This window comes from Caloenas nicobarica, chromosome 10, assembly GCF_036013445.1.
Source record: "Caloenas nicobarica isolate bCalNic1 chromosome 10, bCalNic1.hap1, whole genome shotgun sequence".
NCBI lineage: Eukaryota > Metazoa > Chordata > Aves > Columbiformes > Columbidae > Caloenas > Caloenas nicobarica.
The window spans coordinates 18651719-18723078 of NC_088254.1; the positions used below are offsets into that span (position 1 = coordinate 18651719).

The following is a 71360-nucleotide window of genomic DNA, read 5'->3' on the forward strand; positions in this document are numbered from 1 at the left end:
AATCATGCAATTAGAATCATGCTCATAAGTGTTGGAGTCTTAAAACATTAATAGATCATTTTAATGGAAGGAGTTATTAAAATTGTATTTGATTTGCATTATTACAACACTGAATGCACTATGGAAAACTGAGTTCATGAGAGAAGCACAGAACAAAACAGATTCTTATCTGAGTTGGAACTTTAAATAGATTATATTTACAGTTCTGCTTAAATTTTCTTTAGTTTTATTTCTCTTCTAAATCACTAAGAGCTCCTGCTTTTATATTAGAATAGAAAATGAGGATGAGAATGAGGATAAGGAAGTGACTGGAGACTGAAATAAAGCCTCAGAAAAGTAGTTTGCAGAGCAAAAAATCCTTCTTAACATAAGTAATTTTTATCATATATGAGATGTGTTGTTCACATTATAACCACTATCAAAAGTCCTGTGAAATGCAGGGTTTCTGTAGATGATTTAGGAAAAATTTGCCCCAAATGTGGAAGCAATTATAAAGAAATTCATGACTCATTAGTAAGCGTTCCTTGTTTTATTTCTGTTACAAGTAGACTATAATTTCTGGATCTCTATCTGACATCTTTTCTATTGGGCACTTACCCTCTCTTATGTGTTTATAAGATCCTCCACTTCATTATTGGGACATCACCAGCAAATCTGATGTACAAATGTCGTCTTTAATCCAGTAGGAAGCAGAAACTGTTGGAGTCAATGGAATAATTTCCACCATTTCCAACAGACTTAGGAATAAACATGCAAGGGTTAAAAAATATATATATAACCATATTCACGAAGTGAAGGATGGAATACAGTGAATTTGCTCCACAACTGAGATATTTTTAGTTTTGTATTCTTTAGATTACCTGTAAAGATATGTCCCTCAAGTACGGTTGTTGAAAATCATATTTAAGTGTTTAGACTTCGATTGATTTAAGCCAGTATAGTAGTGTGCTCCGAATTTTGCAGGGCAGCGCAAATGTGCCAAAATTACTACTTCTTCATGTTGAAAAGCTCTGTATCATTTAGAAGAACTGTGTCAATAAATTAAACAAAGGAGAGTATTTCTATTAAAAATAGAAATAACATCCTGTAGAAAAAATATTCTCTATCTTATGACCTTCAAATATGTTTTAAAATTCGATGATCAGATCCTTACCAGGTGTGAATCACCACATAAATGATGCTGTAACACTTTACATTATATTACCAAATTGTCTTATTGGTAATTAGCAATATCTTCTATGGAATAAGGATCAACGACAAGACAAAATAGAAGTTGATATTATCTCGACACACATAAGTAGCAGACAGAAATATTCATATGCATAATCTTACACCTTACCTACATGATATCCGGTGGGCTGGAGTAATAGCATATAGAACAACAGAAACTCAACAGAAACTAAAAATCTTACTAATTGTCTGTAAGTTTCTCATAATTATACGTGGCAAAAATCAAAATAAAACTAACAGGCATGCACTCAGACAAAGTTTATTTTAAAATGTTTCTTTAAATTTTCTTTAAAAATCCAGAGCAAATTATATTCAAATGTCAAAAAATAATTAGACACAGATATGTACGATTAGTCTTTGATCTCATGTAAAATGGAGAAGGCAGAAAATATCATGTATTAGAGGTCCATGAGCAAGAGCCATTGCGTAGGCATCAAGTGCAAATACATTACCATTGCAAGACTTTTTCTGAGGTATGAAAAAAATCCACTAACAGGAGGAAGTAGAAATATTTGGATGTTTCTCTTGAAGCCCTCAAAACCAAATCTGGGTGCCTCTGTGTGAGGCAGGTTCCAGGAGCATCGTCCCTGCAGGAGCTCTGATCAGGCACTCTCCTGATTTCAACACCTCCACGGTCCAAGCTGGGATACATTGAATACTGTCAACTTTCAGAAGCTTTTTAATCAATTAGGCTCTTTTTTTAACATGTTGATATCCTGACTTTTCTTGTACAATGTAATATAGAGAGGTGTAGCTTTTTTCTTTTTTAATACAAAACACACATGTACCCACATATGAAGACTAGCGAAATGCTGCCTGTTGTAAAACAGCAAATGTTTTGTATAGAGAGCAAATTCTGTCACATGCCTACTAAGTGAGAAGGACAAACAGTTTCTTATGTATCACCCGCCGTGAACTCATCCCATTTTGTGCCTATTGGAGCTTTGCAAATCTCCAGAGTTTTGTGTTTAGCAAAGCAGATGTGCAAATGGAGATCCTGGTGACCTCACCTCTGAGAATCAGGACTTTGACATATATTACTCTCCTGCTGACAGCAAGAGAAGTGTGGATCAGTTGGCATTTCACACCTGCAACTAATGTAGAAGTTGTAATGAAATAAGTGAGCATTAGGAATAGAAGTGATGCTTTGGATATGAACCAGCTATATTTAACAGGAAAGGTGCAAATCCACATTATCACTCAGGATATGTATTAGCTCCAGCCCTTCTTTAACCCGGAAAGAAAGAATTATATCCAAGGGAACTTACCTCAGAGAGTTTCTCTTTCCTCTGGCAGAAGTGATGACTAGGCTAAAATTGTCCATTGGTTCTATCTGTAGTTGGGGAATCCACAATTTAGTTCATACAGCTTCAGCTGGTAGGCCAGTTCTGGTTCAAGATCCTGATCGACTATAAATACGTCTTCAGGATCAACAGAGAAATGAACTTGGAGTGTAGCTGAGGACCTTGTCCTGCCCCTTTGGCCTGGACTGAGCTGATGTGGTAAACCTGTCGGGGGATGAGATCTTGCTGAACATCCCACATTCTCCAAGTCCCCTCCGCCTTGGGAAGTCTGTGCCTCCAGACAGGTTCCTGGGGTCAGGAATCACAATAGCTTTTACCCACTATTTTTGTGTTGGTAACAGATGCTCTGCACTTGGGCCATTTGGACTTCTACTAATGCTGTAGCATGTATTATCCTATAATACTCCACTGGTCGGGGCTTTCTTCATTAAAGCGGATCTATCAACTACAGAGTATATGGGGTTGAATATTTTTGCTGCCTCATCTAGGAGTAACAAAACTTGTGAGTGGGTAGAAAGTTACCATCACCCTTTATACTGGTTTACTTTAACCCTGGAAAATCATCTCCACTTGATAGTTTTGGGAGGTTTCTTTGTCAATGCCTAACAGGTGGCTGCTCTGATGCCTTGTGGTTTTCTTCATGGCTTAGAAATGTCCCAGATGGAAATGAGCATTTTTATCTTCTCCTGCCAAGCGTACAGGACATGAATGGATTGCACAGGTACATCTCTTCTTGAAAAGTCAGGGGACGCTGCCACGACCAAAAGGGGCCCCTGGGCTGTTACGTGACAATTGGCTTGAGAAAGGAAACCGGTTTGTCACCTCATTGCTTAATGGTGTGATCTGAAGCCTGAGTTGAGGTGTACCTGTGGGCGCAAGAGAGAAGATTACATTATTAGCACTATACCCATCATGTTCTGAAGATATTAGAGTTTCTAACCTCAGAATGTGATATAACATTAAAAATTTGGTGGGATTCTTGGGTACATGAATACTAATGTATAGGTTCTCCTACCAAAGAAAACAAAACATATCTCCCTACTCATCCTCCTTATTTCTCTTAAAAGATACAACAGCTCTAAAGCAGATGAGAGCTGTCATAATCTGTGAATCCTTGGCCTGAGAACTGTATATATATGTGGGAAAGGTGTTCTCTACCCAGAATAATGTAAGCTATAGGTGAAGTATGCATGAATACTTTTGTGTAATGTGATTGTATGTATATACTTTGCAAAATGTGTTTTGGAGGTAGTTGAGAATGGTAGTGTATATGATTCAAAGGAATAGGGTACATTAAAACATGTAGGAAGGGCACAGAAGAGACATGGGAAGGTATAGATAAAGGTAGGAAAAAAGGAAAGAGAATAGATGTGGAGACAGCTAGAAGGATGACAGGCATGACAGGTAGGATCGGGCTGGACAAATCCAAATAGTTTATAAGAAGATGGAAAAATGCCTCTCTGGCATTGTATGTTTAGTGTTTCTCCACAACAATGATGTTATGGTGCTTTTTCTGCTCTTGATGCAAATGAAGCACTGAAGTTCTCCTGAATTTTATTTTTTTCTTCCCTGTGTGAGATGTCCTTTACACTCTGATGAGATCACTGGTGTATTAGTTCATTTTAATCTTTTCAGAAATTATCCAGGAACTGCAGTGGTGATGTCATGACTGCAGTAATGTCTAAAAGGATGGTTTTATGGAGGAAAGGAGAAATTTTCCTCTCATTTAGCAAAACTGTAACAGAATTCGTGGCTCTCAAGTGTGTTGGACAAGTTAAGGTTTGTTTATTTTTGTCTGTTCCACGTTTTTGCAGCAGACAGCCTGCTTCATACTTTTTTTTTTCTCAAGTATTGCATAAATCCAACAAAAGTTGCAGATGAAGCACCCTGCTAAAGCAGCGCTCCATTTGAATAAACATCTAGAAGCATCTTTACCCATGGTACCTCCCCAGTCACACAGTCAAGAGAGGGGTAGAAAAAAAATCTGGTTCCTGTGATGACCTGAATGTCCCCACATTAGACCTTCCGCACCCTTCTAGCAGGTGGATACCTCACTGAGAACATCCTGGTTCCCATCTCTTTCAAGGAGAAAAATCCTTGGGCCCTCCTCCAGGGCCATGGTATCACTATTTAACATGATGTATTTGTGCCTGTCTGATCAATGGAGTAATGTTAGACATGAATTTGGATGGTGACATTTCAGGCAATGACAGTAACTTAGAAGTGATGAACTTTCACTGTTATTCTGGTTTTTATGCCCAGTTTTTCCCACTCTGTTTGCTAAGTGAAGCGGCAAGACTTAATGATATAAATCTGAAAGGTCTCTGGATGGATTTAGTACTGAAAAGAAATATGTAGACAGATGGAATCATATGCCTTGCTTTACCATGGTGAATGTATTGTATTTTAATGTGTTCTAATGAACTTAAAAATGACTCCCCAGTGTGCTGGCTGCCTGGGTCAGAGGGGTTGTTTTGAGCTTGCCGTCTTCCTGGATTCTTGAGATAATTCCCTCTGGATTTGTTGGGTCAACAACGAAGTGGTGATAACAAATACACTGATGCTTTAATCCAGTGCTATGCTGTCTCCCTCTTTGCGATGTGGATTTTTGCATCCTAACAGTTACACTGCTCCTAGTTTAACAACTTTAGGGCATTAGTGACAGGCAGCACAAAGCCGGTTCCCCTTTCGTTCCTAGAGACCAAACGTCCTGGATGGTCTGTGTGACACAGCAGATGCCACAGGTTTAGTTTTGCTCAAAGAGTTTAAGAGCTTTAGTTACCCAGAGAGGAGCAGGAGATTGATGGTGTTCATTGATAGTGATAGGGAACTGTGTGCTCTAAATCCCATCGCAAGCGAAGAGGAGCCTACCTCTACATGCTACTAATATCTATAACTATAGAAAGCTTTCCTGTTTAAAAAGACTAATTAATAATGCTTAGTGGTCTGGATTTGTGAGTACACATTGTCAGGGATTTTGGCGGGATTCGGGAGGTGGGGAAATGAGTTAACGCTGCATTGTTTAAAATTACGAGGGTTTAAAATGATAAGCAGATAGGGTTTCCACACCAGATTGGAGACTTTTGTTCTCTTTTATTTGTACTAAAATCTCAGCTTGAGCTCACATTGTCGTTCTACCCGGACTGCTTCCCAGACAAGCTAATTTGTCTACCTGTGTTCCATTTTAGGCCGTGGTTTTAATTTGAGAATGATTCCTGCTAATGCCAAAGACTGGATAGAACATCCATTAAAAGTCTACACAGCAATTGAAATGGAAAATTCCAGAAGAACCCCTATTAGAGGTTTTTCTCCATCAAATCAACATTACAGACTTCTTATGCATTTCTTAATTAGACATTGATATTAACTGGACTGTTGCATGATTTAAATCTAGCTCTTAATCTCAGCTATTCTATGCTGCTGTAGTTTTTATGACATCCAACTAGCGACTGCTTTATGCATTAATCTATCTGGAAAACCACCTTCACTTTTTTTTTTGTCTTTTTTTAGAAGAATAAAGGCCCCAAGAAGGAAATGAAAGCTTTTGGATTCAGCCATTAGTAATTTTCTGCTTAGTATTTGAAAAATTGCTTATTTTAATTGCTTCATAGAAGAAAAAGATATCAAAGCTAACGTTCTTTCTCTCCAAACTTTGTAATTATTTCTCTCAGACTCTTATTTGAAATGCCTTGAAAGGATTTTCATTGAAATGTAGATTTCTTCTCTTTCAAAAGTACTTTCATTCCCCTGTGCTTCTTTCCTTTTTTTTTTTTTTTTTTAATTTTAGTGACTTCCTCTCTAGATTTAGAGCAAAATACACACAGTTCAATCTCTGGACACTGTAGTGTGTGTCACACAGATGTCCCTTAAGTGCCCTCTTCTTTAAAATAAACCTTTTGAGTGCCTAGAGACTGTGCTGACAATTGGCCCAAGGTCTCAGGCAGCTTGGCATCCTTGGGCTTCCTCCATGGACAGTGAAGAAGAGACATAGGTGTTATAGGGGTTCGCTCTATCAGAGTCCTACTCATTCTGAAAATTGCTTTTTAATGTCACTACCAAAGTCAGGGGAGCCGAATGGAAAAATTTCACACGTGTTAGCGAGCATGTCAGTGAACAGAATTTTGGGGCTTGCAATAAAATCTAGGGACAAGTTAGTTTTGTATAGTTTCAGGTTCCGTTTCCAGTAGTATAAACCCTGAATATTTTAATCCAGAGAAAAATTTGCTCACCAAATCCTGTAGTTAGTTCTGTATTGTATTTAAACCTCAGTATCACAAAGCTGCAGGATCATGTTGGCCTCATCAGTAATCCTTGGTACCACTACAGCAATAGTAACAAGAAGTTCTTTATTTCACCTATACATCTTCAGGAAACATTATTTACTCATAGATTATGATCTGGTCAAAATGATCTATACATTCATTACATCTAGAGTGGTCTTTCATAATTCACAGTACCTAAGAATAAGGCAAAACTCACATTTGTTTACAGTAAAGCAATTCTGCTCAGCAAAACAAGATGCAGAGAAAATATTGTCCTAAGCACCTTGTGACCTGCTCTGAGTCCCAGGTGATTTCTCATGCCAGCTCAAAAACCTCTTCAAGAGCCTCAGAAGAGTGGGGAGCTGGCTGCCCCAGAGACTCTTCAAAATATAGCTGTTCTCTCTGCAAATAAATGATCCCACAAGCCCAATGTGGTCACAGTTAAGGTTATCTTGTAGGGGGAATCTACCCAGTGGAACAAAACATTTTGAGAAGACTGAAATGAAGCTAAAGCATTCTCCATATCAGATTTTCACATGCATTTTTCGCAATAACACAAAAGGAAGAAAGAGAACAAGAAAATGAGTTAGAGGAAGATGGAGAGGGAGATGGACTATTAAGCTACTTTTTTACTTTCTGAATTTACAGTCCTGATAGACATCTTTATTCAAAATTACTCATTTTTTTAATATTCAGACACTACAGTTTTCAATATTAGGTCCCAGATTTGTCTGGACAGATTACCCTCTTATTCCCACAATGAAACTTAATTATCCTTTTTGTATCTTCAGATACTTTCAGTCATTTCCTGAACTGTTTTTAGGGACAGAGAGAAGCTGATGGGTCAGCTGGTAAAGCAAGTACCATGCATCCCCATTGACCACACATTTTTTGAAGGCAGAAGCCCTTTGGCCCCTGGTCTCCTTAGAAAGATTTTGAGCGTTACTACAAGTATTGTGCTCATATCTACTTTTGCTGAGTTTTATTTGGTTTTTTTTACTAGGTAGAGACTTGTCTTTTTCTCAGTACCTTTCTGTGTATGACTTGGAAGCATCTAAATGTGATTAACTCACCTGGAATCTGTAGAAGGATATTTGAATGATTCATATCTGAGACAAGAATAACTTTTCATGAAATCCAGGATGGAAATGACTGCATGGTTTAAAACACACCTTCCTGTATCACTGCTGTTGCAGCAGGAAGGAATGTGTCTGAGTAGTTTAAGTCCAAATGACTAAATAAATTGTTTCAAAGCAACAGTAGTAGCACAGAGGGCATAAGTTGCTGATATTAAGTAACTACTAGACTTCAGTAGGTCATCGATTTCATTTAAAAAAAAAAAAAAAACACAACACACCACTATAACACACATCTGTTATCACTACCTTCTGTGTCTGAGCAAAACTACCAAAGAGTAAAGCACTAGTCAAGGCAGAAAAGTTGCATAAGATAACCCAAGACTTGCAAGTACTGAAGAGAAAATGAGTGTCCATTTGATCTTTGAGAATTATTTTTTAGCTATTATTATTATTTTTGTAAAAATTACTTCTGTCTCGGTTATTCAAATAAGCAAAGAAATGTTAGAAGAAAATAAAATATGAATAGTCTTAAGAAAAAAACCCAGTTCATCAGAAAGTAGAGAGAGCGCACAACCAATATGTGTTATAGAATCCTTTGTGAATGAAACACTAAATCGCAAAAGGCTGACCTGGTAAAATAATTGTAATATATAAATAGAGCAGGTGTTGCCACGGTATGCAGGTATGCTTTATTGGATTGAGTAAGTGGTGGTTAAACACAGTTTCACAACTAGGCTGGGACTAACAACAAACTTTGCATGGACTTTATACATTGTATAAAATCCCAACCGAACAAAAATCCACTTACCCTGGAATAATGTTCATATTCCGGCCACATATCTGTGTGAAAGTTGCTTCTTCCAAAGTCTGAAAGCAGAGAACAGGATGGCACAGAGTCACCAAGACCACAGAGTCTGTCAGACCACAACCAGAAATTAAGATGGCACTGCAGAATAGAAGTTTCTCCATCACGCCCAACCTGCATTTTTTCCTGATGAGTTTATCACTCTTCATAATCTCCACTAGCATGAGAGAACAGATAATTTGTTTTCTATAGATACAATAAATAGTGCTTCAAAGGACATGACATTTATACAATTTGTCATTTCAGTGATTCAAAATAAATGTAAAAAGAAAATATGTCTAAAGCAACAAGCAGCAGGATCCCAGGACAGAGGGTCTCAGGCTGAGCCCTCAATTTTGCTGCTGATGGGTTCTGCGGTCTTAGACCTGTCACTTCAGCCTTCAGTCTGGGTGCATTTGTCTGCCTCCATAAAGCAGATAGTTAACACCTTTTATAGGGCTCTTACAGTACAGTGTACTGTACAATCTGTACGGTGCACGGCAATAAACTGGGTCCTGATCTCATCTGTGCCCTTGCTCTGTGCGACTGGAAAACGAGTGATAAAAAATAATAATAAGCTCTGAATAATTATGTATAATCCTCATAGTGAAGCAGGCTTTGAGCATTGTGAGTTCTCCACTGGGAGAAGTCCCATTTAAAAAAATCTCCCTGGCATAAAAATGAATCAGATCCCATCACATGAATGGCCTGCATTTACTATTCTTTTCACTTACCTTCTAGTCGTTCATTTTCTGAGCTGACTTGTGCCTGTTCCCTGGTTGTCAACAGGAACTGGTTAACCAGAACTTGCTGGAAATGGACTATTAAATAAACAAACACGGAAAGAACTGCTGACTCAGCAGATGCACTATTACGACGTCAATGTAAAGCGATCAAACAACAGCTGCAACTTCTGAATGTCTCGTGCTTCACACCACAAACAGCAAGGGGAAAAAGAGAAAGAGGATTTTGACCAGTGCTAATAAATTTGGAACAACACTGGATTTTGAGATCACAAGAAATTCAGGATGGGTCTGTGCTCAATTCTTGGTCTGTCTGAGCAGCACATGTTCTCCTTCCTGTAACCATTGCAGCATTAAGCACTGCATCCATCATCTGTAAAAAGGCAGCACTTGGACTACCCTGATAGCCAGGACAACTCCACTATAGCAAAAAATACCAGCATCTCAGCTCTAGAATATTGAAAATATTTTGGAAGTTCAGGAGAAAGCTTCTCTCACCCTGAGCTCCTGACAGCTCCAAGTGTGACACCAGGGCTGCTGGTTTCATCTGGGAGACAGGGAAGGCACATGCTGCCTAGACTTTGAACCTCTTAGAAATGGTTGTTACCTTTTCATACCAGTTCACACCTGCTGTATTGGGCTTGCGCCAGGTATGGGGTATCTCCCCCAGGGAGATAGAGCAAAACATAATAGGGCAGAGGCAGAAACTCCACGAGTAACCTAAAGGATTTTTTGGTGGGAAGAAGGGAAGATTTATTATGGGAATAATCTGCTGAACATTAAGTGTCCTGGAGCAACTATTGCAAGACTGAATCAGTGAGTTTCAGTGCAGCTTTAAGACGTCTACCCTAAGGAAGCATTTGCAATTGAAACTGCATCCTCTTTTTCTTAACTCTCCAATTCCCATGGGCCAGCAGTTTCCTTGCTAAATGAAATGCTTCTTCAGGGAGACCGCAGGGATTGGTAATGCAATATAGTGCCTTTCATCTCTCACCCATGAACACAAGTCAAACAGAGTTTGGTAAATGGCCAATAACCCTTCCCATCCCAGGGGCTGTTTGGTGACCTGTGCGAAATGAGAAGGGTCATCCCAGTGTCTGTTTACTAGAAGGCAAGTGTCAACTTCACCATAAAAAGTGACCCAGTTACTACTCATTATCACCCCACTTAACATTCTTAAGCCAAGAGAATGAGCCCAGAAAACTCAACCATATTCTTACCCAACAATGGTGGTCCCAATACATCAGGGCTTGAAGTACATTAATGAGGACAGTTGCATTGTAGCAAACCAGGCTGTGCCTCTCCTGAGGACAAGAAATCCAAGTCTGAACTTCTCACAGCTGCATGGGATTGCAGTTCTCCTCAGATCTACATGGAAATTCCTGGGAATAATGGTTCAGTTTGTGGGTGCGGCAGGCACTGAAACATGGCAATGAAGTTACGGAAAGCTGCAGACTTCTGCAAATCTGCATTTAGGGCCTTAAACAGACACAGGCAACTTGCATAGAGACACAGCATCCAGCACTGATAGTGTTAATATGCGGAGAAATCCTTCACTGGAAGGCTCTGTTCCCTCACCTGTCATGAATATACTGTTCTGGTTACCAAAAATAGCTGCATTCGGAAGGGTTGAAGGCCAGAAGCTCACTTGCCCTATGCACTGCTCATTTTAAGGTCAGAGCTTCAGCATCAGGAACCTGTTAGAAGAAAGAGGAATCACTTTAAAAGTTGTTGCCACTCTGGAGGTTACCGCAGATGGTCGAAGAGGGGAAAGGGAAGGGCAGGGGCAGATAAACACTTGGCCACATGAAAAATCAGCTGCCCCTAAATTTCAATAGATCTGCATAAACCTCTGAAATCCACCCAAAATTCCAGCCAGCTTGTTCTTACAAAGTTTCTAGTAACCACTATAATTTTCTAGCCCTTCTATGCCATAGTAATGATAACATTGTCGCTGTCAACTCTGAGTTACTGTTTAATCCCTATCTTGATTAATTGCATTCAATTGGTATATCTGTGTTAATTAAATAGAAGACAGCAGAGGCAGCTTTTACTTCTTATTCTTTTGTGTAGATCATTTCCCAGGGCTTCATAGGTTGTGGAAAAATAACAATACAGACACACCACACATCATATTTCAGCTCAGCTGATAAAGCTATTTTACTCATACAGTGGCCCATGATTTTTTTCACATATCACAGTATAGACTTAATTACTGTGCTGCTGCTGCATGGCAGCTCCCCTCCACTTTTTTTTTTTTTTTTGTAGTATTTGCAAGTCATACTCATGTTTTCCTGTCATCCCTGAGCAATGTGCATGCGTGCGTACAGGCAAATGCCAAGCCTGGAAAGGAAATTTGATGCGTGTCAATGAATTGGAGTTTTCAAACTTTGGCTGAAGATTAGTACATGTAAACATAGCTCTGGCCCCTTCATCTTGGTTAATTGGTCACAAATGCTACTTGACACTTCTCAAATCAGACACTTTACATACTTCTGAGCATAGCTGAACTTTTTTGGCAGGAATTAATTTGCTTTGCAACTCATCCACTCTTTCCTGGCCCAATCCCTACTCCAGTGATTTCAGTGCAATGTTCTGCCAGCGCGAGAAGCACAGAGGCAGGACCAGATCTGTTTCCTAGCCTTGACGAGCCTGACTTTGTTGACTCCCTCCAAAATCCAATTACTGCAGCTAATGTTCCGCCCTTTGCCAGCCTTGATTAACAGTGGGATTTTTACCTTCGGTCCCCTCTCTGTATTCCACTTACTGTACAAGTTACATTGCATCGGAGTACATTCAGGCTAGACACGAGAAAGAACTTTTTTTTTTTTTTTTTTTTTTTACAGTGAGGGTGGTAAAATACTGGCCCAGGTTGGCCAGAGAGGTGGTGGATGCCCCGTCCCTGGGGACAACCCAGGCCAGGCTGGATGGGCTCTGAGCAACCTGATCTGGGTGAAGATGTCCCTGCCCATGGCTGGGGATTGGACTGGATGAGCTTAGAAGGTCCCTTCCAATGCACACTATTCTATGATCTCTGAAAAATGAAGACCACAACGTAGCATCACCAGAAAATGTAACTTCTGACATTCCAGGATGCTTCCACAGCGGCATTATCTTTATGAGAGGTGGCTACAGACACCATCCACCCCCAAAGGGATTGTCTCACTTTTCTTCTGCAAACTGTGTGTGCTCCAGCAGAGAAGGGGAATCCATTTCTGAAGTGCTGATGAAGTTTGAAGTAGACACAGAATGTCATGCTATCAAACAGCCTCCTGTTTGCTCCGACATAGTTGCGCGTTTACGCACTGTGCACTGGCACTGCCAGACCTGAGCAGACCATATGCTCACTTGGAAGGGCTGCCAGGTCTCAGGGAGCATGACTGTGCCTATTCCAGGAGGGATTTGGGGCAGCAGCATGTTCCATAAAATACAATACTTCCAGCAAAAACCTTTATCTAGTGATATATTTCTGGCCAGCCTTTGGACTAAATGACAATTTAGCAACACATCCATGTACATCTATGAATAACCGATGGAAAATATTATTCACCAGGATGTTGATAAGCTGCAGCATCTAAAAAATGTTTGTCAGTTTGCTCTTTTCAACTATCAAGTGGGATGTGTGCCAGCATGCCTTCCTCATGCTAGCTGCTTCATCCAGAAAATGGAGAGAAAATAATTACACCATGTCAGTTCTAGAAGAGGGCAAAGATTCCTATGGGTTATTTTAGCATTCTTGTCTTGCTCATCACTAGCACTAAGTCTGTAAACTAGATTGAGCTCCTACCTGCAGAAGCAAAGGACAAAACTTTTTGCTGCTCATCAGGTATAGACTGTGAGAGAAACAAATACCTGATCATGCACTCACATTGGCTTGGTTCTCAGGGCTTCATACAGTTCAAAGCACTGATGAGGAGCATCCAGGACAAGAAGAGTTCACGCAATGTTCCTCCAGCCTCCAATACCTTGTGCCATGATTGGAAGCTAAACCACTGCACAGCAACAACCAGGGAACCAGCTGCATCAACCATCTCTCTGTGTGCTTGTCCCCACACTTTCCGAGCACAGTCTTGTGATGGTTCATTCCTAGAAAAGAAGGGTATCTGGTGTTACAAGAGATAAGGCAGATTCACTGTGGAGAATCGAATGTCCTTATTGTCCCTGAATTTGCCGTGGACTAATGCAAGAGAAGACATTGCATGCGAGTATGTCTTGGGGTTTCACAGATTCTTACTTTAAATTAAGCAGATGGAAACATATCTTGCTTCCTCCAGTTTAACTCTGGTATTGGAACCGTTATGGGAGTGGTGGGTATGATATTTGTAGGTGAACAAGGCACCAGTTGGCAGAGAGATGCAACATAGCTCTAACGCGTGAGCTAAGGAGGAGGCTTAATTTCCATTGTTATTATATATCACTATATAAATTTAGCTTTCAGGTCCTAGACATTTTTAAATGACGTGTCTAGTGTTAGAATAGAAGAGTATCAGGAAAAGCGAATTACAGGTTACAGGCTTCTAGTATTTGCAGTAGAAGAACTATTATCCTGATTAAACTTATAGAGTACTCATTTTTGTTGTTATTAGAGGGAAAGGATGGTAGAATTAGGATGTATGGAAAGAAAATACTGAAGAAGGGGAGCCAAATAATTTAACCAGGACAAAGAACTATGATGGCTGCTCAACACACTTCTGTTTCCAGTACATGAGCTCACCCTGTGCATGTGGATCCACAATGTTCAGCAATTTCGGAGAAACCACTATAGGTACTGATGTCTGGTACAAATGAGAACAAACCACAGCCCACAGAAAGGCCTGACCTCACACAAAAAAATCCAGATTGGGACATGGGTACCTTTTTGTACCATTGAACATCTCCATAGTCTTTGCTAGATGAGAATGGAAACTGGCCAAATGACTCCAGGAGCTCAATACTTCATGGACAAAAATCCTTTCCCACCACCAAAAAGGTCAAAGTCAGACTCTTGAACATTTGAAATGAGAGTATAATAAGAAAACAATTTTGTTCCCAGGAAAGGTGAACCTCCCTTTTGAATCATTATTTTGTGGATGGGGCTAACTGGCCATAACCAGTACACAGGTACTCCTTGTTGTAAGTCCACTGCGTTGCCTCCTGGATGTCACTACTGAAAGTAAGTGAGCTGTTGCTTCAGTGGCTAAAGATTTACTTGCTTAATGCCTGGTGTCATCAACAAATTCAGGCTGGCAATGACATCCTACTTGTCTAAGCTAATATACAGCTTTGCACCCTCCTTGGTTTTCTTTCCATTCGAACTTATGTCTTAGTGTAAATGTCTGCCACCAACCAACATTACAGCTGAGGTGAATGAAGTGATGAATTAACACGCAGTTTGCATGTAGATAATTAGAAGTCTGGCAGAGTAGATCACATTAAATAATGTATCATCATTATGTTTGTATTTTAAAAGCATCTAAACAATATTTTTTTTTCTTCTATAACTCCATCACTTCAGTGCTGTGACACTAGGGATGAATTGCACTATGCATTTTGGTAGAGATTTTTTCCTAAAAAATGATAGAACCACTTGGAGCTTGAATTATTGCTGTAATAAGTTAGTAAGTTGTCCCTACTTAAGAAAACTCTGGTGTAAGGAGTAAACCTGCTTGTTTGGCTGTGCTGCCAGAAACAGGGTGATATTTAATTATGACAATTCAAACTCATCTGGTTTCTCTAAGTGTAGACTATATTGATTTACAGTACTAATATAGAAAAGGTGGAATTAAAAAGCTGGTTTATTTAGAAACTGACTTATTCCTAAAAATGTCTGTTCAGCTCATTTTTAAATATGATTTCTTATCCCAGGTGAGTTACACTGCATTTCTGAATCTCAAGAACTGCTTGTGCCTGATAACAACTGATTGAAGGACCGGCATAGTTTGATCATTTTGATTGTAAGATTATTGTTTTTTGCTTTATCGGACAGTGGTTCTTGCAAAAGAGAGATTAAGAGCACCAGAGACTGAATTATGGACCACAGTTAGTGCGTGAGACTTAATATTGGTACAAGACCACAGTCTGTAAGATCAGCGGCAAATGAAACCAGCTTGCAGGCAGAATCAATGTCTTGTTCTGAAAAAAAAATGCATGGAAAATCCGTACCAGTGTTTCAGCATGACAAATGAACTCGGGCAAGTTGAAGATAATCATGATTATTTAATATTCCACAGCTTTATAACTCGATACTCTGTGGACAAAAGATCAGAAGGCTGCTGAGTCCAAAGTTTTGAATCTTTGGGTCAATATGCTTCTCATGTCTTCAGCATTTAGTTTAATTTAGAAGGAAACAGTTCTGAGCTAAGATAAGATCTCAAACAAAATTGACATGGACTCACAACATGGCCTAACATAACAATTTAATCTATCCTGTGCTTTCACTGAAAGAAGGCTTAATAACTATGGTATGATTTCACCTGCTGCTTCTAACATTTGCTCATTCTTTTTTCCTGAGAAAATTTGGATTATCAGATAGCGAGCAGCTTTGTTCATAGTAGACAAACTTGAATTCATTTAGGATTAATAACAATGGCTTCAATCCTCGATTCAATGGCAGTCTTAATGAATGGGATTTTTGGGAGACAATTTTTTCTGTGTGTGTTACAGAGAAATCATTAATTCTTAATTTTCCTGGGTGTCAGGTGATTACAGCACATAGCACAAAATGTTTTCCCCTATGAATCCAGCCTTGGGCAGACAAACTGCAGGAACATTCCCCAAGCCCCAGCATTGCAGCTACAGGCCACTTTAACCTTGTTATTTCAAAATCTGAAGTTTCACAATGAATTATTTGGTGTGAGGAAAAGCACGTCTCTTACTTACAGTATTATCTCAGGCCTTCTTGGTGATCTGATGCTGGGGAGTAAGGAGAGAGGGATCCACATCATTGTGATCCATCAGCAGTCATAGGTCAAGACAGGACTACTCAGATGGAGGAATCCAGGCTGGATCTGGATTTTGGCCCAATCCTTCCCGTTGTCTTAGATGTGGGCATCTTCCAAATTCCTGTGGGAAATCCCGAATTCTTTATTATTTTCCCTGTCTCTTGGGAAGCAACAGGATCACACACCACAACTGTTCCCAGCTGAGCCACTTGGCTGGGCTGCGCTGCCCAAAATGAAGCACCCGCTCACCTCGGTAAAAATTAGCACACTTCAGTAAATTTACCCTGCAGGCAATTTTACCCTGGAAAAACATGGCCCACATTGCTAGAGTTTATGACACCAGATTAGAGCTTTTCACATGCACTAGAAGGATTTTTTTCTTTTCTCTCTTCCCACCTCCTTTACCCCAGTAACATCCAGTTGCTTAATTCCATTTGAAATCACTCGGGGTAGGCACCTAAATACCTAAATAATCTTGTCCTTCATGCCTGTCAACATCTTGAGGCACCTAACCACCTTTAGAGATGTGGTGTGAAAGCTTGTGAACGATGCAATCGAGGAGGGAAACAAAAGACGAGTATCCCTATTTACTGCCCAAGAATCCACAAAGAATGCTGCTTCAGCTCTGCTCTGATTTCTAATTAGATTATGAGTGATGTAGGACTCGGAAGCCAAGCTGGAGTTTGTGCTAGCACTTTGCATGTATGAATGACAAAGGGACACCACTTTCATATTGATTCAAGCAAGGCAGTGAAAGAATGTTTAAATATCAAGTGCTTGATGCCCCAGTTTGCCAGAGCACCTGGAAATATCAAATTAATTCCAGGTGTTCTGCCATTAAGACAGGCTTGTTTCTTTTACAGCCGCACACACAAAATGTGGCTTCCAGTTCCACAAATAAAAGCTGAGTGGTTTCTGCTCCTAATGCCTCGATAACTCTGACATATTGCAAGTTCTGGAAAGAATTTTAATCTACATATTTTTTTTTAAATAGGGAGGGGAGCAAGGGGGGAGGGATTTTAAATATGCTGCATACAATTTGTGATGGTCATCTCTAAAATGCAGCTCCATTATCCTTTTCCATTTGGAATGAATGAGGCTAATTAATTTCAGGCCATACTTGATGAGGTCAGCACCATACGAAGGGTGCGTGCTAGACATTGCTAATCTCTTTCAGCTGAGAGTGATGAATTAAAGATGAAGCATTCCTTTGCAGGCCTAATTTAGAATGTATATCAAAAACCTACAGCAAATAATACTATACCCTACAACAAAGGAAAACTTGTTCTCTCAGGCTCCCATGTAGGGTTGATTTTAAAAGCATTTTCATTTCACTTCAGAATTCCAGCTGTGGATGGGTGAAATAGTTCAGAAAATTCAAGCTTTCTCTCTTTCTGTTGCTTTTATGGACAAAAGTAGGGGGGGTAGTAGGGGAAGAGAGAAACTACTCAGTGTTTGATCCTCTATATACTGTGATTCTGACTATACACCCAACATTTAGGAAAGCTGTCAGGGTCTTGTGCTCCCCAAGTACCTGTGACGCGACACCCGCCCCATCTCTTCCCCCCGTTTTACTGGGGTTTTTTAAGTCTGAGGGGAAAATCTGTCCCATTTCATTCAGCATCATCTCAAGGATGTTTTCCTGGACGTTACAGGCTTTTCCCTGGGAAGCAGGACGGGTCTGGCAGTCTTGTCCAACAAGGACACAAGAGCTTCCAAGCCAACACAGAGCTGTATTTCTCCACAGGGAAAAAAACCACCTCCCTATCCAAAGAGTTCCATCGCATCTAGGAGCACAGGTAGCAAAATTTAACAGGAAAAAGTCACCGTGAAAGCAACCACACCAGGTCTAAAAGCAGTACAAATTGCTACAGGGCTCTCAAATTCACTGGACTTGGGGCTCAGCCAAGCTTTGCCAAACCCCCCATAAAGTCCACAGGGGTTTCCCCCGAGTGAAGGACAGCAGGATTTGTCCCTGTGGGTGGCAAAAAAATAACCTTAATTGTCATTTTGGTAAAACAGAGGCTATGAAATCCTAATCCAGCCTTGGAAGGAGGCTGAAAACAATAGACCACCGGCTTCCCCACCACTTTGCTCTTTAATACCTGGAAGTTTCTTGAAATTCATGACAGGTTGCTGCAGAGTCGAAGTTCCCAACTGGTGGCCGTAAGTGGCTGCCGTCTTTGTATCCCAGTAGTCCTCATTAGAACAAAGCTGCTTCGAATTAAATCCAATCTACATGCCGAATCAATCTTTCAACCCTTTGATTGCTTCTGAAAATATTTATATTTCTTAATAATGCACATTTTGTCCCACAGCCTGTGATTAAACCCAGACAAGGTCCGGAGAAGCCTGAAGTATATGTAGAAGGGGTTATTTTGGACAGGAAAAGAAAGATAAAGAACACAGGTTTTTCCTATTTTGAAACCATTAGGGTGTATAAATCTAGCAATTGCAGTTGTATAAGCATCAGAGTGGGGTTGTAATAAATACAGATTGGAGTATTATAGTAACCAAATGGAGTTTATAGATTATGTTCGCTAGTTCATATTTCTCAGCTACTACAATCTAACTAGCATCATGCTGCACTCAGCTCTATTAATATTCCCTATTAATATTCTCTTTACATGTTCGCGGGGGGGAAAAAAGTTAGGAATCAACTACTGTTCTGTGTAAAACAAACATGTTTAAAGAATCATGCCCTCCAAAGAAAAAAATAAACAAGGGGAAGCTGTAAAGCAACTGCATTAGAAGGACACGGGCTGTGACTGGCTGAAATCGGCTCCGTTCTGCTTAAAGTTAATAACTTCCATCTGAGTGAGAATCTGACCCTAATGCAGGGCATTTGCTGTGTGCAAATTGGGATGTAAAAATGAAGACAATAACTTGCTACTATCCCTTGGCCGGGTAAATTTTTAAGGTGGTAAATAAGAAGCTTTGGCTGGAGATGAGAAACACACAAAGGCTTTGAAGCTGCGCTTTGTGGTAAATAGCATACTATTGCCTCCTCAAAAAGTAGCATATATCACAGGTAAGATACATGGAGACGAAGGGAAGGATACATTCCTTGGCTGAGAAGTAGCCCAGATAGGGCCTGATCCTCCAGAGTGGGAATTTGCCGTCGATTAAGAAAGTGGCTGTGGCTGGGGACACCAATCAGATAAAGGCACTGTACCTGTCTCCCTCCCTAAACATAAATGACTGCCCTTGTCTATAATAAAAGGGGAAAATTGACTTCACAAAACATGTCACAATAAATCTCCTTGGATAAAGTAGTACAACGACTGGGTGAGAGGGAAAGAAATTCTAGAAACAAAAAGTATATATATGTGTGTGTATAAATATATAATGCTTGTTTAATATCATTGGCAGCAGCAGTAACACAAGGTAAATACAGCTAACATACTTTATCAGCGGGCTGGTAAATGCCTGTGATAGTTTTACTTGTGACAATTTCTCATTTTATAGAAGAAAGAAGGAAATATTATCAGTTAAAATATTATTCGTTTATTCTTTTGTCACACGTTTCATTACATTAAGCTGTAATTTCTTAAATATGTTGGGGGTAGTATTATTATTATATGTATATCCTGAGTTTTTTATAGCTATTTTGCATTTTGGATGCTCAGTCTCTAAGGTAGAGAGCTTTTTATCATCACTAAAAATAAAGGGAGAGGAGTAATGAAAAAACTTCTCACAAATAAAGACAGATCCAAAATCTAATGGCATGCATGAATATTCATTTTTGATCAGGCCCCCAGCAGAACATTGGATTGTATAACCAGCATTTCCTGAATATCTTCTATTGTTTGATAACCCTGATTTTGCACTAAACTTGGAGTTTGTTTCCGAACAGAAGCTTTTTGTATTGAAACTTTAAATCACATCCCTTCATGAACACACACATACCATAGAGGATATTGTCTTATTAAAGAGTTTAAGCCTAAAGGTGTATGCCTATTTTTAAAAAGAAATGTTCTGATTGTAGATAACTGCTCAATTTGATTTAGTGTCCAACGATAGTGATGGGGTTGATAACTGAGCATTCATCGGTAATTCATCTTGTGCTAGTAGAAATTTACAGCAAAGCAGTGCTTTCCCAACACTGACAAGTCCTATTAATCTTCTTCAGACACATTTCAATAGGTGTCTCCATCTGTGCCCAACATCTAAACACTCTGGCATCACCAGGGACTTGGAGACACCTTCATTTCAGGTTACACTAGTGAAAATGTGATACTAGATTGTACTCTATTTTTAACCTAATTCTCTCTTTTCATTCAATTAGCCTTTCTTGCCTGCATTTTTCTACTCATGTGTAACATCCTTTTCCCAGGAAGACCTTAAAAATGAGATTTAGTTACTTAAAGAGAAAGAACCTGCCAGGACAAGAGCAACTAAGAGTTTAATACATAAAAGCAGGATAATGAAGCTCACGTGTACAGTGTGGAAACCAAATCACCAGCCACAAAACTCTCCCCGTGTAGCATGGCCACGATATTCTCCTTCTGATGCACCTCTGGCAGGGGTTGTTCAGCCAGGACAGGTCTGAAACTAAACACCCCACCTTGAGCTTCCCAAATCTTAACATAGTTGCAGAGTATTTGGGGGGCGAAACGTAGCGTGTACCAAAACATCTCTGTTTGTTCAGGCTGTACGGGGATCACTGCCATACATCCCCACTTCACTTTACATATACGGCTAATGCATGAACAAACACAGCGCAGTCAAATTACAGCAATAACATTTATGGGCGGATTATGTTCCAACTTCCTCACTTATTATTAAAAGCAAGTAAATTGCAAAGCACGTGGAAGAGGTAGGGTACAAATGAGGGCAAATTTCCACTCGGAACCAAATGTTGCTTTTTTCCCTTTCAAAGCCGGCGCGAGTTTGCTAGCAGATAAAACACAGCTTTAAAACTTACTCAAAAATGCTGTTTGGGTTCTTTTTTTTCCTCCTTGCTCCATTTATGTTTGCCTTTCAAAGAAGTGCAGATGCACATCGGCTGGTTTGGGTGGCTCCTCCTGCTCTGAACTTTCTTCTGAAAAAAAGCAAACCATGAGCTTTGCATCTGCTCCACAAGTTGGAAGCAGTTTCAAACTTTGTTTCTGGCTTCATGAAGTTCTCTTGCGAGTCATATTATAGATCTAAATGACCTTATTGTAGGTGGCAAGTTTAAATGTGCCATATTAATAACTTGTTATCCAAGACAAATTAAGTCCTTATGTGTCAAAAACACTCTGCTCTGAATTACCTACAAGACAAGTATTTATTGAATAAACGTTGGATCCAATTTCATTTTAATGTGACTGGCTGTATGCTTCAGCCCCTTAGAATGAGATAAAAACACTCAAACCTATAACTGTGTTGCAACATTACACCTAACTTGTCTATTTCTATTATTGTTTCTTTGATGTGGGATATCAAAAGCGTTTGGGATTTTTAAGGAAGAAAGTATTATTATTATTATTATTATTATTATTATTATTATTATTATTATTATTATTATGAGCAAGGAGAGAGAGAGAAAAAAGACTGGCATTCAGCCTAAAGAGAAATCATTGAAACAAATTAATCCTATGCCGTTTAAATTGACATGGTAATCCATCATCAGCAAAGGGAAACTCTGAAAGCAATCTAGAATCTGCAGTGTTCTTTCACTGGCCCTCAGGCACAAAGACAGATAGTAAAAGAGGAAGAGAGAGAAAAAAAAAAAAAAAAAAGAAAAAATCATAAAAGTTAGCAGCTCCTTAGCAAAGGGAAGGGGCAGAGAGAGCAGCTTTCACTTGTTCCTGTTTTCAACCGTCCAGTTCAGAAAGCAACACTGATTAACCTTCAGCCGCTGCCTGCTAACGTTTAACTCTGTACGTCAAATTGTCTTCGGCTGCAGAGATATAAGTAATTTCAAATATTGCAGAACCCCCATCCTATATAAACTGGAGCATTGAAAACTCTGCCAAACATCAACTCGGGCATTTCTGCTTACAGAGGGCCTTTTATTAGCCTAAACTTGATCGTTCCAAATGGACAATAAATTCTATCTTCACAGCCCTGGAGAAAAGAGCTGTACTATCCTTGGGAGTTTAATAGCCAGGATTTTCATAGAACTAGCATGAAAAAAATGGAGTTTTTTATTTGGGTTTGGGGTTTTTCGTGGGGTTTTTTTAGTCTATCCCCTCCTTTCTCAGCAGGGCTGTCTGCTATAATGTATGTTTCCCAAGAGTTTTTTCAATCTAGTTTTAAATATATAAAGTGACGAGACCTTGTGCACCTTTAAAATTTTATTGTACTTATGGTCAGAAGAAAACATAAACCTCATGGGCTTTGAAAGCCCATTGCAATACAGACATTATCCCTATAATGTCAACAGAGCTACAAAATTCTCTAGAAATAAACCTTTTAAGAACAGCTTTCTCTGCCTCATGTTTTCTTTTAAGGTCAGTGGTGCATCACTTTTTGGAAAACCCTCTCTGGCCAGGTTTAGCCATTTGAAATAGAATGTATATTGCTAAATGAATAGGTTTAATTTCAGACACTGAAAAAATAAATAGAAGAAGAGAGCTAGGGCAGGAATAATACCTTTCAGTTAGAAACAGACATAGTAGAAAGAAAAAGTCAGAACTTTAGTGCCAGGGGCAAAGGGGTGAAAGGCTGGCTAATATGAACCATATCCAACATCTGCCCTATTTTAATTTAGCAGGGATAAAGTTTCCTCTTTTTTATTATTAAGAAAACTTTATGTGGCAGAGAAACCTATGAGCTATGTTATCAAAACTGTTTTATTGTCACACTGAAACTTAGAACTATTAAGAACTGGCAGGGCAAAGAGATAAAAACCCCTTCTCTCTCCTTTTATACTCTGTGACAAGACCGTGCTCGGGTCCTGCTGTCTGGGATGCCCTTTTCATGTCTTTATGAAGAACTGCACTTGGGGCTCTAATATAAAGGGGAGGTTAATTGTTCAGGATGGGTCCAAATGATTGATTTTCCAGGAATAATAATAATAATAATAATAATAATAATAATAATAATAATAATAATAATAATAATAATAATAATAATAATAATAATAATATAAACAAAATACTGCTATGAAGACATTTACAGTAGTCGACCTCAGTGATGGTGCTCCTGTACAACAAATGTAAAGAAGGGCTGGACTGGGCATGTGTACGAGAAACTGCCCAAATTGCCAGGCTGGAACAAGACCTCGCTCCATCAGTCAGTGTTCCACCTCGATAGTATAAGTTCTACTATAAAATAACAAAGTATACTAAAACACATGTGAGTAGCTGCAGGAGTAAAAGAGCAAATTGGTTTCTGACAAAAGAAGGATGAATACCTTGGGATAATCTAAAGTTAGAATTTGATTGAAAGCATAACATTCCTTTAAGCATCAATATGCTTAGGATCCAAAATACAGTTATTTTATTACCAGTTAATGCTTAGATCAAAGCAAAACACTGTAGCTGGAAGGGACGTTCTCTCTGGAAGTAAAGTTCCATGTAATTATTTCCTATTAAAAACTAAAACTGGTCTTAGATTTAAAAATGTGTGCTTCCTTACATGTGATATTATGCAAGCTTGTCAAGAGAGAGCAGACGTGCCATTTTTCACTGTTTGCTGGTATCCCTTTGCTTTAAAGTTTTCAGTTTAGCTTTAACCCTTTGGATGTGAAAAATTCTCATCCAATTTACCTCATTCAAACACAGGGCTTGGATAATATTGACTAATGGCTTACAAACAGGAATTAGAATTTGGTATAAATTAACACCATTTTAAACAACGTCTCCAAACGTAAGGAGACAAAATATAAAGAAAATGATATGGCGATTGATAGGCAGTTGAGACTTAGACCTCAAATTGCAAACAAGTAGTTTACTCTTGGGTAAAACAGCTCATCTTAATTCAATTCAGGACATGGAGTTTAAAATATGCACTCAAAATATTTCCAAGAAAGCTGCAACCTTTCAGAGGAGAGAGATAAGAACGTATTTTAATTACGAGGTTATAAATATGCATTCTATTTTTTTTTTACCATCCTTTAATCTTGTACATAACATTGTTCAGATGCAGTTATATATCTATCTGCCTGTCTCTATTCCTGTCGAGGGTTTTGTTTTGTTTGGAGGGTTTTTTTACTCTTTTTTCTGATACTTCAATCCCTATTTATGTCATCTTTGAGGCAGGCCCTGGAAAAAAAAAAAAAAAAAGAGGTCTACCTTTCTGTATTTACAAACTACCACAGAATAAATACAGAATAGTTCCTTTTTACAACTGGTGGGCTAGTATTAAAAGTAGCAATATGAAATATTTAGACATGTTATTTCAAGCTTTCTGGCTGCTTCTGATTCTGCTAATTATTTCTGATCCGTCACTCAGAAATGTAAAAAAAAAAAAAAAAAAAATACTTTAAGAGTTCATGAGGACTGTGGAAAGGAAGAGGAGTCAGATATAAGGCTGCAATTAAAATTTGGTTTTATCTTTTTTTTTTCCTGACACCTCAGCTATATTGTTTGGTAGAAGGATGGCTACAATAAAGTTCTGTATTAAGAGCGTATTAGATAGGGAAGGAGCTGAGACATTCAGCTTGGATATTGTTTGCTAGCTCAATTAGTATTCAAAGAATTTGAAAGTACAATAAATGTATCTGAAGATCATATCTAAACATACTTACCAAAAAGTACCCACCTCTCTCAACAGTTCACATGTTTCTGCCTTCTGACTGGGAGGGAAGAAGGAAAGGAAAAAAAAAAAAGGCAGTTCAGATGTATAGGTTAAGATTGGCGTGTGGCAAGGTTTGTGTGAAATACAAAGAAACCTGTATTTCACTCAACAATTTCATTGCTTAAACATATAGTTTAGAAGCATCTTTTCCTTAAACATGTAGTTCAATGGCATTTTCTTCAAAGGAACAATTCAATGTGTTAAAAGATTTAAGAACAAAGAATGTGCTGCAAAATGCAAATCTTACAGTGTTCTACTGTGTATGCAATTATGTATGTAGGCAGATAGATATAATTTGAGAGTTATTAACTTTCAACATCAATGATGTACCCTGAATCAATACAATGTAACTACCCATTAAAATATAAACCAGGTGTGTTACCAGGCAAATACAGTCTGAGAAGCTTTTCTAGATTTTTTTTTTCTTTAAAGATTGCAGCTCTACCATGGACAAGAAGCTGAAAAGATTGCTGCTGGTCTTAGAGATGAAGATTGCTTTGCTTTTTGCAATACCTGACGTTTCTAGAATGCTTCATTTCCTCCAAATTTGAAAAGAAAAAAAAAATCTGAAATGGGGTAAAGTGAACGAATTATCTCACAGATATCTGTACATTTATGCATCTCCCGGTACATGGGAAAAAGTTCTCTTTCCATTTCCATTTTGCCTTTGGATCAAGGGAGGGGAATGAAGGGAGCAGAAATCGTGTTAAACCTTGCTCCCCCCCACCCCCGTCGGATCGACCCCTCTTGCAAATCCCTTTCTCCTGCCCTCCCTCCCTCCCTCCCTCCCCTAAACCCCCAGCCCAGCGCAGTTAACCTTGGAGCAGCGCTGGGGAGGGAAGGGTTAATGAAACCAAGCTCTTTCCGACCTCCAGGGTCAGACTCTTCCTATCTGCAATCTAAGGAATTAAGTAAGGAGGTTATAAGATTATAGTGAAAGGAGTTATAGGCCCTCGTAGCCTCACACCTGAACATATTGGGCTAATCCACTGGGATTCTTAAAAATCGCTTCAGCGATGGAAAACTGTTAATTAGGCTGAGTCTATCCCGAGGTTTCCTGTTGCATTAGTGATCCAGCCGAGCTGCCTGCACTTTGTAGGCTCACATGAAATGCGCTTAATATGCCTATATTTTTGCTCCTCTTCTCCACGAATAAAACCAGCATCAACCACTCATTTCGGGAGAAAGCAAAGTTTGGGTGAAATTCGGCCCGAGAGACGAACAAAAGTCATTTTTTCCCCCTTCGTCCCTGAGACCTGGGTGCCCGGCAGACTATTTGCAGCTGTTTCTAACTTCAGTGTTTGTTTACAGTAGCAAAATTAGCACTTGGAGGAAAAGTGAAAAGCTGTTTTCACATCAGTTTTACTCCTCGGTTCCTAGCTTTAGATGCCTTTCCTCCCTCCCAGCAATCAGCATCATTTAAAGCGCGGCTCAAACTTTCGCTCCTTTGACTTTGTTCTCTGCAGTCGCATCCTATTTTCTGCTAAAGAAAAATACACAGAGAAAAGGTAGCGTTTGAACACGGCCCAAACATCAGTGATTCGAGACAATTTAAAAAAAGAAAAAATCCCGAGCATCCCTAAAGAACATATTTTAACGTCGCTTGGCAGAACCCTGCCCTGCTCCCAGCTTTCTGCCCTTTGGCACTTAGACATTCGCTTGTCTCCAGCAAAATTTCCTTTAATCCACCGAGACACCCCAGGGCTGTACCTGAGCTACGGCTGAATTGCTCCCTACGACCGACAAAATCCTGCAGCAGCAACTCCTCAACTTTAATACTTACAGCACGGGCTGGTTTTAGCCATTTTTTTGTCATTTGCAGAAATGCTGATTTTTTTTAATGTCATTTGTGGTCACCCTCGAATGGCAGTAATCTGTAGATTACATATTACGAGCCTTGTCATTACGTGGATAAAATGAGGTGGTTAAACGCTAAAATCCATTTTACTCACCACATTTGCTTGTAAGGGGAGGGTGAGAGGGGGAAGGAGAGGGGAGAACAAACTTGTAGGAGAAGCATTTAAACCCCTCGCATCTGCTGCTAGAGACCTCCCTGCCTGGTGGCACACGGGGCTGGAGACCCCTCAACTTCACCTCGAAGCCAGGCGCCCGTTTCCTGCAACTCTCGCCTTTTCCCTCCCTCTTGGGTCTTTTGTCCCCATTTTCGTGGTGTCTCAGCATTACTCTACAGAGCCGACTTTTCTCTGCCTCTCCTGGATTTGTTCGGTAGCATTTCTAGGCTCCTACTCGACTGCTCTCCCTCCTGTTTGCCTCTTTCGTGTTTGTCCCTGATCCCTCTCCAGCTGATGTGATTCTTTAGAAATGTGGGTCTTATCCCGTCCTTACCTTGCCGGGGCTGATTAGATATTATTTTTTCATTGGCTCTGCTACAATGGGTTCCTCCCTTTAATCTCTCGATATATTTTCCCCCTCCCGGTATAACCAAATCCATGAAATTCACAGCCTCTCTCTTTGACACGACTGGCTCGTCTAATCACTCCATATCGATTTCCCTAACTCTTTTCATCCAGCTGAAGACACATCTTAAAACACTCCAAGCCAGAGTGTGCTCTTTGCTTTATACACACTAATAAAATGATTTACCCTTCTCTCTCTGCTCTCCTCACAGGAGAAAATCGTTCAAGTCCCGGCTATTTGTGTGTGATCAGTAAATATTTAGTGTGGCGACATCTTCAGCTCCTCTCCTGATCAATACACAAGCCAACAGGAGGTGGACTATTGTCCGGGCAGTGACTTGCTGAGATCTCCTTTGGATGAATCCTATAACCCCCATACAGTCTGTTATGATTTATCCTCGAAGGTAACCAGTAAAGAGAAATCGAGGCTTTAAAAACGTCTGTTTCTAACCTGTTTACCGTGACATTAAAGCACCTAAGCAAGGATGGCTTATGCTTCGCCGTCTCCCATCTCTCTTTGATGGGCTAACGCTTCCAAAGCGCTGCTAGAAAATGAATATCAACCCGGGCAGCCGTCTCACGGTTGCTTCGCATCCCTTTACCCCTCTGTCACCTCTTCCCCGGCCCCTCCAGCAAAAACCCGTCCTGTCTCTGCGGTGGAATGTCACGATAAAGGGGCGATTCCCCGGTCCCATTCAGCAGCATCTCCTGACGCTGGACTCGCTCCCACAGCTATACCTCGGCGGGTGGGTACCGAGGTGCCCAGGGATGGAGGGTGTCCCAGAAACTTCCAGCCCTCCTCCCTCCTCCTCCTCCTCCTCCTCATCGCATCCCGCGGGCTCTGCCTGCCCCAGGAGCAGGCTGAGGCTGATGGCTTTTTTGTTAGTTTGTCGGTTTGCTTTTGTTTGTGTTTTGGTTGGGTTTTCGGGTTTGGGTTTGTTTTGGTTTTGGTTTTGGTTTTGTACCGACATGGAAAATCTGCAGTGAAGAAAAAAAATAACAATGGAAATGGAGAAGAGCTTAAAGCCCGGTTCCTGTGGTTAACCATACACGAGAGCTTTCCCAGGGTGATAAAATGGACAGAAAGAGAAGTTCGTGTGTATGTGTGTGTTTTATCCTGATCTGTTATTTCACTCCTGGGAAAGCCTATGTCTCGGATATGAAATATTTCCACTTGTAATTACCCCAGGAGTGGCTGCGGTGTGCCCGCTGCTCTCCGGTTAGGTGTCAGTGCAGCAGAGACAGCTACGCCTTGTGTGCCTGTGTCTGCCTTTGATGCAAGGCTGGGCGCCTATACACAACCGATACCCAGTTTTATCTGTAACGCGTGTGTGTGTGCTTGCTCACATCATGTGCCGCAGCCTACAGAAGTGCCCAGCTATTTATTTTATTCCCGTGTGTCTGCATTTGCACATCAGCTATAGGTCGAAGGCATTTGTCTCTCTAAATGCACATTGCGTGCATACGTGCTGCATAAATATATGGCTGTGTATTATAGATGTGCGACTGTTATTCAAATCTAAACCCAGCTACATCCACCTGTTAACTTTGTTTAGAAACCACTTTCACTAATGGCTTTTCGCTAACTTATTCAGTCCGTTACTCGAGTATAGGAGGCAATGGAGGGGAAAAATTCATATGAAACCCTGCTTACAGCCTCTCTTCGAGAGGACACTTTACACACCTTGCCTAGACAGGGCTCCTATAGAGCGCTTATCTCTCGAATATATCTTTATACTAATGCATACTTAATTGGTCTGTCTTGACTGTCCATATAAAACAATTTAATTAGGGTGCTTTCTGCTTTGGAAAGAAAGAAAAAAAATCTGCCCAGCATTTATTGTATTTAACACCAATACAGGCAGAAAATGTTGCACAAGTTTTTGGTTGAAAGAGCACCTATGTGTCCATTGAAGGGCGTTGATCCGAAAAGACAGAGAGGACAAGTAAAATCGATTTGAAGCGACCCTCTCTGTCCCTTTCACACCATTCAGACACTCCATTCCTTCTAAGACAAAGACCCAGAGCCTTGGGAATGCTGGCAAAGGGGAAAAAAAGGAGGAGGGGAAAAAAAAAAAGGGGGGGGGGGGAGCGACGACTTCAACCCCCCAAGCAAAAGGGACAGCTCTGAAATTCCTTCATATTGATGTTATTTAACCCCCTAAGATATGTTCGAGTCCAAGATTTTCTTCAATTCGGCGTCTAACATTGCTGCTCAGAGGAATGTCCCTGGAAGGGGAGGAGGTAATTATGGCTATTAGTGCTGCGAGCCCAGCCTCAACCTTGGTCACTCGCAGGCTTTTAGGGTTAAAATAGCCCTCACCTCTGACCCCTGCGGAGCAAAGTTGTAGCTATCGCCACAAGTTGGGCCAAAGTTTTCAAATCCAGGGCTGGGCAACACCGGAGGGGGGAAACTTCTCCCTGGAATTATTTTTGGTTGGGATTTAAATCATCTTTACTCTATTTAATTGCCTTTCCCTCCTCCTTTTGCCAAACAATCCCTTTCGGAGAGGTGGGGGGGAATCTCGAAATGCCCTGTTCCCACTACCTTTCCCACTGCTCTTTCCATTTAGGTTTAATTTGGCAGTTTATTTTCAAGCATGAAAATGGTTATCATAAAACTGAATTACTGGGTCATCCTTTCAGCCACAGATCTCAAGAATGAATGGGGCGGGGTGGGGGGGGTCCCTCTTTAGGCTTTCCCCACCACGACCCCGTCCAGCTTTACAGAAAAGGAGCATTTGGAAGAGGGGAGAAAGGACAAAAGGCTTGAATTTGTCTCCTGTGCTTTCTGCACACCTTCACGATCCTCCTCGGCAATGGGGGCATTTTGGAGCTAGGGGCGGGGGGTAAAGCGAGGAGGGGAGAGAGCCCACAGATGCCAGTAGCCCTCTGGCAATAACAAAAATTCATTCAAGTGGGCTACGTCTCCATCTTCCATGTACTGATTAGACTTAACAAGAGTGGAAACTTGTGTAGACCATATTTATGGTATTAACGAGCAGTTAAAAGATTTATCCTTCTTCTGATCAATATTGTTCGTGCCCAGCACCCCCCTCCCTCCCCGCCCAGGCCCTCCCCGAAGGCTGCAATGACAATCGCCTTCATACTTTTTCATCACCGATCGAGGTGGCAAAACCCTTTTGTAATTTTCATTAGCCCAGTAAACATGCAATTAACATGCAGCACTGTGGTTAACTTAATTCCTGTTTTAAGGCAAGGACAAGCAAGAAATGGAAGAGCGTTTGTTCCATTTGTCAAGTATGACACACTCCTTACCCTAACAGTTCCTTAAAATAAAAGCTCGGCTCCCCACCACCACGACCACCACCCCTCTTTCCAGAAACCCCCCACACTGATACACACACACACACAAAAAGGAGCAGGAATCCATTAGTTGGAGAGTATTCTCCTGCCAAAGGCGGTCTAATGTATTCCAAATTTTCCCAAGCCCTCACTGTACTGGGGTCCTGTTCTCCCCTCCCGGGGAAGGGGGCTGAAGAGCTGATATTTCTTGTGGGTGAAAGATTCAGCCTCCTCCTAAGCGTATTTTTTTTTTAATAAAATAAAACTAAACGTGCTTCCCATGTCTAAAAGTTGCCATGTTTGTGAAGGGGGTGGGGAAAAACGTCTCCAAGGGTTTCAATTAGCAACAAATGATTATTGCAACGGATTTTTGGTAATGAAAAAATGTGGAGTACCTCTTTCGAGCTGGGATCTCAGGAGCAGTGAAAGAGAGAGAGAGGGGGAGAGAAGGAGAGAGAGAGAAAGAGATTGCTGATTAGCCCGGATTCTTTCCCAACTTGCTTTAGCGTGTGCTTGCGTTCCCTGCCGACCCTACACAGGACACTATATATTTTTTCCCCTTCGGTGCATGTGTTGATAGTTCAGCCTGTAGTTGTTTGCGGTTGGCTTTTTTTTTTCTTTTTTTTCCCTGTCCCTGGGAGGGGGGAGGTGGGAAGCGGGGGGGGCGGGGGGGGCTGAAATCGGTCGCATCCATTCTACCCCCATAGTCATTAACTTAGGAGATTTCCCTCTCTTATTTTTTTTTTCCTCCCCAATTGGAAGGGTGGGTTGTGAATATTTTTTCTTTTCTTTTTTTTTTTTTTTTTAAGTCTCGCCTTTCCAGCTCCAAACAAGGTGTAGTGAGACGCTCTTCCTTCTAAGGAATGAAATGAGAGACAAGGATCACTCAAAGACATCTCCTACCTTGGGCTTGGGGATTTTTTCTTAAAGGCGAGGCGCACATTCCTAAGCAGCTATGTACAAAGCCCCCCCTGAAATCTTGTCTGTGTAAAGTTAGAGTGTGTTCAGGATTTTTTTTTTTCCTCTCTCCCAAGGCTGATCGCTAATAATATATCGAAAGCACTTCCCTTTAGGTTGTGGGAAATCCATTCCCTTCACCTTGCCTCCTTTTTTTTCCCCTGAAGGCTGTAACTTTACTTTTTTTTCTCTCTCTCTTTTTTTTTTTTTTATCAGTTTGCACAATCGCTTAGATAAACACCAAGAAGGAGACTTCTCTTTAATTACCCAACGCACATCTTTCTGGGGGGCAAACAGCGGTCTGATTATTTTTTTTGTTTGTTTGTTTCACCTGCCAAACTAAAGGAGAGGTAGAAAAAGGAAGATGCAAGCGATTTGGGACCTTGAACAAGGCAAATATGGTTTTGGTATGTTTACTTATAGTTTTTTTTCTTCTTCTTTGACACTTTTTTCGGGAAATGTGTTGTGATTCTTGTGTTTCTCTTTTAAGGAAAACAAAAAATCCAAAAAAGCGAATGTTAGCTAACGTACGTCTTAAACGATCGTTTCTAAGGTTACGTGGGTTGCTCTAAGGAGGGGAAGAGGGGAGGGGGGGAGACCCAAGTCTGTGTAATTGCAGCACCATCAGTTAGCACGTCCTTTAGCTAAATAAAGCAAGCAGCAAACAAACAAACAAGCCAGCAAACCCAACGACCGGGAATCGGTTTTCCAGGTCGGTCCGAGGCAAAGCAAAGCGCCTCAAAGTCATTTTCAAAGCGGCGTCCAGGAGGCAGAGCCCGGTGGCAGCCTCCTCTGCCTTGGGTTCCAGGCTGCTCGGGGGGGAGCGCCGGACTGACCTGCTCAGGAGGGTGGGGAGGGGAGGACAGGGCTCTTAACTTAAGTGATAGGTATTAAACTGCACGGAATTGTGTCGCTGTGTGCAGCTGGCAGCATTTATTTAGGAAAAAAAAAAAAGAAAAAAAAAAAAAGGTCGGTGGTGAAGGTAGGGCGCCGAGATCCCCTCTCCCCCTCCGGTCCCTTCCCCAGCTAAGCAAGTACAATGGAAAGAAGCTGGAATATACTCACCATCCGAAGGTGTGGTTGGCAGCTCGGCTGAGGCTTTAAGGCAATTATTTATCCTTTTTTTTTTTTTTTAAAGTATTATTGCGAAAGACGTAGATCTGACTTTAAGCAGCGAAAGTGTTTTGCTCTGACAACAGCACGCGAGGCACGGTTCCTCGTTTAAAAAAAAAAAAAAAATCACAAAACAGGATTCCCCCCCCATCCCTTGCTACTATCCCTTAAAAATACCTATTCGGTATAGAGCTCGCAGAAACCCTGATGCGGAAATCTTATGGTCCGGTCTAGGAGTGCTCAAGCCAATTAATTTTAAATCCTTAGGAATTAATCAGATTAAAATGTACAGAAGTTTCATTCTCGTATGCATACGTGAGCCAAAAGTCGTTTCCCTTTAAGAGATCCTTTTCTTTTAAAGTTGAATTTTAGGCAGATAAGAGACTTACACTAGGGGGCAGCCGGATACTGTACTTGCTCCAATCTTAAGCAATTTTTTTTCCTCTCTCACAGCATATGCTCTGATTTAGCACTGTAAATTTTTCAGAGGACCCAACTCTGACAGCCCCTGGTGATTTTCAAAGTACCACAAGCCAGTGGTTAAAAATTGCATTGACTTGGAAGTTCAGAGGCACACAATAGGAGCCACTTTCCCTATTCATGGAACTTCAGTGTGGTGGAAGAGAAAAACACACACATACTACATTGAGGGAGAAGAGGAATTCATTGAATTCTGTTAGACGTAACTGCTTTCCACTGAGTTCAGAGCGAAACTCGGTATTTGTTCGATGCTGTATTCATATTGCGATTTAATCTAGAAAGAATTAGAGGACTGTTAGGCAGCTTTCTGCCAGGAAAGCAGCTTCCCCCTCCTTCCTCCTCTTTTTTAAAACCTAAAGATTTACACCGGCTCCATCCCCAACTCTATTTTAGCAAAATAAATCCTTCCACTCCCTCTCATTAAAATAAATTTACATCTGCAGTAAAATGGCAGGAGGGATGCATTTGTTTATTTGGAAAACCAATATGGTCTTACTTTTAAAACAGAGCGTTTCTATTGTCATTAGGCTCGGAGAAGGACAGTTGAGAATCTCCTTCTTTGCGAGGCGCTCAGGTTTCGAGTATTATTTAGCGAAATTAGCTGCAGTTCATTTTTACATTCATCTGTTCTGCCTCAAACCACTCGCAGGAGTGTTTTCAAATAAATAGTAAAGCATCTAATGGTGCTAATAGACAGTTATATTGCTGCATCCCTCGAAGAGCAAATAGTTAATCTGGTGCATTCTTCATTAATGCTTGAGCAATCAGCGTATACGGCGGCTTTTAAGCGTATATCAATGGCTTTTCATTTTTACGATCACACGTTCAAACTATTAATATTGTACGTCCTGTTAAAACCGCTTTCTCTCCTGATTTCTGCATTTGTTAAGACGGCATTAATGTTTTTTCATATGGCGAATTAATCCTGTTTACTTTGTCAGGTTTGAGACAGGAAAGGTTGGTGTTGGGTTGGGGTTTTTTCTATTTTTCCTGAGGAAATTCAACATCAGCAACAATGTGTGACTATTCTGCATTTTGAACCCCCATCTTCTCCCACCCTCCCCGAAAGGTGACCTCCTCGGCTATGGGTTATTTGGAAATCATAAAGCAGTTCCCCACATTTTAGCGGGAAAAGATTCTTCTCTGCCCCCCTCCACCCCCCACCCCTTCTATCTTTTCGGTCCCTCCTGGTCCGTGTTTCGAAGAAAGGCTATTTTTGCTCCCTCAGGATCAATGGGAACGCTGCAGCCTTGCCTTTGAAATTGAGCCGCAGTTACATCTTCGTTCGTGGGGTCTTAATACACCAGGTTTCTAAGCAGGACATTGTCAAGTCTGGGTGCTTTTTACAACTTTCCAATCATCTCAGCACCTGCGTCTTGAGCCACATATATTATTTCTGCGGCAGAAGGGGGTGTGCATGTGGCAACATGAAAAAGTGCGTGTGAGGAGGTGAGGGGCAATTAATCCTTTAAAGAGCTGTGCACAGGTCTGTGTCCCCACGTCGGTGCTCGGTGACTAGCTCAAATGTGAGCGAACACAGACGCGTGTGTTTGCAGAGGAGGAATTGTCCGGCCGGGCATTTATCTGCCTATTTTAACATGTTTTCTTTTTTTTATCTCTCCATCCTTTCGCCTGTTCGAGTGTCTTTTGGCCATTTGCAGTAGGAGGTGAACTCAAAGTCCCCATTCCGCTGTCCGGTCGCTATATTCAGCGGGAAATAAACAACTGTCCCCGTGTACTCAGATCGGTTACCTATTTAGTGGTGCTCCTACTATAGCACAGAGGTTGTGTTATTGTGTCAGGGTACGTGTGATACAAAAAAAAAAAAATTTAAAAAAGCACAAACCCCGAAATAAAGTTTAAGGGGTCGTGATGAGCTGCGTTATAGCGATGCCGTGGAGGTCGCGAGGGAAAAGACACGAGTGTCACACTCTGCGGAGCGGCGTTGTGGGTGGTTTGTTTCCCCCATCGCGCTAAAGGGAAGGAGTAGATGGTGTCTAACGTGGAACCGCGGTCCTGTCGCCCAGCCCGCCGGCTGCCCGGGGCGGCGGGGGAAGAGGCGCCCGCAGGGGGAGGAGCGGTCCGGAACAGCGGCGGTGCCCCGTTACCCCGCCGCGAACGGGACTGTGCGGGCGGCCGGTCCCGGAGCGCCGCGGCGGGGGGACGCTCAGCGCCCCGCGGTTCCGCGAGCGGCCGGGGCGAGCGCAGGTGCCGCCGCCGCCGGCCCCTCGGCGGCCCCGTCCCCCGCCGGTCAGCCCGGAGCGAGGCCGCGGGGACCGAGAGCGAAGCCGGCCGGGCCAGCGCCCGGCGGGACCTCCGGCGGGCGGGAGACCGCGTACCTGCGCAGCGCTACCCCTGACGGGCGGCCGCTCCCCGCCCCCAGGAGGCAGCGGGTCTCGCTTTTATTTTAGTCGGTGGAGTTTTCCTCATTTTAGAGTCGATTTTCTGATTTTCACCCGCCGCCCCCAACCCCCGCTCCCGACCCCGAGGCCGTGCCTCGGCGGGCGACCCCAGGTGAGGCGGCGGCGCTCCGCTCCCCTCGCCGGGCTCGCCTTAACCCCTCGCCCCAACGGCGGCGGGGGCGAGGGCACGACACGGGGCAGCCGGGGCGAGCAGCGAGAGCGAGAGGAGCGCGGAGCGGCGTGCGCGGGGGGACGCCCCGGCCCCCGTGGTGGCGGCAGCGGCGGCGGGGCGGCGCCTGCCTCTAGGACCGCGCGGGCGGCGGCGGCGGCCATGGCAGGCCGCGCAAGGGCGCCTGGCGGCCCAATGAGGGCCGAGGGGCGGGGCGCGGGCTTTTGACCAGTCAAACGCCGGTCGGGTTGCCTTATAAGGCGCGCGGTCGCCATGGCAACGTGCGCTAAGTTGCAGCAGTCGTGTCAAAGTTCACTCTCCCGCCAGCGGGGCGAGCGGCCGGCGGGGAGCGCGCTCGCCACTCGGGCCCACACGCCGCCGCGCCCCGCCCCGCCCCTCCCCTCACCGCCGCCGGGAGGGGGGGGAGCCCCCGCTTCTTTTTTTTTTATTTTATTTTATTTGGGGGCGGGGGGGGGAAGGGCTGGCGCTCTCCCCCCCGCTCTCCCCGTGTTGATTTTCCCCTCTTACCCCCCCCCCCCCCCGCACCCCCCCGGCTGAGGAGCGATGCTGCGCGCTGGGTTATGATCCTTCCCTCTCTCCCTCCTCCTCCTCCTCCTCCTCCTCCTCTTCTCCTCCTCCTCCTCCTCCCGCTCCCCTCTTTTATCATCCTGGCTGGCTGGGCGCTGCGCTGGCGAGTTGACTCCTTCCCTCCCCCCCGCCCCGCGGCCCCCCTCCCCCCGCCCGCGCCGTGAGCACCGGCGGCGCGGAGGCGAGAGCCCACTTGCGAGGCGGCAGAAGCAGCATAAGGCAGCGCGGCGGCGGCGGCAGCAGCGGCGGCGGCGGCGGCAGCAGCAGCAGCAGCGGCACCCGAGCGGCGGCGGCGGCGGGAGCGGCGGCAGCGGGGACACGGAGCGGCGGGAGCGGCGAAAGCGGTTGAGCCCGGGGCAGGAGCGGAGCGCGGCGCGGGGGACGGAGAGGAGGAACAAATAAACAATCATAATAATAATTAATAATAATAACAACAATAATAATAATAAAGCGAGGAGAGGAGGAGGAGGAAAAAAAACAAAACAAAACAAACAGCCAACCCCCCCACCCCCGAGCCAAAAAGAGGGAGAGAGAGAGAGAGAAAGAGAGCAGCGCCCGGGCGGAGCGGCGGAGAGGAAGAATTAAAGCGAGCGAAGGAGGGAGGAGAGACAGAGCAGAGAGAGAGAGAGGAGGAAAGAGGAGGAAAAAAAAAAAAAGCCCACAAAAACAAAGCGATCGCAGTTGATGTTGCTGCTGCAAGCTGGACTTCCAAAAACTACGGCGAGACCGTCCGCTCTCCGCGCCGAGAAAAGTCTCCTCAGCTGTGCGTGTTTTTTTCCGCTGTGTGTGTAATCTTTAACCTTTTATTCATTCTTATTTTGATGGCTTTCCTGAATGGCTGACTGCGAGCTTCCCTGGACCTGGCCCCCAGACACCCGCCTCTCCTCCTTCAACTACTCTGCTGCAGATCAGCTCTAAGAGAGAGAGAGGGAGATCTTTGAAGAGATTTTTTTTTTTTTTCCTCCTCTCTCTCTCTCTCTCTCTCCCTCTCTCCCCCACCCCCACCACCCCTTTACTTTGCTCTCCTGGAGCCCAGACAATCGACTCGCAACTCGCCCCCCCGCACACACACCTCCATCGGCCCGTGCTTCTGCACCTTCGCCGGTACCGGGAGATCCCCCCCACCCCGACCCTCCTGAAAAAAAAAAAAAAAAGAAAAAAAGAAAAAAAAGGCAAAACAACAAAAGAGAGAGGGGGAAAGAGAGAGAGAGAGAGAGGGGAGGGGGAAAAAAAAAAAAGACTGCTGCAAAGCTGATCTGAAAAGCAAAGCAAACAAACTTTGAAAATAAAGGGGGAACAGGAAGTTTGGCAACGGTGTCCAATAGATATGGCAATGGTAGTCGGTGCGTGGCGAGACCCCCAGGACGATGTGCCCGGAGCTCAGGGAACGCAGCCTTCGCAAGCCCCGCCGGTGCAGGGACCTCCGGCCGGGGCCCCGCACACCCCACAGACCCCGGGGCCCGGGGGCCCTCCCAGTACGCCAGCCCAGACCAACCAGCCAAGCCAGCAGAACCAAGGAGACAAACAGCAGCAGCAGCAGCACATTGAATGTGTGGTTTGTGGGGACAAGTCTAGTGGCAAACATTATGGCCAGTTTACCTGCGAGGGTTGCAAGAGTTTCTTCAAGCGGAGTGTAAGGAGGAATCTCAGCTACACTTGTCGTGCCAACAGGAACTGTCCCATTGACCAGCACCACCGCAATCAGTGTCAGTACTGCCGCCTCAAAAAATGCCTCAAAGTTGGCATGAGACGGGAAGGTATTGGGATTTCATTTGTTTTGCAATTTTTTTTCACTCGCTGCGTTTTGGGTTTGTTCTTTTTTTATTATTATTATTATTCTTATTCTTTTTAACCTCCCTCCTCAAACCCAACCAGAACCTTTCTTCCCCCACCCCACCCCCTACCCCGTATAAACAGACAGAAACTTTCTCGTAATGCAAGAAAGAGGTGCCGGAGAGGGTGGGCAGGGGAGGCAGGGGCTCTTGCATGCTTTTTCCTGCAGTCGTAATTGATTTGTGTTTGTTTTGATTTTGCTGATGGAGGTTTATTGGAAGTGGATTTTTAGTTTCACGCTGCTTAGGAGCGAGATGATTATTCTGACGTCTGGTTACTTTTCCCTCATGTTTCCTCCTGCATGTTCAGCGTTACCCCCCGTCCCCCGAGCAGCCCTGTGTGTGTGTGTCTGTGCGTGTGTGTACACACACACACGGAGCCTCACGAGATGCACACACGCATATATATATATCCTCCAGCACCCTGCCTTAGATTGCAATTTTACACAGGCGGTTCAAATTACTATTACAATGGGACTCACCCTACCGAGGCTCTACAGCACTCCACTGTGGATTCCCAGCCGGATTTTTCCTCCTTTAAAAATACACACACATCCGCGCGTGTGTGTGTATATATGTGTGTGTATATATATATATATTTTGCCGTGTGTCTGCCTTTCCCGATTGTTATTATCTTACTTTTCTCTTCTTCTTCTTATTTTGTTGTCCGGGAGAGGCAGAGGGGGAGCAGAAGGGACGGGTAGGGGGGGAAGGAGCAGCCCAGAAGTAAGTGTGGGGTGCTCGGGTCTTTGCAAGTCGAGTCTTTGTGATATAAAATTAGACGAGAAATGTGAGCCTGCAGTTTTCCAGTGCGTGCTCTGTGTCTGGACGCTGCTATGTAGGTTAAGGGTTAGGGGGCTTGGGACTTGCTGGGCTCCTCTCTTTGTGTTTCTGCAAGAGTAACTAACCTTGTAATACATGCGATAACAAATATAAATCAAGCACATTTTTTAGGCGTTCTCCCTCCTTGCCGTCTCTCTGCCTCTGAGCCCCTTTTCTCTCTCCTTTTTCTCTCGCTGTCACCGTGTAAATTTATTAACAAAATGAAAGGCCCACTTTCCATGGGCAGCTGAGGAAGGTGCCTTTGGATAATGCCCCCAGCCTCGCCGGGGGACCTGCCGGGGATGTTGTGGGGTGATCTCGCCTCCTTTGATATTTTTAATAAGGGGAGGGGGGGATACATAATAACAGCAGCAACAATGTATTCGGTGGATGAGAAACGCGTGTGGGACCAGCGCCGGGGATTTTGAACTGACGTGTTTCTTCCCTCTCCCCCTTCTCCCTCCCCATCCTGCTCCCCCAGCCTCAAATCAATAAGCTGTTTTAGGTGTAATGAAGAAAAAATGCCCGGGCACACAAAGACGTATCCTGCATCTCTTGAAGGAGAAGGGTGGCGGTGTGGAGAGTGGGGGGAATAACTGAATTGTGGTGTGTTTTGGGAAGTGAGGATCTCGGGCTCCTCCAGGCAGTCCTGGCCGAGCGGGCAGCATTGCTCAGCTTTTATTGTTGCTTTTACTTGACCCGGGAAACTGCGGAGCCTTAAAACCGGGTGCGGGCTGAACTCTGGCTGGAAAAATGCCTGTTCCCCCTTAAAGCTGCCTTGGTGCGGTGTCACACATGCAGGCACCAGCACACAAAGCAGGCTGTATTTGAACCGATGGTCGCAATTCAGATATTAATAGCTGTAGTTTCTTTTTTATTTACTGCAGCGGTCCAGAGAGGCAGAATGCCACCCACACAGCCAACTCACGGTCAGTTCGCCTTGACAAACGGGGACCCTCTCAACTGCCATTCCTACCTATCCGGATATATCTCCCTTCTTCTGAGAGCAGAGCCCTACCCCACCTCCCGCTTTGGCAGTCAGTGCATGCAACCCAACAACATCATGGGCATCGAGAACATTTGTGAACTGGCAGCTAGGATGCTCTTCAGCGCCGTGGAGTGGGCCAGGAATATCCCCTTCTTCCCAGACCTCCAGATCACAGACCAGGTGGCCCTGCTGAGGCTGACCTGGAGCGAGTTGTTTGTCCTCAACGCTGCCCAGTGCTCCATGCCCCTCCACGTAGCCCCGCTCCTGGCAGCCGCCGGCCTCCATGCTTCGCCAATGTCTGCTGACCGAGTGGTCGCCTTTATGGACCACATACGAATCTTCCAAGAGCAAGTAGAAAAACTGAAAGCATTGCATGTCGACTCTGCAGAATATAGCTGTTTAAAGGCCATAGTCCTCTTCACCTCAGGTAGGCAGCATTTCTTTGCTCTTCCTTTCCCTTCCCCTCCCCCCCGCTCCGACCCCCCCTGAGAACTGTTTGCTCTTGCAAAGTGTTATTGCCTGCACCCCATCACCGCTCTCTGCCCCTCCCGAGAACCAGCGCGGTCTCGTTTGCTTTTAAGAAACGGTACCCTGTGGTCTCGCCTTCAGGGCCTCGGATTTGAGCATCCCGTGTTTGGGGGAATGCAAGATTTTTTTTAGATAAATAAATACATAAAATACACACACACACACACAAAAAGACAACCCAAACACACCTCAAACCTAGCTGAGTAATACTGGGGATGGAGGATGAGGGGGCTCAGGGAGAGGCACCCATTCGCCATGAGAGACTGCGCTTTCTTATTGAAAAAGAGTATTTTATTTAACAGTATAGCTCTGGATTGTTGCATTTAATGACACGCATCTGAACAGCAGCAAAATCTGTTTGATGTTGTTAAATACAAGTCGTCCTACCAGTGAAACCACTTTAAAAAGAGGATCATTTTATGGGCAGCCAGGAAGGGAAAAAAGCCCTGCAGGATTAAAAATTGAATTAAAAAAAAAAATTAAAAAACAAGTTAAATGCGCAAAGCCGAGTTTAAAATATGTTCCCTGCCATCCCATAAAATAAAATAAATCAACTTTCCAAAGAGCAGTCTGATTTAAACAGAATGTGGCAGTGAGCAGTTCTGTGTCATTTAAGCTGAGGGGAAAAGTTTGCATTTGTACCCAGCAGGAACTGCATAGTCCAAAGCGAGTAGCGGGTGCGAAAAGATAATTACCATAAGCAGAGAGGGGTAGTATGAAAAAGTAAGAGGAGACTGAAGCTGCCGCTCCACAGTGTAATCCCGGGGTGGCACAACCATGGCTCTCCCGAGGAAAAGACCTCGAGGTGTTTCTTAGATAATCAAAGAGAGGGGGGAAAAATGTGTCAACTTTTGCTGCCTAGAAATAGTGCATGAGTTATAAAGCAATAATTGAGTGCGTTGTGAAATCTAATTAGCTTGCACTAGAGTTTAACCTGGGTGAGTAATAAACCTGATATTAACTCTGGAGGCTAAATTTTTTTTTTTTTTTTGAGAAAAAAAAAATCTGCTCGCTAATTTGTGCAATACGTTATCTCAGATTGCTACCTTTAAGGCTGCATCGGCAACCCAATGTGCTGGAGCCCTAGAAGTTTTGGGATTAAGTTTAAAAATACATCTATTTCTTCTGTAACTCATTTGAAAGCTTGGGAAAGTGGCCACGCGATAAACATATGAATGGAAGCAGGACCTGTAAAATAATTACTCATCGGAGTTTTTTAAAGCCTGATATCAGGAAACAGGAAAAAAATGTAGTTTATGTGGGAAAAGAAGGGCTCACAATCCTTTCCTTGTTGTGTTAAAGGGGGTCTGGGGAACGAAGTCATTTTCTGGACTTTGTCCAGGTTCTGGGTCGTGACCTAAACTTCCTTTTATATATTATTGCTTTACACATAAAAAACTCCTCTTTTTTTTTTTTTCCTCCCTCCCAAAATTACTCGTGCTAAAGTCCTAAGGTGATCAATGAGCAGGACGCATCTCACCACAGGGGGACAGGGATCCCGAGTGGGAAGGGGTGTACGTGGGGTGCTGATTTTATTTTTCTATGGTTTTCCAGGATGCGTTTTCTCTCCCTCGCTCAAACTCTCAGCGAGGATCCCACACACCCTCACATCCCTCCCCAGCCCCTGGCCAGCTCACACCCACACCGAGGACTTTATTTCCAATCCTGCCTTTTCTCCCAAATCACTTTTTTTTTCCTTTTTTTTTTTCCCTTTTTTTTAGCCTTCTGAGAAAACAATCGTCCGATCCTGTCGTAACTGTTTAATTTATTACTATTTTCAAAATGTGAGGCCTGGCGTGTAAATTGCCTCCCAACTAGATAAACGTTTCTAGTTATCTGATTCTGGGGAAGATAGCCGCATGGAAAAAAATAGGGTGATGCATGCAGCTTCTGCAGCACCCCAATAACACTCCCTCATGTAAAGCAGGCGCACATAGATGCATATAATGTTTGCTGCAGCCTCTTTTAAGAGAAAAAAAAAAAATCTGGGTTCTAATGACTCGCAGAATATGCATGTGTTAGCCCTGTGCCTAGGAAAGCCACAGGGAGGTCAGGTCACAACCTGTGCTCTTTCAGCACAGACGTCTCTGATTTAAAGGGAACTTATTGTATTTTAGCGTATCAGGAAAAAAAAAAAAAAAAAAGGAGAGAGAGGAAAAAAATGTCCAGACCCTATCAGGGAGTTTTCTTCTTGTAAGGGCCTTGAGGTTTAAAAAGAAGAAGAGGAGGAAAAAAAAGGAGGGGGGGAAAAAAAAAAAAGAAAAAAAAAGAGGGGGGAGTGGAGGGGGGGGAAGAAAGAAAGAGAAAAGAAAAGAGGGGGGAAAAGAAACAGCTCAAATGAACAGAGAGATCACAGTTTGCATGGCTGCCTCTGAATAGGCTAAACTGACAAGATCAGTTTTAAAGGGCCACTTAAATCAGTTTCAAAGACTGAAGAAAAACGCGTTGTCTTCTTTGGGGGAGAATCTGTTGCTGGATCCGGGGCGCCATTATCTTTGGCTGGGCCAGTTTTTTATTATTATTATGATTTCTATCACTCCTATTAGTATGCCTTCTCATCACATGCTTAGGCTCTCCCCAGTTATTTTCCAAGGTGGGGAGAAATAGTGGCTCCGTTTCCCCCCTTTCGACTCAAGCCTTCCCCGCCCCCCCCAGCCTTTCCCCCTAAAAATACAGATATATACGAAATTACGCTTGGCCAGCACCTCCTTGTCAACCCCTCAGGTCTGTCGTGCCATTCGAAATCTCGAATCTTGGAGAATCTCGATCCTAAGGGAGACCCTCCAGAAGAGAGAGAAATACAAACACACACACATAGATTGTCCTTTTTGGTAAAACCTACTTAAACTCTGGGGGGCGAGGTGATGGCGCATCATCTACACTTAATTCTAGCAATAAAAAAAAAAAAAATCACATTTAAAAATAAAAATTAAAAAACACACAAAACTTTTTAATCTGATGATTGTTTTCTTTTTTTCTTTCTTTTTTTTAATTTATTTTTGTTTTAATACACTTTCTTCTAGATGCCTGTGGTCTCTCTGATGTAGCCCATGTTGAAAGTTTACAGGAGAAGTCACAGTGTGCTTTGGAAGAGTATGTTAGGAGCCAGTATCCCAACCAGCCAACACGATTCGGGAAGCTATTACTACGTCTCCCCTCCCTTCGCACTGTCTCCTCTTCTGTCATAGAGCAATTGTTTTTCGTCCGTTTGGTAGGTAAAACCCCCATAGAAACCCTAATCAGGGATATGTTACTGTCTGGCAGCAGTTTTAACTGGCCTTATATGTCCATTCAATAAAATATTGGAGAGAGAGAAAAAAAAATAAAATAAAATTTTAAAATTGAGAAGGGAGGTGAAAGAGAGTGAAAGGAAAGCAAATGACATTTGGGTTCTGGTTGTTTCTTAAAATTCCTTCTGCTAAGAAAGGATGTTACAAGTTTGCTAAGAGAAGACAGGAAAAAATTAATGGACTGTGAATTAAAAAAAAAAAAAAAAGAGAGACTGTCAAATGAACTTTTACAGAATGCATTAAAAACTCCCGTGTTGTTCAGAAAAAAAAAAACAAAAAAACAAAAAAAACCCACCAAACTTACTACTTATCATTTTTTTTTTGGTAAAAAAATAGAAAAAAGAGAGAAAGAAAAAGGAAAGAAAGAAAAAAGAGAAAGAAGAAGAAAAGAAACGTTGGTGGGCTTTTTCTTTTTTCTTTTTTCTTCTTTTTTTTTCTGTTTTGGGGGTAAACTTTTTAAAAAATCTCGCTTAAAGTGCATTTAAAGGAAATTTGAAGAAAATTAGCAGAATGGAAGAAAGTAAGTCTTTTTTTTCCAAATTATTAATTGTCCTATGTGTCTATGTACCTATAGCTGTTCTTTTTTGTATTTTTCTGGTTTCAAACCAGTTTATTCTGTGGTTCTATAATAATTTTTGATATAACCTTGGCTTCTTAAAAAAAAATAAAAAAACCCCTGTGTATCCTTAAAATATATGTTCTGAAAGAATTAAAACTGAGTCCACGAAAGTATCATAGGAAGAAAGGAAAAGAGAAAAAAACCTTCAACAACACAATGATGGAAGCGCACTTAAGGTGGTGACCCAAAATCTAGCTTGAAGCTGAGATAGCTATAATTATATAGACCCGGATGAACCACACGTGTCATATAACTACCCCCAAATCTAGGGTTTTTGATATTTCGGACAGAAAATGAACTGTGCGGATTTATTATAGGTAGAAGGAATTTGTGTCCAAGACACGCTTCAGTTTTGATTTAAAAAAACAAACAAACAAACAAGCGAAGTGAACTTTTGTAATTTTAATTGGGTTCCACATAGTTCATCATGAATTGTTATTAAACTCCTTTATCTGTTTGTATATTTGCAAGCCCTTTGTATTATAATAATTGTTGATATTTTCCCTTTTTAAAAAATACCATTGAAATCAGCATGACAAAATAACACTGTTGGCACTTATAGATAACGTGATTGATTCAGTATCTTAGAGTTTACAGTTTTGTGTTTAAAAAAACTGAAGGTTTTTTTTTAAGTGCAACATTTCTGTATACTGTAAAAGTTATAATAACTGAACTGTTTGGTCGAGTCTTTGTGTGTTATATTCCAAGGAAAATTGAAAGTATTCAGAAATTAAAATATTATTTGATATCTGAAACTTGTTTGGCTGTCATAAATGTCTTTCAGAAACCACATTACTTCTCTATAGTTTGCAGTCATTTAAGTCCATAGGCGATTGCTTTGTTTACTTGTCACAGTAAGTTTGTAGCAGATGTATTGTAGTGTATTTACCTGTTTAATTCCGGGATGGGGGTGGAGGACTTAAGTTCGTGGTTTATCTCTGGTTTTAGGAAGCACTCTGCTGAAATGGTAAACCATCAAACCCCATTCATCTAATCCTCCTGTTAATTAAAAATGGATTTTCGGGGGGGGGGGGGGAAAGGCCCTTATTTTTGTCACACTTAAGTGCCTGCGTAGGAAAGGTATTGTGGAAAAAAAAAAAAAAAGTCTTAGAAATCTGGAGATCAGTATCTATTTTATGATCAGAATTGGGCGAAAAATCTTTTGTAAATGTGTGACATATGCGCACAAGATCATTCAAGCAAGGTAATAGCAGTATTGTAAATATAGGTCAGTTGTTTGCAATGAGTTTTCTTTAAGTATGTGTGATTTTTTTATAATACTCCGTAGTTGCCATCTATCGTTGTCATTGAGAGGTCTTCAAATGGAGTGGCTTTAGCTTCTAGCACTGAGGAGTCGGGTTTTAATGTATATATATACTCTCAAGTGGAATTTTTTTTTTTTTTACCTTAGACTGTGAAAGCATGACCACAGGTCATCTCTGTATTTTACATATGGGATGTATGTCTGTATGTACACTTGCATACATACATGCGGAGGCGCACACGCAGCTTTCCTGAGCAGACCAGGGCCCTCTCTTGCAGCCACCAGTGATGCGCTGGGGACCCGCCTGGGCCAGTGGCTCAGGACCGGCCACGCCATTTGTGAATTTATTGCTATCCCGAGCAGGCAACCCCCCCCCCCTCCCCAAATCTGAAGGAAGGCAAGACGATGTGGTTTTGCAAAGGGTTGATATTTTGTTTTGTGTGTGCGTGTGTGTGCGCGCGTGTGTGTGTCATTTTTTTTTCTCTCCCCCCACCCACCCTCCCTTTGGTCTATAGCAGATGCTTTGTATGTGAAAGCTTGCAATTTTGTTCTTGTCTGAGGCTTCCCCCTCTCCCTTTTTACCACACGTAACTACACCATGTTGTGGTTTCACAAAAAAGAGAGAGAGGGAGGGAGAGAGATCATTCTGTAAAGTCGATTAAACCCTGATCTTTAGTGTGTTCCAGTTAGACACATCTGTACTGGGGGCTGAGGGGCGTATGACTGTGAATTTGAGCAGTTTTACATCTGAATCATGGCTCCTTTTCTATAAATATATAAATATATATAAATATATAAATATACTATTATTGCAGGGGATTGCTGACCTCTAGATTTAGCTTTTTCTATTGCAAGTGCTATCCATGTGAGTGTGTGTGTGTGAAGTTTTTATGCTTACTAAGAACAGAGGATCTTGACTTGTTTGTTTTGTGTTAGTTTATTGTAAACAACCATTTGTTGTAAATTGTTATTGGCATTAAATTATAATTTATGATTTTCAAATCCAAAACATTCTCTGCTTTTTATGTTTTAAAGCCTGTAAGCTATCTCCGTATTTATAAGTTTCTTGCAGCGAGCTTTGGTTCACAGAGAATAATAGTAAACAGAAAATGCACCAGGGTTAAATAAAAACACACACACACGCACACACACACACGCAGAAGGCCCATGTATATATGTTTGGAATGCTCAGAGGAGGATTTGTTTAGAGACTTCAGTTAGTTGTAAGTTTATAGCATTTAAAGAAAGTTTTTCTTTTCATGCTGAGTTAGAACAAAAGGTCTATCCAAAGATTGAATTGGACAAAAGAGGAGGGTTGGGATCGAGAAGCTTGTTCTACGTGGAATTGAGGAGGGTTTTTTTTTAGGAAAAAAAAAAAAAAAGGCTGCTAAACATGGCGACTCTTTCCCTTTAAGTCTCTAATTTATTTTTTTTTTCCTTGCGGTTTCCCCCCCTTCCCAACCCTCCCTTTTATATTTTGCTTTAATCTGATCTTAGGTCGCTTTTTCCCTTCCCCACCACCCCTGCTACCGGCGCGGGGACTGGCGGGGAAAGAGACCCAAAGGCGACCCGGAACGACAGCGAAAGCTGCAGAGCCGCCCGCGGTGCAAACCACATCTCGGGAAAGGTCTTCTTCACCACCCCCCCTCTTCCTCCTCCTCTTCCCTCCCCGCCGCCGCTCTCCCGGCGGGGTCGGGGAAGGTTTGGGAGAGCGGCGGCGGGGGATGGGGAGTCGGGGGGGTCCGCCCGCGCTGTGCGTGCGCGGGGCGCGGAGGGGGCGCGGAGAGGAGGCGGCTCTCCCAAGTTCAGACAAAAGCGGAGGGTTGGGGCGAGAGGAGGCGCTTGGCGGGCGGTGCCAGCCCGCCTGTGGGGCTGGCGGGGCCGGGGCAGCGCCCGCGAGCCCGCGGGGGTTCGCCCGTGGGGCCGCGCCGTCGGCGGCCGAGGAAGAGGCGGGCGGGTGGGAGGGGAGGTGGGGAAGCGCGGAGCGCTGCGCGGCCGCGGAAGGCGACGCGTGGGAAAGTCCGCCCGCGGGGTCCGATGAGCTCAGCCAACATGGCGGCCCCGGCCCTGCTCGTTCGCTCCGCGCCGTGCGGAGCCGGGGAACGGGGCGAGGGGTGGGGGGGAGGCGGCGTTCCCCCCGCTCCGCGCAAGGTCCCCGCGGTGGGAAGCGGTCGGAGGGTACCGGGCGGGCCGGCGGGAAGAGTTGCCGGGCCGGCGGCCGGGGCCGGCGGGCGGATCTTCGCCCGGAGCTCGTATCCCATCTGCATGTAAATGACCTGTGGAAGCATCTCCCCCGTGCGAGCGCGGCTCGATGGCCATTGAAGCGGAGTCAGACCTACCCCGGGGTGTTATATTTAGGGTTTGCGCCTGCAAGGACAGCGGGATGCTCGGGAAGGTGCCTTAAAAAAAAAAAAAAAAAAAAGAAAAAAGAAAAAGAAAAAGAAAACAAGAAAAAAAAAAGGAGAATGAAAGAGGGAGGAAAAGGCATTGAGAAAAGGGGACGTTTCGAGGCGCTCCGTAACCGCCGCTGCTGATAACGAGCGGGATGTGGAAATGGAGATGGATTTTATTTTTTTTAATTAAAACTTTAGTGGGTCCTGGGGATCTCGCTCGCTTCGCTTTGCTTTGTAGAATGGAAAGAGATACACGGAGAAATGCAGGCCTTGTCAGGATTTATTGAAGTTGGGTTTAAAAAACGTGCTTCAGATGATTTTTCCCATTTTCTCAGATTTCAAAGGCTCCCCGCAGTGCGGCTGCCTAATTAATGGTGAAATTCAACTAAATCTAATTATGCAGTAATTTTAAAGCAGTTAGTCCTGGGCGCTGCTTTGTAATAGGAACCCAGTTTTTAAAGTTTGCTTAATGTGTTGTTTTAGGGAGCTTGGGGAGGAGAGGGGTGTAAGAGACAGAGCTGCGAAGGGTGTTTTTCCTCCCCCCCCTTTTTTTTTCTTTTGTCAAGCAAAGAAATGCAAAATATAAACCCAAAACACCCAGCGAAAGGCAAGGAGAGAGGCTATGTTATCCATCGTATGTGATACGGGTATTGAGTGAGAAGCACCAGCGAAAGTGTAAATAACACGGTAGTTAATAGGGACCATAAAGGTATTCCTGGCCTGTGGATTGTGGATTTCCAAGTGCCAAGCTGTTTTAGAGAGGATCTTGAATCCTGCGGTAATAAAGGGGCAACGGAGACACACAGCGTCTCTTCTTGGAAAATAGAAACCAGATTTCTGCTATTGAAAATCTATTGTCATTAAGAGGAGAGGCTTGTGCTCACGAAGTTATAAATCTTATCACCCTTTTGATAACACAGTTGTAATCAGTTAGCATCGCATTCAAACCCAATTGTAAAACTGCCTAATTTAATATGTCATACATGTCATTAAAACTTTATTTTTCCTCCTTCTCTTTTTTTTTTTTTTCCTCTCTCTACCCATCCCCCCCCCCCCCCCCCGCCCAAGTAAAATGTCAACAGATCTGTCGTGGTAACGTGCAGCGGGGAGAGTTCGGGGTGGCTGCGCGGCTCCGGGGGCGAGCCCGGGGCTTCGCTGAAGAGGGTTTGCCTTCTCCCCATCTAGGTAATCGGAAGCGTTTATATCATATTAGAAGAAGTTTAGGGGGAAAAAAAAATAGTGAAAATAGAGGGGGGGTGAGAGACAAGGGGGTAGGAAAACGCGATCCTTCTTCCTTCACAATTGCGATCGCTCAATGAAGTTCTTTGAAAGAAACTTGTCTTATGATTAGCTAAGCAAACACATCTGCTTTCCTAGTTTGGGCTTAGCTAATTATCAAAACAAAGAGGCCGTTTCTTCTTCTACCTTGCTGGAAAGAAGATGTTATTTCAGGAGTCCTGTCCCTCCTCCCCCCATCCACACGCACACTCAGCCCCTATCCCAGCCCTTCCCAGTGAAGCACCACGCTCGTTTTATTGGGATTACCGATGGGGAAATGAGTTTGCGCACTTCTCTTCCTAATGTTAAGCTTTATCATTACCTTCCTTGGAACAATATTTTTCCAACCAAATGTCCCTGCGGCAGGGCGGAGGGTGGAGGTGGGGTGGGAAGGGGAAGGGAGGAGGGGGAAGGTGGTTTTGAATTGCGGACCAACTTCGCAGCTATTTGAATCAAGCCTGCACTCGGTTGATTTTAGTTGACAGAGCGTGTGTTGAAGCTGAACTCTATAATTTGCACTTCTGTTCTTTTATTAGAGTTGGACAACGAACTAATGAGCTTTCCCCCAGTACAGTGTCAGTTGTATTTATTTTCTTTTGAAAACTTTTAGATAGAAGAAGCGTTCTTTTAAAAGGGCAAAGGTGTGGGGAAGGTTTCGCGTGGTATTTTTTTTTTTTCTAGAGGTGCGGGGATCAACTTTGTGTCTGTGTGGATGTGCGTGTGTGTCCCTGACCCCGCGAAAGGCGACCCACGGGGTATTAGAGGAGGATAAGCTCCGAACTAGATGTGAAATCCGGACGATGCTGTCCTTGGCATGACTGGGATGGTGGGAAGATAACCCAGAGGCCATCCTCGCAAGACACCCCCACAAAAAAAAAAAAAAATCATTGCTGCTAAGGCGGAGGCTCTGCGGTGCGGGCGCGGTGCGGTGCGGAGCGATGAGCGAGGAGCTGCGTTAATCCCAATTTGATCAGATCTCTGCAGGAGCGGGTTAACTTTTATAAAAGCAAGAGGTGGCTTTAGACATGTACCTGAGAGACAGGAAAATAGAAAGGTAAAAATAATAATAATAAAATGACAGAAAAAGCCCAAAGGAAGGATTTCCACACACAAAAAAAACCCATGGCGAAATGTTTATCACTGCGTGCCCACCAGCGCATGAAACTGCACACGTTGCTCGGAGCCTGCTCTATCCGTGTGAGTCGTGAGATATTTTGAATTTTGATTCCAGTGTGTTTTCTTTGAACCGGGCCTTTCTGTTTATTAAGGCAGGAAGAGGAACTCAGCAATCCTCTTTGAAACACGCTTGGTTTAACTATTTTACACAAGTTTGCCCAGGTCCCTGGAGATTCTCCAGTTGAAGAAGATTGAAATTAGAGTTAAAAGCTGGCGGGGGGGCAAGGAGGTGGAGGGCGAGTGTGAAAGAGGGTGATGAATCTATTGTAAATGTTCTCCTGTATTCTGATGTGTTGGTGAACGGAACAGAAATGTGCGTCGCCTTGTTTGATCCATACGCGCGCATCTGCATGTATGCGGGAGTATGTCATATACTCTCTATATGTATACATGCCCACACATATATAGGCCACGATTAATATTCTGAGAAATGCTGGAGAAAAAGCTGGTGTTTAGCGGCCATACGGAAAGGCTCACACTGCCTGTTTCCCAGCAGCTTTACTCCTAAACTTTGCCTTTCCTTTTGTTTTCTTTTCTTTATTCTTCCTTCTCCCTCTTCTTGTAAATTGCTGTTAACGTGTGTCTTTATGTTCTGTCTATAACTAGGATGTAATCAGGCGCCCCATGTCTCTCTCTAAAAGCATTTAATAAATGTCTATTAAAGCGCTACAAATGTAAGATAAATTTAGTGGCGCTGCTGTCTCCCTGTATCCAAACGGTAATGATGGATTTATCAACAGGGATTCGCCTTCAGCGCAGTGAGAGAGATTTACTCAACAAATAAGTCGGAAAAGCACCCACCCAAATACAATCATTTATACGGAAACTGATTTCTTTACAGCACCACAGATTCGAAGGAACATACCGCTTATTGCTTTTTTTTTCCTTTTTTTTCCCCCCATCCTCCTTTTATTTCCCCCCTTTTAAACACAATCATTGAAGCTGAGAGCGTGTGTCTGTCTCTGTTTAGGGAGTGTTTGCCTCCTTGTTGCTAACAGAACCTCCCAGACTCGATCAAACCCAGATCAATGCCTAATTTCTCATCATCGCCCTCCCTCTTCTCCCCCTCTTTCATTCATTTATTTTCCTTCAGCCCCAAAATGTCGACGATCTGTGTATTCGGTATCAAAAGTCGTCGGGTTTCGGAGTCCAAGATGGATGATAAAAGGTGGGGAAATTATGCCTGAATTGTACGTGTGTCTCTTCCTAAACGCTTACGAGCGGCTCCCACCGCCGCGGAGAGATGCTCCCAACCTCAGCTGAAATTTCTCTCTCCTTCTCCTTAGCCCTTGCTTTGAACCGTACCCATTAGCCTGTATGCGAATAAAAAGAATGAACTCAGAAAGAACCACCATTCATTGTTGAATTCAAGCACTGTAAAACAAAACAAAACAAAACAAAACTGAATTGCAGCCACATAGCGCCCTTAACATTATTCCTCTTTCCTCGAAAGTAGCTCCTAACCTCAGATTTCTCCCCCACCCCTCTTGCCTGGTCTTATTTCCCCCCTTGACTACAACTTTCTTCGATTCGCCTTGGAAAAAAAAAATGCATGTGTTGATTTGATGGAGTCCTTTAAACAACGGGCATACGAGAGCTGTGTTCATTCTGAAATATTAACCCTATTTTCTGACTTTCCTTCCTTTCAAATAGCTGCTCATATTTTACTATGCTGGATCTCCGATTTAAATATCCACAGTTCTAGGAGCTTGTTAGACATATCTATATTTTAATTTAATTTAATTTCGGTATTGTACGTAAAATAACAATAAATAAACCAGAGAACTTGTCTTTTCCTTTGCAGAGAGTTTTTTATTCTTCTCTAGAAATTTCATTGAGATGTCTCTGTACTTTGTTTGTCAGTTATCTTTGTTCCTTTTAAATAAAGGGCTTTTAAATGGACTTATTGCTCCCAGCGTGGGTTCTTCTCTCTAAATGTTAGAAAATTGTGCCATCTACCCGCTATTCTAAGTACTGTCACACTCAGAGACCTCCAAGGACCTTCCAGCCCCAACTTCAATACGACTGTGTCAAAGGGTGCCTAGTAGCGAAAGGAGAAAGGTTTGCGTGGATTTTACAGATTTCCAGCCTGAATCGCTCTCTGAAGCGCCAAAATGATCTGCAAAGATGCAGTTGGTTTCCTTTGATGGCTCCTTCTCCGGCCCCAGCTCCAACTCCAGCCTTTGCAGGGACTAATGAAGCCTCCCTGCCTCAGCCACATTGCACTTTCTCTCCAGTGCATAGTTTTTTCCTGCTAATTTTAGACAAGAAAAGTGTGGGTGTGCAGCGAGAGGGGGGCGGAGGGGGAGGGGAAGGTAGAGACTTCTGTCGTGGTTTTTTTTTTTTTTTTTTTCTCTTAAAGAGAAATAGATATTTATAGCCGTGGCCTCTAACGATGAAGATATATTGTTGTTAATTGGGAAAAAAAAAAAAAAAAAGTTCGCTTTTTGAGGTTGGTTCTGGCTGATTAGCTAGGGATGCTGCTGGCTGAGTTTCCAAGTGAGGGATGAGGAAAACAGAAATGTATATAAACTTTACAGGCCTTTTTATCTCCACGCAAATACTTCTCACAGTAACCCACTGCTACCCCCTTAACTGGACTGCAACATTAGTGTTCAGGTTTAAAATTAGATTTTGAAATCTTTCTTGCTCGTGGGTAAGTAGAAACAGTTGAGAGAGTGTCTTAATTTTTTTTTTCTTTTCCCCCGAAAAAATAAAATCAGAAGTGCCCACTAAATCAGTTAAAACGGATTAACAGTTTCCAGGTTTATGGTGTAGTTACATGTCTTCGAAATTATTTTTGCACCCCTTAGGAGTCTTAGGAGAGAATTGCGAGTGTCGGCTGAGTATTTATGGATGGGGGAAAAAACAGTGATACGCTTTATGACTTTTATGACTTGTTTCACACTGTTCGAGAAATGGAGTTTTAAGCAACATACAATTAAAACTATATTACTCTTTGGATAAATTCCAAGAAACTCCAGAATCAATTAGTTTAGAACCTTGGATACTTGTTGCTTAAAAATATTTAAAAATAAAAAATAAAAAAAAAAAGTAAAGACGACCAGCCAAGGACAAGTCTGCTCCAGATGTAATTTTTTAAGTCCCTGCTATATAGACCAGACAGGCTGAACAGTCTCGCTTCTCCGATTTCCCACTTCACATTTATTCCTGTCGGAATATCCAGGCATCATAGAATCATTTTTCTCTTCTTTTTTTTCTGTGCATTCCCCCGTTCGTTCCCTTTCGGGATTCTCTGGCAGCTTCGCGGTTTTATTTTTTTTTTTTTCCCCCCCTTCCTCTTTTTGATTCTGCTCAGTGTCTTTTTAACCATTCCGGCGATTATTGCTGCTTGTCAGATATTTGGATTAAAACTTTACCCTTTGCTATACACAAACCACCGCCCCGCAGGCGAAGCCGAATTCAGCCCCTCTCCCTTCCTAGGTTGAAGGATAATCCTAATTTTGAACGGGGCTTCATCGGTCGCTCTCTTCCCTTAATCGCAAACTGTTTAGTTATCTTATGTCCCATCTTCCTCCCCTGATTGGGTTTTTTTCCTTGCGCCAGAGCCTTTTCCACCCCACATTTCTTGGGGCTCAGGTCGGCTCAGCTCCGGGCAGCCCAAATCATCCCACCGCCCTCCGTTTCTTCCTTGGAGATCATTGTCTGTCCCTATTCTTTGCAACGTTTCTTTTTTTCTGGACAAGAAAGTCGTCCCCGGTTGTAGATGTAATGGAGTCCACTAGCAAGTTTTCCTTCCTACACAACCTAATCTCAGCCAAGAAGTTTCTGCCTTCACTTCTGCAACATTACTAATTAACGACCCCTGGAAATAAACTCTACGGTGACCTAAAATTTCATCTTCTTGGCTGACAGTTGCACTCAGCCTTAAAAAGAAAGGAGTCACAAAACATCATTATTTTTATTATTATTAAGCAACTCCAAGAGAAGCATATGCGAACGTCTTGTGGGGAAAGCTTTAAAAGATACATTTGACATCCAGACCAGTTTTACATCGACTCTGAATGAAGCTCAAAGGAGGAAGGAGAGGAACGGCTGCCATCCAGTAAAGTTTGCTGGACTTCATTCAGATAAAACTCGATCTGTCCCTCGCTGAAGACAACGGCGAACTTGTACAATAGGAGGCAGGTCAGAGCACATCACATGGCCCATATTGTCTCCTGAAACATGGAGAGAACCCTGCTACCTTCTTCAGCTGCCTTTTAAAAAAAAGTATTTTTATTACGATCCACGTCTGATAGACACCCCCTACCCGCTCTTATTTTGTATTTCCTATTCGCTTTATAGGAGGATGATTCATTTTACACTGTCACTATTTCCAGTTTTGTGGGTTTACTGATGTCTTACTTAGGGAGAGGAAAAAAAAAAGTACACTATTCCTACCCCAAAGGTCTCATTAGCCTCCGCTGGCTGCCTTTAAGACAGCAGCTCGCTCTCTCTCCTCCAGCTGAATTTGTCCAACCCCTTCATCTTCTCATGTTTTATTTCGAGGTTTCGCTGAAAAAAACATTAAATCCCAGAAAGGTCAGCTTCTCCCCCCTCTAATATCCCCGCGATCCGCTTGCAGCCCCGGGGTCTTGTCCCTCCTCCCGTTCCGAGCGGGGCTGCTGGAAGCTGGCAGCCCCCGGGAAGCGGCGGGGCCGCTCCCCTCCGCACCCCGCGCATCCCCCGCGCATCCCCGCCTGCTCGCCTCCCTCGGGGCATCCCCAGCCGGAGCCCCCGCACCCCGCCAGTGCCTGTAAAACACCTTCCGCACTTTATCTCCCAGCCCGCTCTGGCGAGAGGATTATTATTGTTATTATTGCTATTGTTATTGTTGTTATTGTTATTACTACTACTATTATTATTATTATTATTATTATTATTATTATTATTATTATTGGCGATATTCAAATGGGTCCCTGTTTGTCTTCGCCACCAGCGTGTTTCAGAGCGATTATCTCATATCTTTCCTACAGAAGTAAGCTATCCCTCAGCCCTGGGTCAGGCATTGATCTCGCTGCAATGTAACAAACGGCCGGGTTAATTTTCCCTCATTACCATTTCCATAGCTCAGGCTCCACACACAGGACCGAGCCCTCCAGCCCGCAGCCCCGGCTGCCGCCGTGTGCGGCTGCCGCCCGGGCTCACACACACACACGGGTGATGGCAGCGCCCCCAAATCCTCACACCCGGCTTCAAGCACCCCCACAAGCACAGGGCGGGTTCGCTGCCTTGCTCTCCCCTGTGTCACCTTGCCTGACCCCTCCTTTTTGTACGGATTTGGGGTTTTCTTTAGGGCTGTATTATTTTTTAAATGTTGTTCTGCTCTCTAGAAATTAGAAGGATTTTTTTCCTCACCCCGTTTACTTCTTAATCTTTTTTTTTTCTTTTTTTTTTTTTTTTTTTTCCCTCGACTCTTTTCATTCACTGGTTGCAAAAGAAAAGGGGGTTGGTCAACACCAAAATGGCAAAGTTCAGCTTGGAAAAAAAAAAACCCTCCAGCTACCTACAAAGGGGCTCAGGGCTTTGTAATGGCAGAAAGAAACAAAAATGAAAAGAAAATTGCAGTTGAGGCTAAAGTGTGAGAGTGTGTTTGTGTGTATGTATATCTGTGTGTATTTTTAAAGGTTTCTTTGAACTGCCTTTGTGCTGACTAGGCAAAGCTCCTTGCCAATGCTAGTCACGGTTTAAGGAACTTTGAGTTAACCTCTTATATCGAATGAATCTTTTCATTTGGAAACCAATAAATCTCAATCTCTAGCCACCTTTTGTAGAACAGGCTGGGGCTTACCAAGGCAAGGCTGAAGCTTATAATAAAGAAGAGATAAAGTTTGCCAAAGTTTGCTTTTTTTTTTTCCTCCCGTTCTTCTTCCTCTTCTTCTCTTGTAAATAAAAGTTTTGGAGAAGGCAGCATTTGGAAGAAATCCGGAGAAGGACTTGGATCTATGCATTGTTTCACAGTAAGCCTATTTACTTAAATAGAGTCTTCAGAGATTCAGACACGAAAATGATTTATAGTTTTCCAACAAGTCATTATTTTGGTCAGTTGTTGAGGGTGGGGTTGTGGAAAAGGAGGGGGGTCCATACAGTCTAATAATCAATGTGTGTCTATGGAAAGTGAAAAGGGAGGGGTGGGGAGGGGAGGGCTCTGTAGATAAGTAGAGTTAACACTATAAACATTACAGACAATTGAGTTTTCCCATCTGAGCGGGAGTTGGGGAGAAAAGGGGTCTTCACATTTATCAGGCATTGGAGAGAGCGTGTGTGGATGAATGAGAGAGGGGGGGAAAAACATTTCCCAAATCAGTTTGGAGTCACTCCTTTGGTTTCCGACTTGCACTTTTGCATGTTGGCTATCATTTCTTTGAAGTACTTTGAAATCCAACGTTGCGTCTGATTTCGGATGGGAGATGTGACCACACGAATCAATGTTTTGATTTATTTTTCAGTACTTATTTCCTGTCTAGTCTCCCTCGCTTGCTCTCTAGCCCTCTCTCTGATTATGCCATATTTATACGTGTGTATACATTATATACATATTATATATATAACGCCCCTGTAGACATCTTTTTAAAAATCATTTGCAATTTCTCTTTCACGGAGGCGCAATTCACTTCTCAACCCCTCTCTTTATCCTGTTTTATTTCAAGGCGCTGTCTTCTTGCCGTCTCCAAATTGTTCCCGTCCAGGAGTTATTAATTACTCTTACAAGGCGGGAGATTCTTAACTAATAACAAAGTTGTAAATTACCACCTTCCCTCAAATATTTCTCATTTGTCAACCCTGATTGATTTGATTAATATTCCACCGGCTGAGATCATTTAAGTTGCTCTATGTAATCAGCAGCGCCGGGCTGCTCACCAGAGCCTCTGCTTTCGGAAAAGATTTCTGTCCAGCCCTTTAGCTGAAGTGTATTTCGCATTTGGTCCAGAGGAGGTAAACGCCGACCTATCGCTTAAAGGACTTTAAGGCGCAGAGTCTTGAAATACGGTGTCGGGAAATAAAATGAACCAAGCACGTCTGTTTGTTAAAAAATAAAAATAGATCGGAGCGGGGAAGAAACGGATGCTAACCCCTTCATGTAAGCCTGGAAGAAAACAAGGGTTTCAGTTCTGCTTGCGAATCTGGTTCAGCCCTCGCCTGAACTCTCCCACAGTCCCTCCTTGCCTTGCACCCAGACTGTCACGTTGCCTGGAATAAACACCCAGCACTTCGATTTATGCTTTGCTTGTGGACTCAGATACACAGAAATAATAGTAATAGCGCGCAAATGACCTCCCCCCCGCCATGAAATGATAGAAAATAAACTTGGCTTCAGCCCCTCTCGCTCTATCGCGAGTGGGTCTCGGTTTCTAGTTCAAAACCATCATATTGGCTTAATTATGTGACAGTAAATAACGGCGCGGCGATCATCTTTCTCTGCTTTTAAGATAAAAAGAGTCATCTGAGTGAACTTTTTGCCCAGTCACAGAGCCGAACCTACGCGCACCGCTGCGCATATGCGTAGCCCACACCTACCGATCTGTATATACGTTATAACGTGGAAATCACTATATATAAAAGTGACCCTTGCCTGTCTGAGCTCGGGCATCAGATCCCGGCTGCTGTCCTTGCAAATCATCGATAGCCGCTCCCTCCGCCACCACTTGAGTTTTAATCTTAATTATATTAAGTGAAGTAGGGGGCTCGCCATGGAATTGAACATGACGCATGACGGCTGCCTGTTAAACGATCGATTGTGAATATCGCCTTTCTCCCCTCTATCGATATTCACAATACAGCTTATCTGCGGCCGCCGAAGTAGCGTCGGGGTTGGTCTTGATTTTTTTTTCCTTGGAAATATAAAAATGAGAGACTAGAGTGAAATAACATTCCGCCCAGTCACCTGCAATTCAATATGCACACAAGAGACGCCGATGTATATGAGACGATTTTAATTATGATTAGAAGACACACTCTGAGCAAGATAATAGATTTGGAGGCGGGGGGGGCAGGGGGTGGGAAGGGGGTGCCGGAGAAGCATTAATGAAATCTTTCTCCGCGATACTAAAAGAAACAAGTGGTTGATACAACGGAGGTGATTTGTCACCCAACTCCAAAGGGGGAGGTGGGCGATCGGATCTGAGCATCAGTCCTTTCTCCCCCCCCCTTACCCCATCTCTTTGAAGCAAATGATATGCCACGATGCCTCCCTAACAGGCAGAGCCTCAGACCACGCCTTTGCCGGGCTCTTCCACCCCGGCGCTGCCGGAGCGGCTCCCCCCCCACCCCCGGCCCCCCCCGCCGCCGTCCCCCGGCTCCTCGGCACGGACATGCGGCATCAGCTCGGAGCAGCGCCGGGCTTAGGCCTTAAGCAGATTGTGTTTGTGCACATGAAACCTTTTGTCTCGGCCTGCGGATTGCCTCCCTTTTCAAACACAGCCGAGAAACAGTTCAGGGTCACTGGCAATACCCAGCCAGGGTGGCGGCGGAGCTGGGGGGGACACACAGGCAGAGATGACCCTGGCCAGCCGCCCTCCCGGACAGTTGTCACCTTTGGAGCTAGAGCGGATGAGGCGGAGGTGCGGGGCGGCCCGGGGACTGGACGAAACCTTCCCCTCACCCCGAGTCTGCCCTTCGCAGCCTCTTACCCGCGCCCCCCGGGCACTCCGGGGCGAGGGGGCCCGGCCAGCCCCCCGCCCGCAGCCCTCCTACCGCCCCGGGGCTGTGCAATAGCCGGCTATTTTTCTCAGGATGTGACTTCCAAGTGGCATAATCTGTAGGAGTGCGAATCTGTTCTCGTTATGTTTGTCCCCTTCAATATTTCTACAGGCTCTATTTTTTTTTTCCTTTCTTTCTCCCCCCTCCCCGACGTCTTTTTTCTTTTTTTTTTTTTTTCGGTATAAATTAACTCCGACTGAAACCACCAGATTGTTCCGAGGAGACTACCTCCCTAATGACTTCATCTCCAAAAGTTGACTGACACTCTAGCGAACTGCCAACACCTGTTTCCCAGCACCCAGACTCCAGAACCCACCAGACCTCGTAAATTTAGCTTCTCCCTTCTTCGTCTCACCCTCCCTTAATAGATGACGTGAATATCTAAAGGGAAGGGGGAGGGGAGATGGAAGTAGGTCACATTTGAAACTTTTGATTTTTCATCTCTTCTGAGCGAAATCTTGGAGAAAAAAGGTCGGACACCTCCGATCACCGCCTGCCCAACCCTGCGGAGTGCCCGGGACTGGTGGCAGCCCCGCAGTCAGGGTCGGGCTCCAGGGCTGGGGGCTTCCCGCGGGTCCTGCTTAGGCGGGATTTAGGTGCAAAGCTCAGCCCTGGCCGGCAGATTGCCTGGGCCCTAACCACGACCTGAGCCCTTTCCTCCCCCGTTGCCTTTTCCTGAGGATGCTCCAGGTCTCAGGTTCTTTGGTCCCACTCGGGCTCCGCAGCACCTTTGCCCGCAGACACCCGCCTGTGCCCCGCACGGGTGGTGCCAGGCCGGGCCTAGGGGACAGGGATGCGACGAGGAAAGGAGCCACCCCAGGGAGCGGGGCAGAGCCGGGGGGGCTGCCCCGGAAGGGGAGGAGGGGACGGGCGGCGGTGGGCATCGTACCCGGAGCCTGCGGGAGGGGTGTACCCGGCTCTAGACCATAGGTGCCAGGACAGAGGAGGTGGCAATGCCCGGTCTCTCCGCTTCTGGGCACCGCCCGCCCCCCCGCGACCCCGGTCGTTCCCGGCACGCGTTTCAGAGGTTCGCGCTCAGAAGGAGAAGAGAAAAAAAAAAAAAAAAAAAAAAATATATATATATATATATTGTCAAAGCGGGAAATCTTTTCCAGCTGTAGCCAGCCTTGCCGGAGAGGCCACTGAGGCGGCTGGGAGGCGGCCGAGAGCGGGCACCCAGAGTCCGGCTGCCCCGCAGCCCCCGCTCCGCTCCGCGGCGGCCGCCCCCGGGGCTGAGCCGCGCTCACCGCTCCTCTACCCACTTCATCATGCAAGAGGGATCTTCCTCTCCACTTGTGTCACATCTCTCCTCCCAAACCTCCCGCCCTGCCCGGAGGAGCTTTTGCGAGTGGGCCTAAAGCCCAGAGCAGGAGGAGGGCGAGGAAAGCCCCGCATCTCTGCAGGATGCTCCTTAATCCCGGCCGCATCTCCCGCTCCCACCTCCCTCCTCACACCCCGAGAGGAGCCAGCCCGCTGCCCGGCGCACCCCTGGCACAGGATTTGTGTGTCCTGGGGAGAGGAGAGAGAATTTGGGGGGGGCTGGGACACGGTGACTTTGCAGCGGTCTCCATCCAGAATGAAAACCCCCGATACCTGGGGGATCCCGCCCCCCCCGCCCACATGTAAAGTTGGAAGTTGTCTTCTCTAGAAAAGAGCCTCCTGAAATTAATAGGCTGCAAACTTAATTAATAGGTGGAATATGCAAAACGTTTGCGGTGTTTAAAAGGCTCATGGCAGATCCGCTTGTCTGTGCGAGATACTGATGTTGCAAATGCTGGATATTAATGGATAGGTTTTACGTAGCTAAAAAAAAAAAAAAAAGAAACCAGGTTTTCTTTTTCTCACTTCTCGCTCTCCCTCTCTCTAATCCAGGAATCATTAGCAACCCCCTCTGGCTACATGTTTTGCATCAGTGAAACATTATGACATAGTTGTAATACAAACTCCGCTGACTTGCTCTGCATCTTGTGGTAGGAAGTGCAATAGCAATAAAAGCATTTTTTAAAAAAGACTCCGGGCATTAAGTTTTCTACCTGAAATACTGTTTTCTTATCAAACAAACAAACAAAAGGTAAGACGGACAAGGGGGCCCGTGGGATCCGCTGTCCACACAGGGCAAGGGGAATTTCTTCGCAATCTTTTCTGCCTTCTGTTCACCCCCCCCGCCCTTTTAGTTTTTCATAATTCCGAGTGTTTCCCATAATTTCTGGGTGCTGCTGCATCCCCCCGCACTGCCCCTTCTCACTCCCGTCTCTTAACAAACCCGGACCGGGGACATTATCTCCTCTTAATATTAATTGTCAAAAGCAGCCTTTGCTCGATTATCTCTCTTCCACCTGTCGCAGCTGTTGGGTTATATTGTTCCCGGTAGAAATTCTCGCTGGAATTAAAAAATAGAGATTTTTTTTTTCTCTTCTTTTCTGCTTTCTTTGAAAGAATCCAATTGTGCTACCGCCGGCCCGGCCGCTACGCACCTCTCTACTTTCTCCATTACTCATTAACTAATATTCGCTACTTTCTGGTAAAGTCAAATGGCTCTTAATAGCTCTTTATATTCTCGGAATGACATGTGGATGCTCTTAATCAATACTTAATAGCACGATTCATGCTAAACAACTGCCATGCTTGCTGGTGGGCAGGAATTCTCTGTAAACAGGAGGGCGAAGAGGAACGAGGGGATATTTGCCCTCCGTTGTCCCCCAAAGCCAGCGCTGGGAAGTGGGGACTTTCCATCGCCGCTTTCCTTCCTGCCTGTGCCACTGCTCCCTCCTCAGCAAGACCGGAAAGAGCCTTCCAAGTGCTATTTCGAGACTTTACGTTTTCATCTTCTTCTTTACATTTACTTATTCACTGGTTATTATTCCCTCAAGCGATGCGGGATTTTCGGACGGTATCAGCTAAGGCTGATGGGTTTTTTTCACCTTTTTTTTTAATATGGAAAACAAAGAGATTTAAAAAATTAAAAGGATCCTGAGAATTGCCATAGTTATGCGTGCTCCGTGTAGTTAAAGGAATGACTTTTCCATCTAAGTGGCATTTTGATCAGCCAAAATAAAGTAGCTAAATGCCTTTTTTCTCTTTTTTTAGCCCGTGCAGAAATTACGGCAGGCGCTGCCTGTGCGCCCGTGTCAGAGCCGGTGGAAAGTGATCCTTCGATTTTGCTCTTTTTAACAGAGTATACAAGTCTGTCGTAGTTGTTTACGCTACAGGACACTGCAGAGTTCAATCTCCCTGAAAGGTTAGGCACTGCCATTAAAAAAAATGAAAAAAAAAAAGTGTCTCACGGGGAGGGCGAGAAAAACTATCTGTTATTTTTTACAGCTTCCCTGAAACCTTGCGGCTTGTGTTACCTCGTGAAACCGTACCCCGTGGTTTTGCCTTTCCCCCTGCTCTCCCCACGCGCGGGAGGCTCCGCCGGTGCGTGGGCGGTGGGTCCGGCTGCGCGGCCCCCCGCGCCCTGCAGTTACGCGCTGCGCAGCGAGGTGGCGATGGTGAGCGCGGCCCGCCGCCGGGAACGCTGCGCGGCGCCCCGCGGGTGCGCAGCGGGAGAGCGACCCGCGCCAAAAAAAAAAATCATAACAATAAATAATACATTTTTTTTAATTAAAAAAAAAAAAGCCGGGCCGGCGGCAGCAATCCATGCTCGGAACCCCCCACCGGAAAACGAGCGGCTCATTTAACTGGAAGCACCCACCTTCCGCAGCCGCGGACACTCCACCCCTCTAATTTAGCCCTGCGCCCCCTCCTTGCGCGGCCGCGGAGCTCCGCAAGACCGCGGGACCGCAAGACCCCGGGGGCTGGTTCCCTCCCGGGGCGCAGTCGGGCACCTCTGCTCCGTTTTACCGGGGGCCACTATGATTTTAGCAGGCAAGCGATAACGCCCACGGCATTAAGCGGAAGCAAAGGCAGGGGAACAACCTGTGTAGTTTGTTTAAAATAACTCCTCCACTCCCACATATTTGCCCCCTGGAAGCGAGCGGCTGCCGTTGCACTTCAGTCGCGGGTTTATTAATAAACGCCTGTTATTTGCAATAATTTTACAAAGCAAGACACACGACGGAAACCTGAACGCGCAAGGCATAAAACCTCCTACAAAGGTGAATTCCCAGCATGGGGAGCAAAAGCAAATTGGCCAGTTTTTGTGTGGCCAGGGAAGTTCCTGAACGCGCTGATGAGTGCTGGCATTTCAGGTTGCTTTTCTGTGATTTAGATTTTTGTTTACTGTTTTAACGTATCTAAAAGAGAAAATAATATCTCTTTTAGGTGTCTAGTTTTTCCCTACAATACCTGCAACCTTCTCCGGAATGATCGGTTGTAGACTTGAAAAAAATCATGATAAAAAATACTCAGTGAGATAAAAGGATACAATATACCTTTTCATTTTTTTCTTTTCTTACTCCTTCCCCCCGCCCCCCCCCATGTTTCCCCATATCATAGCTGTGATAGAAGTGTGGAGAAGAAATTGAGAGAATATAATTATTTACTGCAAACCCAGTGCTAACTTTCACCTTTCTGGGCGTGGGCAGTACATGTATGATCATACATGATACTTCGCATGTGTTTCATCTCTGTCCTGGTCTTCTTCTGTTCCTCGCCACTTTCTCACCTCTCTGTAACTTTTGGAGCCTGTGTGTTGATTTTCTTTTTATTATTGTTTTTAATCTCTGCGTTAGGCACACAGGTTCCCCATGCAGGTCAGGTCATTAGGAATGTTAACGTCGAAGACAAAGAATTATAAACACGATCTCCAAGTCTCTCTCAATTCATTTCTCCAACCTTTTTATTCGGTTTAAGTGATGAAAAGTGACAGTTCTGAAATAGACAGCTTTTAAAAGTAATGAAGTCAGATGACGCTTTAACCTGTCGATTGCTATAAATCAACTTTGAAAAAGATGAATGAACAATATTATTTGCTGGCTTAACTAGGAGTTAATTCAGTGTCGCATTCGAAGCTGCAAAGAGCTGAGACGGCGTTGGGTGCTGTAGCCTCTCCCCGCTGCGAAAAATAACAACCTTAAAGCAGCAAATATTCCACCTTCTACGGAAACCAGTGTCATTTCACCACTTTTATTACGGATCCTCGAGGGGAAAAAAGGGGGTATTTAAACGATCCCAAACATCCAGCTGGGAAAGCGAGGCATCTGCCTTTTTTTTTTTTTTTTTTCATTTTTAGAGGCCTTCTGAGCACAAGTCCCGTCGCGTTACTGGTTTTTAAGGCCAAACTGATCCGAGTACTGAACTCACCACCTCCACCAGGCAATGCACGCAGGAACATTTTCCAAATAAACAAGGGCCATTTCCTTTCTTTTACCCGATTATTTATTACCTGCGTGTTAATAGGCATGGTGAAAAACAAAAACAAAACCACAGCAAAACAGAAGGAATAACAGAGGAGAAAAAGGTCGATTCTTTTCATGGGAAAAAATTACAATTTTCGCTGGCGAAGCCTCTGTCCTTGCTCGGAGTGGGCAGGATAGCGCCGGTCCCTCCTGTCCCTTCCCGGGCTCGCCTGCAACCCGCAAAATATTACAGAGGAAGTAATTAACACTCCTTTCTAATGAATTATTATTAATGAATTAATAACTGGGATTACACGTGCGAGGGCTCACTCCTGCAGGCCTCTCCTGCGCCCTCCCCTAATCCTGCGTGAGGCTGTTGGGGGCACGGGGCTCCTGCCCCGCTCTCCGGACAGACCCGGGTTTGGGGGTAGGAAGGATTTATCTTCGTTCTTGGGAAATATAAACACTTCTCGGATTTTTCTACACCATTTTTTGAGGTCGCAAAATGGTTTTTACATGAGTCGTAAATAGAAAAAAACCAAACGACGGGAACTCCGTCTGCGATAGCGAGCCGAGATATATTTTTAATTGCTTTTTTTTTTTCTTCATTTTTTCTTTCCTGAAGAAAGCTTGCCTTCGTTTGCAAGCACTGTTAACTTTTCGTGGTTTTCCTAGTGTTCGCTTTTTTCCCCCAAGCTGGGGAGAGCAGAGGTGCCCGCCCGAGCCCGGCGCTCCCCGGGCGGTGGCAGCTTGTGCATGGGGCGGTCACGGCCCCGCCTCGGTCTGCGGGCTGGGAAGGGAATGGGGGGACAAATGTTACCCAGGCTGCTTCTATAAAGTGTTATCGATTTTAGGCAAGTTTCAGCGCCCTCACCTCCCGAGAAATGTAAGAGCAGATAAGTTTCTCTGCTACTTTAAAGGTGACCTTTGGGAAAGTTTTCTCTCTTTCTCTTTTACCACTCAAGGACTTTATTTGAAGTTATTTGGCTGCCTACACTCTCTCTCAAGCTGAACCTGTCTCTTACATTGGTCTTCTCAAGTCTCTTTATCCTTAATAAAAGATTGAGACACAAATACATTTCTCTTCCTTTTGAAAAAACCCCGTAGTTGATCCTTCTGCATGAAGCTCTTTCGAAAAAAAAATATAATAACTTCTCCCTTTAGAGAAGAGTTTGGAAGAAAGGTTAAATACTTCCATACCTGTTGCAAGTATCTGAGTGCAGATTCCCCCACTAATTCCCCTTCCCTCCAAAGTTTAAAACATCAGCTGGTGTCTGAGGACTAAGGCTGGGTCCGAAGTGAACCGGCTGTCGGGGTTGCCAGAGAAAAGCAGCGATTTGCAGCGGGGTGTTCGTGGGTGCTGGCCCCGGGTCGTGCGTGGCCCCTCCGGGAGGAGTGGGGGTTCTGGGGGTCCCGGCAGCACGGCCCCTGCCCCACGCTCGGCTGCGGGGGGAGAAGCGTTTCCCTCGCCGCCACCACCCTTGTATTTTCCAGGCGCTCCGGGGAGACTTCCCCGAGTTTTATTTACATGGAAGATGCGGAGGCAGCGGCAGGCGAAGATTTATTTTTACGGTGGGAGTTTGTGGGGACGACCTCGGACTAGCTTCCCTTGCACCCCCCTTCCTCCCCCGGGCCACCAACCCAGCGATGCCCTCGCCGCGGGCTGGGGCCGGAGCGAGTCCCCTGCCCCGGCACCGGGGAAAAGGGCACGGAAAGAAACTTTCCCCTCTATGATTGTGTTACCTTTGGCTGAACGTGTAATGAAAATCCTCGGAAAATGTTACACAACACGAGGATACCCTTTTGGAGCAAAGTTTCCAGAAAAGCCTGGCCACCTCCCTGGGGGGCGAGGGACGATGCTGGGTGCGACGTTATCTCCCGGGAAGCACAAGCGCATCCTCCGCGGTCCCACCGCGGCTTCCCCCCTTCCCGGGCCGCCCGCCGCCGAAACGTGAGCCCGAAAATAATATAACCCGTCTGCGGCCGCAGACATATCTCTCGCCCTTACAGTGTTACAAAAAGCATTTAAATTAATAAGGGCGCTCCCCACGGTTGCTAATTATGTAGGGAGGGAAGGGAGGGCTGGTCGGGGCCGGGGGGCAGCGCGGCCGCGGGTTTTGCGCTCCCTGTGCTGCTCCGGAGAAGCCCATGGGTTGCGACCCCCTTCCCCGGGGGCAAGGGCTGGGGAGGGGCCGGGGGTCGGTGCTTTGCCCCCGGAGGGGCGGCACGTTGCGCTGGCGGTGCCGGCGGGCGCTGCGGGCAAGAGCAGAGGGATGCAGGGAGAGAGGCGGGCTCTGGGGGATTTGGGGCGGGCTGAGGGGGGCACATGGGACACGTCGCTTTCGCCGAGCTGTCCCGGGGATCATAGGATTAGCGAAGACATTACACCTGGGGAGCTGCATCCCCCCTAAATCCAACTTCACCAAGAGCTGAAGGGTGGGTTTATTTTATTTCATTTAATTTCATTTCATTTTAAATTGCCCAGATCTCGCGATACGGCAAACCTGGCGAGAGCTGGCTCTTCCCTCCTCTCTCCCCCGCCCCGACAGTAAAGTTGTGATGAAAAAAACAGAATAAATAAATGTCTCCCATGCCATCACCACCCGGTACCTTGGAGACACCTTGCCCGGAGCGGGGTGGGGGGAGCGGGGCCGGGTATGTGGGCTCGTCCCTAACTCAGCAGTGAACATCTCCCGGCCGAGTGACACCTTCAAGCTGGGGGGATGAGGATGCTGGAGAGACGCAAGCAGCCCCCAGGAGACCCCTTCCTCTAAGTCTCGAACTGAATATTGCAATGTTTTCAATCCCCCCCGCCTTCCCCAACCCTCGCAGGAACCAGCTCTCCTACTCACAGCCTGCCGGGCACCACACACCTCGCAAACCCAGCCCGAGGATGCACCTTGCTTTGTGCTACTACTTCTATTATTATTATTATTATTATTATTATTATTATTATTATTATTATTATTATTATTATTATTATTATTATTATTATTGTTATTACACCATGCCGCGTCTCCGCTGCTGCCAAGCGGCACAGGCAAAGGGCTGTGAGGTTGGGGTTTTTTTTGGTTTTGGCCGTGGCAAAAGGAGGGACTTCAGGGCAAGGCTTCAAGGGATCAGGTGAAGCGTGGAGCCGGGGCCGCAGCCCCGCAGCTGCCGTCGCTCCCCCGCACCGCAGGGCCGGGTGGGTGGGAAGCGGTGCCGGGGGGACACGGGGGAGACGGGCAAGGCTTGGAAAACCCTCCAATTTTCCCGTGAAAGAAAATAATCAGAGAGGGAGAGGGACTGTGGTGAATTGGTGTGAAGGAAGTGGGATTATAGCCTTAATTTTGGACAATGATAACCGAATGAGGTAAAAACAAAACTCGCTTCATTATATAGAACAAAATGTAATTTATACCCAGGGATGCCTGTCCACTGAGATTTACATCATTTGCTGATAGCGATCACACTTATTACTTTTCTTCAAAGACATTTCCCCCCCCCTTTTTTTTTTTTTTTTTTAAAAAGAGGGCATTTGTGCTAAATTGCCCAGTGCTAGTGTGATAACTGTCAAAAGTTTGACATCAAAGAGAACTAATATTATTCAGTTACCAGAGGAGCTGTCTGTCCAAATAAGAATATCTTAATTACTGAATCACAACGGTAGAAAAGGGAACAGATCTGAAAAGGAGAGGGGCTGTCGGGGGAGGGGAGGGGGAGCTTTCAGTCTGTTCCTTTTTGATGAACCATCTATATTAGGCCACTGTGCGATTCTTAATCATGTTTAGTGGTTTATACCCTTTCTCTCTCCTCACCGGTCCTCTGAACTTTATAACTATATGTAAACACGTTGTCAGTTTGAAAATAATCTTCTCTGGGTTCTTGTTAGAAGAAATTTCAATCTTCTTCAGTTCTAGATTAGGCAGTCTAGTTTTCTCTATCAGTGAATGGACTGGGGTTTCTTGGACAATAATGTGCCAATTGTTGATGGTTTGTGACCCATAAAATGTGAGGGTGACTATTCTGGCTTTGGTATGTAATTATGCAAAACACTTTCTATAAAGGCTTGCCATCTGATCTAATGACAGTCCCTGCGGTCTATTTCAAAAAGGGAGGGTCTCTATATACAGCTCCTGAGAGAAAGAAAAGTAACATTTTGTTTTAATACAAGTTTTATGGGAAAAAATAGATAAATACAGAAACATCAGAACACGTAGGCAGGCGTTTTCGGGGTAAATTAAACTAATGGCGAGTTATTTTAATAAGTTAATCATAGCAACACCACGGATCTATAGCATAGGGGTAGGGACAAATGATGTGAAATCTCTATACAAAAATAAATTATCTTCAGCTCCTAAGCACCTTGGCAGAGATGGGAGGTCGCCGCGGAGGTGGACGCCGGGGGTCCCGCTCCAGCCTCCCACCTCTGCGGGTTTTCGCCATCCCACCGGAGTCATTTATTTCTCCCCTTTTTAAGCTGCAGAGCAACCCGGGATCCTACCTTAGACAGCCTGTACAAATGAGCCGGGCACTTGGGATGACACCTATCATGCTATTAAATGGACGGCTGTTTCACCTGAGAAATTAACGCCAATAAAATAAAATAACCAGGATCGGCGTAACCAGCTTCATACCTCTCTAAAGAGTTTGGGACAGCAGAGGGTTTCGTTTAAACAGGTGAACAGGAGGGCAGGAAGGAGACATTTAAGTTCCCTTAAAGAAAAGGGAAAAAAGTTAGAAATGTTTAGAGTTTAGAAAATTATTCGTACTTTTCCCCGTTCCCCCCCTTCTGCTTCCTCGAAAGCAAAGACGCTAAAGGGCTTCGGCTGCTTTGGTTGCTACCAAGTGACATTGCTGCTACGTCACAGGACAAAACACAAACACTGCTGCCAATTTAAATTGATGTATAAAGATTAATGAGAGATGAAGCATACTAACAACCTGGATTATAACGCCAGGAATAGTTATTATTTCTCCCGAGCACATACATGTATACAGGGAGCCATAGGGAGTGCACACTCGTCGCTAGAATTTTCTCTTCTCACATAGGCATGATGTGTGTCCACCGTGACATGTTTAATTCCCTCGTGGACTAAACTAATACGATTTTTAAAAAGCAAGCAAGCAAGCAAGCAAGGCTGATTAAAAGGGAGAATCAACAAAATATCAACATGCCACAGAGAGGAAGGAGGAATAGATAATTAGAAGCAAAAGAGGAGCAGGTAATTATGATCTGAAATTAAATATGATGTTTACGACGCCTCCTTTGTACTGCAGTGAAGATTTCAGATTCATGCACATAATAAACACTCAGGTTGTCATCTGGAGGTGCAAATCTGAAAGATATTCCAACAAATGAAGTGCTGGCAGAGAGAGGTATAAAGAGATCTCCGCCTGTCAGGGGTCAGGCAGCCTGAGATTGCTTCTAGAGATCTTTTGAAAATTTCACACGATTGAAGGCTTAGGGGCTTTGCTGCGTTCGCATTTCAAACTCAGATCAGCGGGATCACAATCAGAAATAGAGGTCTGGAAAATTTTGATGCAAAGATGGCCACAGGCTTCAGTGATTTTTTTTTTTCTTCTTCTCCCAGACAGATACTCTGACATGACTATGATCCCTGGGATGACAGAGTTGTCAGAAAAGAAAGAGAAAATAGCATCTTGTCTTGTAACTTCCTATCAGTCAAAAGGAATTTAGGATCCTCTTCCCAATAAAAGAGAGGGAGAGGGAGCAAGAAGGGGTGCTGGGGGAAGACGAGGCTTTCTTATCAGCAAATAAAAGTGAAGAGAGTTCTGTGTTTTATAATTAATATTCCACACCTAAACGTTTCTGATCTCTTCCCTTTACAGTCCTCCCAACCCATCACCTTCTTCTCCTCTAAATTTTAATTTTAGATCAGTCCATGTCCTCTGAAACAGTGTGCCAAAGCGATGTAGTATTGGCTACGTGTGTATTTATGTCTAATACTGTGTCATTCATCATATATGCTTATATGAAATATACCGCATTTTTACTCGAACTTAATGTAAAGAGATGATTTTTGCTACAAATATCTCCTACCATTATTATTTTATTTAAAGCATTAAATCGTTCTAAAAAATGTTTTTTGAAGTGTAAAAAAGAACCTGGAATAACAGACAGAAATAGAAAATTTAAAAGTGTCCTCCTGAGAGCCGAGGAAAGGTAAAAGACGGATTAAACCAACGGGAATTGTGTTAAAACATATAGTCCGTATATTCTATTTGTAAGTCTTTTGGAAAGGTCAGGTGCAATAGGAAGTGTTTTATCATCTCGGCTATTTCAAATTAATTGCTATTGATTTGTTGACCAGGAGGAAGAGTAGTTAACTCCGCTCGGGTCTAATTATTGTAGTTTCTAAAAGAAACGATGCGAGTAACGTTGCGAAATGAACGAGCTGGGTTTGGAAAGAGGAACTTGCCGGGATGCTCTTTCCTAATTAGCTCCGAGGAAGTGTTTGGGGACCTCGGATCAAGCGAAAATTTCCCACTCTGCATTTTACTCCTAGATCTTCTGCCAGCCAAATCTTAAGAAACAGTAAAAACTCCCCCATATTTCACATCCTAGATGGATTTTTGTTTGATCGATTTAAAAAAAAAAATATTTATTTATTGTTTTATTTTTAGCTAACTTCTTTAGC

At 44.0% G+C, this 71360-nt stretch overlaps 1 protein-coding gene and 1 long non-coding RNA gene across 5 annotated transcripts; one reads left to right on the forward strand and one right to left on the reverse strand.

Moving 5' to 3' along the window:
• Positions 1 to 1313: 1313 nt before the first annotated feature.
• LOC135992297 (uncharacterized) lies at positions 1314 to 32975 on the reverse strand. Of its 3 annotated transcripts, none has more exons than XR_010606718.1 (11): positions 32858 to 32975; positions 25063 to 25110; positions 21310 to 21426; positions 18488 to 18734; positions 16321 to 16503; positions 13331 to 13548; positions 11041 to 11159; positions 10683 to 10844; positions 9454 to 9540; positions 8684 to 8742; positions 1314 to 3400 (listed from the first exon to the last, which is right to left on the reverse strand). It is a non-coding gene; the product is annotated as an uncharacterized LOC135992297 (long non-coding RNA). The 3 variants fall into 3 exon arrangements; XR_010606717.1 differs by having other exon boundaries at positions 1314 to 1871; positions 2499 to 3400; positions 10683 to 11159; XR_010606716.1 differs by having other exon boundaries at positions 10683 to 11159.
• Positions 32125 to 46857, forward strand: NR2F2 (nuclear receptor subfamily 2 group F member 2). 2 transcript variants are annotated; one of them, XM_065641346.1, is made up of 3 exons: positions 32125 to 32199; positions 40086 to 40613; positions 43738 to 46857. In XM_065641346.1, the coding sequence occupies exons 1-3, from the start codon at positions 32157 to 32159 to the stop codon at positions 44010 to 44012; spliced, it is 846 nt and encodes a 281-aa protein (XP_065497418.1). In that variant the 5' UTR covers positions 32125 to 32156; the 3' UTR covers positions 44013 to 46857. The 2 variants fall into 2 exon arrangements, with proteins under 2 accessions (XP_065497418.1, XP_065497417.1); XM_065641345.1 differs by lacking the exon at positions 32125 to 32199 and adding an exon at positions 36292 to 38301.
• Positions 46858 to 71360: the final 24503 nt, after the last annotated feature.

Bases quoted from the DNA above. Each gene is read 5' to 3' on its own strand.
- NR2F2 (XM_065641345.1), top strand. From the start codon at position 37,872: ATGGCAATGGTAGTCGGTGCGTGGCGAGACCCCCAGGACGATGTGCCC. The intron at 38,302-40,085 runs GTATTGGGATTT...TATTTACTGCAG, and splicing joins AGTTGGCATGAGACGGGAAG to CGGTCCAGAGAGGCAGAATG. The intron at 40,614-43,737 runs GTAGGCAGCATT...ACTTTCTTCTAG, and splicing joins CATAGTCCTCTTCACCTCAG to ATGCCTGTGGTCTCTCTGAT.